This window comes from Petromyzon marinus, unplaced genomic scaffold (genome assembly GCF_048934315.1).
Source record: "Petromyzon marinus isolate PM22_M1 ecotype Great Lakes invasive population unplaced genomic scaffold, UKy_Petmar_22M1.pri1.0 PM_Scaffold_547, whole genome shotgun sequence".
NCBI lineage: Eukaryota > Metazoa > Chordata > Hyperoartia > Petromyzontiformes > Petromyzontidae > Petromyzon > Petromyzon marinus.
Genome location: NW_027423554.1, coordinates 1 through 55913, shown reverse-complemented (window position 1 = coordinate 55913; position 55913 = coordinate 1). Strand labels below are relative to the sequence as shown.

The window sequence follows — 55913 nt, the reverse complement described above, 5'->3', positions numbered from 1 at the left end:
AGGAGGAGGAGGTGGAGGAGGAGGTGGAGGAGGGGTGGTGGAGGAGGTGGAGGAGGAGGTGGAGGAGGTGGAGGAGGTGGAGGAGGAGGTGTAGGAGGAGGAGGTGGAGGAGGAGGAGGAGGTGGAGTAGGAGGAGGTGGAGGAGGAGGGGGAGGAGGAGGTGGAGGAGGTGGTGGAGGAGATGGAGGAGGTGGAGGAGGTGGAGGAGGAGGAGGTGGAGGAGGAGGTGGAGTAGGAGGAGGTGGAGGAGGAGGGGGAGGAGGAGGTGGAGGAGGTGGTGGAGGAGGTGGAGGAGGTGGAGGAGGAGGAGGTGGAGGTGGAGGAGGAGGAGGGGGAGGAGGAGGAGGTGGAGGAGGTGGAGGAGGAGGAGGTGGTGGAGGAGGTGGAGGTGGAGGAGGAGAAGGAGGAGGTGGAGGAGGTGGAGGAGGTGGAGGAGGAGGAGGTGGAGCAGGAGGTGGAGGAGGTGGAGGAGGAGGTGGAGGAGGAGGAGGTGGAGGAGGAGGAGGAGGAGGAGGAGGAGGTGGAGGAGGAGGTGGAGGAGGTGGGGAGAGAGGTGGAGGAGGAGGGAGGGAGGAGGAGGAGGAGGAGGAGGTGGAGGAGGAGGTGGAGGAGGAGGAGGTGGTGGAGGAGGTGGAGGAGGAGGTGGAGGAGGTGGAGGAGGAGGAGGAGGTGGAGGAGAGGAGGTGGAGGAGGAGGAGGAGGAGGTGGAGGAGGAGGTGGAGGGGAGGAGGGGAGGAGGTAGAGGGAGGAGGAGGAGGTGGAGGAGGTGGAGGAGGTGGAGGAGGAGGTGAGGAGGTGGAGGAGGGAGGAGGAGGTGGAGGAGGAGGAGGTGGAGGAGGAGGAGGAGGAGGAGGAGGTTGGAGGAGGAGGAGGTGGAGGAGGAGGAGGAGGTGGAGGAGGAGGTGGAGGAGGAGGAGGTGGAGGAGGAGGAGGAGGTGGAGGAGGAGGTGGAGGAGGAGGTGGTGGAGGAGGAGGTGGAGGAGGTGGAGGAGGTGGAGGAGGAGGTGTAGGAGGAGGAGGTGGAGGAGGAGGAGGAGGTGGAGGGAGGTGGAGGAGGAGGGGGAGGAGGAGGTGGAGGAGGTGGTGGAGGAGATGGAGGAGGGGAGGAGGTGGAGGAGGAGGTGGAGGGAGGAGGTTGGAGTAGGAGGGTGGAGGGGAGGGGGAGGAGGAGGTGGAGGAGGTGGTGGAGGAGGTGGAGGAGGTGGAGGAGGAGGAGGTGGAGGAGGAGGTGGAGGAGGTGGAGGAGGAGGAGGAGGTGGTGGAGGAGGTGGAGGTGGAGGAGGAGAAGGAGGAGGTGGAAGGAGGTGGAGGAGGTGGAGGAGGAGGAGGTGGAGCAGGAGGTGGAGGAGGTGAGGAGGAGGTGGAGGAGGAGGAGGTGGAGGAGGAGGAGGAGGTGGAGGAGGAGGTGGAGGAGGTGGAGGAGGAGGTGGAGGAGGAGGTGGAGGAGGAGGAGGTGGAGGAGGAGGAGGAGGAGGTGGAGGAGGAGGTGGAGGAGGAGGAGGTGGTGGAGGAGGTGGAGGAGGAGGTGGAGGAGGTGGAGGAGGAGGAGGAGGTGGAGGAGGAGGAGGTGGAGGAGGAGGAGGTGGAGGAGGAGGTGGAGAGGAGGAGGAGGTGGTGGAGGAGGTGGAGGAGGAGGTGGAGGAGGTGGAGGAGGTGGAGGAGGAGGAGGTGGAGGAGGTGGAGGAGGTAGAGGAGGAGGTGGAGGAGGAGGAGGTTTTGGTGCTGATGGGAGAGAGGCGAGCGTTGTCATGGTAACGGTCGCCATGCGTGATGGGGGGAGGCGTTTTCCTTGGGTCGTTAGGGGCGCGGGAGGGGTGATGGGGGAGGGGGGGAGGGGTGATGGGGGAGGGGTGATGGGGGGAGGGGTGCTGGGGGAGGGGTGATGGGGGAGGGGTGATGGGGGGAGGGGGGGTGATGGGGGAGGGGTAATGGGGGAGGGGTGATGGGGGGGTAATTAGCATCACAAATTGGGTGCCTAGCAACCACAAGGGACGATACCGAGAATGATGGCTTCAGAGTGTCACTGTCTGTGTGTGTGTCACTGTCTGTGTGTGTGTCACTGTCTGTGTGTGTGTCACTGTGTGTGTGTCTGTGTGTGTGTCACTGTCTGTGTGTGTGTGTCTCTGTGTGTGTCACTGTGTGTGTGTGTCACTGTGTGTGTGTCACTGTGTGTGTCACTGTCTGTGTGTGTGTGTCTCTGTGTGTGTGTCACTGTGTGTCACTGTGTGTGTGTGTCTCTGTGTGTGTCACTGTGTGTGTTACTGTGTGTGTGTGACTGTGTGTCACTGTGTGTGTGTGTGTGTCACTGTGTGTGTGTGTCTGTGTGTGTGTGTCACTGTTTGTGTGTGTGTCACTGTGTGTGTGTCACTGTCTGTGTGTGTGTCACTGTGTGTGTGTGTCACTGTGTGTGTGTGTGTCACTGTGTGTGTGTCACTGTCTGTGTGTGTGTCACTGTGTGTGTGTGTCACTGTGTGTGTGTGTCACTGTGTGTGTGTGTGTCACTGTGTGTGTGTCACTGTCTGTGTGTGTGTCACTGTGTGTGTGTCACTGTGTGTGTGTCACTGTGTGTGTCACTGTGTGTGTCTGTGTGTGAGTCACTGTGTGTGTGTCACTGTGTGTGTCACTGTGTGTGTGTGTGTCACTGTGTGTGTCACTGTGTGTGTGTGTCACTGTGTGTGTGTGTGTCACTGTGTGTGTGTCACTGTGTGTGTCACTGTGTGTGTGTCACTGTGTGTGTGTCACTGTGTGTGTGTGTCACTGTGTGTGTGTGTCTGTGTGTGTGTCACTGTCTGTGTGTGTGTCACTGTGTGTGTCACTGTGTGTGTGTCACTGTGTGTGTGTGTCACTGTGTGTGTCACTGTGTGTGTGTGTGTCACTGTGTGTGTGTCTGTGTGTGTGTCACTGTCTGTGTGTGTGTCACTGTGTGTGTCACTGTGTGTGTGTCACTGTGTGTGTGTGTCACTGTGTGTGTCACTGTGTGTGTGTGTGTCACTGTCTGTGTGTCACTGTGTGTGTGTCACTGTGTGTGTGTGTGTGTCACTGTGTGTGTGTGTGTTACTGTGTGTGTCACTGTGTGTGTGTGTGTCACTGTGTGTGTGTGTGTCTGTGTGTGTGTCACTGTGTGTGTGTGTGTCACTGTGTGTGTCACTGTGTGTGTGTGTGTCTCTGTGTGTGTGTCACTGTGTGTCACTGTGTGTGTCACTGTGTGTCACTGTGTGTGTGTTTCACTGTGTGTGTGTGTCACTGTGTGTGTGTCACTGTGTGTGTGTGTCACTGTGTGTGTGTCACTGTGTGTGTGTGTCACTGTGTGTGTCACTGTGTGTGTGTGTCACTGTGTGTGTGTTTCACTGTGTGTGTGTGTCACTGTGTGTGTGTCACTGTGTGTGTGTGTCACTGTGTGTGTGTCACTGTGTGTGTGTGTCACTGTGTGTGTGTGTCACTGTGTGTGTGTCACTGTGTGTGTGTGTGTCACTGTGTGTGTCACTGTGTGTGTGTCACTGTGTGTGTGTGTCACTGTGTGTGTGTCACTGTGTGTGTGTGTGTCACTGTGTGTCTGTGTGTCACTGTGTGTGTGTCACTGTGTGTGTGTGTGTCACTGTGTGTGTGTCACTGTGTGTGTGTCACTGTGTGTGTGTGTCACTGTGTGTGTCACTGTGTGTGTGTCACTGTGTGTGTGTGTGTCACTGTGTGTGTGTGTCACTGTGTGTGTGTCACTGTGTGTGTGTCACTGTGTGTGTGTGTCTGTGTGTGTCACTGTGTGTGTCTGTGTGTGTGTGTCACTGTGTGTGTGTCACTGTGTGTGTGTCACTGTGTGTGTGTCTGTGTGTGTGTGTCACTGTGTGTGTGTCTGTGTGTGTGTGTCACTGTGTGTGTGTGTCTGTGTGTGTGTCACTGTGTGTGTGTCACTGTGTGTATCACTGTGTGTGTGTGTCTGTGTGTGTGTCACTGTGTGTGTCACTGTGTGTGTGTGTCACTGTGTGTGACACTGTGTGTGTGTCACTGTGTGTGTGTCACTGTGTGTGTCACTGTGTGTGTCACTGTGTGTGTGTGTCACTGTGTGTGACACTGTGTGTGTGTCACTGTGTGTGTCACTGTGTGTGTGTCACTGTGTGTGTGTCACTGTGTGTGTGTCACTGTGTGTGTGTGTCACTGTGTGTGTGTCACTGTGTGTGTCACTGTGTGTGTGTGTCACTGTGTGTGTGTCACTGTGTGTGTCACTGTGTGTGTCACTGTCTGTGTGTGTCACTGTGTGTGTGTCACTGTGTGTGTGTCACTGTGTGTGTGTGTCACTGTGTGTGTGTGTCTGTGTGTGTGTGTCTGTGTGTGTGTCACTGTGTGTGTGACACTGTGTGTGTCACTGTGTGTGTGTGTCACTGTGTGTGTGTTACTGTCTGTGTGTGTGTGTCACTGTGTGTGTGTCTGTGTGTGTGTCTGTGTGTGTGTCACTGTGTGTGTGTGTCTGTGTGTGTGTCACTGTGTGTGTGTCACTGTGTATGTGTGTCTGTGTGTGTGTCACTGTGTGTGTGTCTGTGTGTGTGTCACTGTGTGTGTCACTGTGTGTGTGTCACTGTGTGTGTGTGTTACTGTGTGTGTGTCACTGTGTGTGTGTCACTGTGTGTGTCACTGTGTGTGTGTCACTGTGTGTGTGTCACTGTGTGTGTGTCTGTGTGTGTGTCACTGTCTGTGTGTGTGTCACTGTGTGTGTCACTGTGTGTGTGTCACTGTCTGTGTGTGCGTCACTGTCTGTGTGTGTGTGTCACTGTGTGTGTGTGTTACTGTCTGTGTGTGTGTGTCACTGTGTGAGTGTCTGTGTGTGTGTAACTGTGTGTGTGTCACTGTGTGTGTCACTGTGTGTGTGTCACTGTGTGTGTCACTGTGTGTGTCTGTGTGTGTGTCACTGTGTGTGTGACACTGTGTGTGTCACTGTGTGTGTGTCACTGTGTGTGTGTGTCACTGTGTGTGTGTGTCTGTGTGTGTGTCACTGTGTGTGTGTCACTGTGTGTGTGTGTCACTGTGTGTGTGTGTGTTACTGTGTGTGTGTGTGTGTCACTGTCTGTGTGTGTCACTGTGTGTGTGTGTGTGTCACTGTGTGTGTGTCACTGTGTGTGTGTGTCTGTGTGTGTGTGTCACTGTGTGTGAGACACTGTGTGTGTCACTGTGTGTGTGTCACTGTGTGTGTGTGTCTGTGTGTGTGTCACTGTGTGTGTCACTGTGTGTGTGTGACTGTGTGTGTGTCTGTGTGTGTGTCACTGTGTGTGTGACACTGTGTGTGTGACACTGTGTGTGTCACTGTGTGTGTGTGTGTTACTGTCTGTGTGTGTGTGTGTCACTGTGTGTGTGTCACTGTGTGTGTGTCACTGTGTGTGTGTGTCACTGTGTGTGTGTCACTGTGTGTGTGTCACTGTGTGTGTGTGTCACTGTGTGTGTCACTGTGTGTGTGTGTCACTGTGTGTGTGTTTCACTGTGTGTGTGTCACTGTGTGTGTGTCACTGTGTGTGTGTGTCACTGTCACTGTTGTGGGGAGCGATAGTGTAGCGGTTAGCGCGCTGCGCTATGAACCTGGCGACACGGGTTCGATTCCCGCTCACGGCCAACACCAGTGACGATTATCTGAACCGTTCCCGGGCCTCCCCTAGGTCGACTCAGCCTCAAATGAGTACCTGGTGCGGTGTGTAAACATTGTCACTAGGGAGACAAAGGCGGTCGGGCGTGGTGCTGGCCACCCACCCCCTCGTGTACCGTTCCGGCCTTCATAGGTGCTCGCTAACAGCACTTGCCCCTACAGTCTGTTAAGGCTATACGGGGGATCTTTGTCTTTGTTTTTGTGTGTCACTGTGTGTGTGTCACTGTGTGTGTGTGTCACTGTGTGTGTGTGTCACTGTGTGTGTGTCACTGTGTGTGTGTGTGTCACTGTGTGTGTCACTGTGTGTGTGTCACTGTGTGTGTGTGTCACTGTGTGTGTGTCACTGTGTGTGTGTGTGTCACTGTGTGTCTGTGTGTCACTGTGTGTGTGTCACTGTGTGTGTGTCACTGTGTGTGTGTCACTGTGTGTGTGTCACTGTGTCTGTGTGTGTCACTGTGTGTGTGTGTCACTGTGTGTGTCACTGTGTGTGTGTCACTGTGTGTGTGTGTGTCACTGTGTGTGTGTGTCACTGTGTGTGTGTCACTGTGTGTGTGTGTCTGTGTGTGTCACTGTGTGTGTCTGTGTGTGTGTGTGTCACTGTGTGTGTGTCACTGTGTGTGTGTCACTGTGTGTGTGTCTGTGTGTGTGTGTCACTGTGTGTGTGTCTGTGTGTGTGTGTCACTGTGTGTGTGTGTCTGTGTGTGTGTCACTGTGTGTGTGTCACTGTGTGTATCACTGTGTGTGTGTGTCACTGTGTGTATCACTGTGTGTGTGTGTCTGTGTGTGTGTCACTGTGTGTGTGTCACTGTGTGTGTGTGTCACTGTGTGTGACACTGTGTGTGTGTCACTGTGTGTGTGTCACTGTGTGTGTCACTGTGTGTGTCACTGTGTGTGTGTGTCACTGTGTGTGACACTGTGTGTGTGTCACTGTGTGTGTGTCACTGTGTGTGTCACTGTGTGTGTGTCACTGTGTGTGTGTCACTGTGTGTGTGTCACTGTGTGTGTCACTGTGTGTGTGTGTCACTGTGTGTGTGTTACTGTCTGTGTGTGTGTGTCACTGTGTGTGTGTCTGTGTGTGTGTCTGTGTGTGTGTCACTGTGTGTGTGTGTCTGTGTGTGTGTCACTGTGTGTGTGTCACTGTGTATGTGTGTCTGTGTGTGTGTCACTGTGTGTGTGTCTGTGTGTGTGTCACTGTGTGTGTCACTGTGTGTGTGTGTCACTGTCTGTGTGTGCGTCACTGTCTGTGTGTGTGTGTCACTGTGTGTGTGTGTTACTGTCTGTGTGTGTGTGTCACTGTGTGAGTGTCTGTGTGTGTGTAACTGTGTGTGTGTCACTGTGTGTGTCACTGTGTGTGTGTCACTGTGTGTGTCACTGTGTGTGTCTGTGTGTGTGTCACTGTGTGTGTGACACTGTGTGTGTCACTGTGTGTGTGTCACTGTGTGTGTGTGTCACTGTGTGTGTGTGTCTGTGTGTGTGTCACTGTGTGTGTGTCACTGTGTGTGTGTGTCACTGTGTGTGTGTGTTACTGTGTGTGTGTGTGTGTCACTGTCTGTGTGTGTCACTGTGTGTGTGTGTGTGTCACTGTGTGTGTGTCACTGTGTGTGTGTGTCTGTGTGTGTGTGTCACTGTGTGTGAGACACTGTGTGTGTCACTGTGTGTGTGTCACTGTGTGTGTGTCTGTGTGTGTGTCACTGTGTGTGTCACTGTGTGTGTGTAACTGTGTGTGTGTCTGTGTGTGTGTCACTGTGTGTGTGACACTGTGTGTGTGACACTGTGTGTGTCACTGTGTGTGTGTGTGTGTGTTACTGTCTGTGTGTGTCACTGTGTGTGTGTCACTGTGTGTGTGTCACTGTGTGTGTGTGTCACTGTGTGTGTCACTGTGTGTGTGTCACTGTGTGTGTCTGTGTGCGTGTCACTGTGTGTGTGTCACTGTGTGTGTCTGTGTGTGTCACTGTGTGTGTGTCACTGTGTGTGTGTGTCACTGTGTGTGTGTGTCACTGTGTGTCACTGTCTGTGTGTGTCACTGTCTGTGTCACTGTGTGTGTGTGGGTCACTGTGTGTGTGTCACTGTGTGTGTCACTGTGTGTCACTGTCTGTGTGTGTGTCACTGTGTGTGTGTCACTGTGTGTGTGTCACTGTGTGTGTGTCTGTCCGTGTGTCACTGTGTGTGTGTCACTGTGTGTGTGTCACTGTGTGTGTGTGTCAGTGTGTGTGTGTGTGTCACTGTGTGTGTCAGTGTGTGTGTGTGTCAGTGTGTGTGTGTGTCACTGTGTGTGTGTCAGTGTGTGTGGCAGTGTGTGTGTGTGTCACTGTGTGTGTGTCACTGTGTGTGTTACTATCTGTGTGTGTGTCACTGTGTGTGTGTGTCAGTGTGTGTGTGTGTGTCAGTGTGTGTGTGTGTCAGTGTGTGTGTGTCACTGTGTGTGTGTCAGTGTGTGTGTCAGTGTGTGTGTGTCAGTGTGTGTGTCAGTGTGTGTGTGTCACTGTGTGTGTGTGTCAGTGTGTGTGTGTCAGTGTGTGTGTGTGTCACTGTGTGTGTGTCAGTGTGTGTGTGTGTCACTGTGTGTGTGTCAGTGTGTGTGTGTGTGTGTCAGTGTGTGTGTGTGTCACTGTGTGTGTGTCAGTGTGTGTGTCACTGTGTGTGTGTGTCACTGTGTGTGTGTCAATGTGTGTGTGTCAGTGTGTGTCAGTGTCTGTGTGTGTGTCAGTGTGTGTGTGTCAGTGTGTGTGTCAGTGTGTGTGTCAGTGTGTGTGTGTGTGTCAGTGTGTGTTTGTGTCAGTGTGTTTGTGTCAGTGTGTGTGTGTCAGTGTGTGTTTGTCACTGTACTTCCTCAGCAGATGGCACCTCAGCCAGCCACTCACAGGGGGATGACTTCTTCCAATATTTGAGGCACCGCAGCCTCAGCAGGGTCATCCTCACTTTGTGCCACGATGTTTTCCTGGCTGAGGGATTTCCCCTCCCCCAGGACCTCACAGAAATGCTCAGCAAATCTGCAAACCTGTTCCTGGGGGTCGGAGATTGGATCACCGTTCTTTCCCCTAATGATGGTAATAGGTGTGGCGCTGCAGGTTACATTTTTGATGGAGTTAAATAGAGATTTGTTATCGCATGCCACTGAGGCAGACTCCATCTCCTCAGCAACCCGTGACCACCACCCATCCTTGCAGCGCCTCACGGCTCTCCGAACCTTCGAGCGAAGGCTGCGGTAAGCCTCCTCATTCTCCGACGTGGGATTCTATAGCCGATGAGAGTGGGCCTGTCGCTTTTTCTCAACCATCCTCAACACGTCCTCTGTCAGCCAGGGTCTCTGGTGATGTCTGGACCGCGTACCCAAAGCAGCCATTGCAGCTGCATGAGTCACAGTCCTAAACCTCGCCCATTTACCCTCAACATCGCTTGCAACTTTCATCAGCTAACTGAGACCCGGCCACCTTAGGTTGGAATGGGGTCCTGGGTGTACACCCACCACCGGAGTGGAAGAATGGCAGGCACATCTTACAGATGACTAGTCGATGGTCAGAGGGCAGATCAGCTCCACGGTAGGTCCTGGTGTCAAGGACATGGGCTCGCATCCGCTGGTCCGTCACTATGTAGTCCAGCAGATGTTCTTGCTTGGACCCGGCGTGCATCCGTGATGTTGTGTGGATGCGCCGATGCCGGAACAGCGTGTTGGTAATTACAAGCCCATGGACTGCACAAAAATCTAGCAGCCTCCTACCGTTGTTATTGAGCTGATCTGGCCCATGCCTTCCAATCACTCCAGACCAGGTGCCAGCATCATGACCAACTCGGGCATTGAAGTCACCCAACAAGATGACTCTATCCCGAGGGCCACTTTAGCCAGCACCTGTGACAGGAGGTCATAGAAGGCATCTGACTCATCGGCTTTGCCTGCATCCCTCCATGGATGTTCATCTTCGGTGGGGGCATAAGTAACCAAGACCACCACTCCTCGCTACCGGTTGATGGGAAGGCGAGCCCAAAGTAGCCCGGGGCTTACAGCTTCCCACACCTCACCGCCACGCTCCCACGCCCCCTTCATTATTTTGTTCAAAAGAAGAGCCACACCCTGTTGTTTGGCAGTCTGCTGCCCCGAGTAGAGGACTGTCCACCCCCTCATGGTGGCAGGAGCCAGAGCCGGTCCACCGGACCTCCTGAATGTCACAGAGATCCAGGCGGTACCGGTCCAGCTCCCGACAGAGGAGTGGCAGCCTCTCCTCCGCAGTGAGCGTTCGAACATTCCACGTGGCCACCCATAGTGGCTTTTTGTTGTTTCTGGAGGAGCCCCGAGGGTAGAGATTCAATCTCCTGGCTCCGCCAGATGGAGTTTTGCCAGGAGACGTCATAGACGCCTGTCCCCCCGGGGCCTCCGGCGCAAGCTTATTAATTAGATATTTTAGACGTGGTTTAGTGGTAATTTATTGAAGGTGGAGGGGTTACCAGCCCCTCGCACCCGTCCAGAGCCCTGATTTAACCTCTGTGGTGGTCACAGATGCCATGAGGGGAAAGGCCAATCGGAATTGGCCCTCCCCCCACAGCACTGTCCACGACAGAGTTGCCCGTCCGGCACCGTGAGGAGGTAGGGGGTTGTTTTGCCGGACAGTGTGTGTGTGTGTTAATGTGTGTGTCTGTGTGTGTGTCTGTTTGTGTGTGTCAGTGTGTGTGTGTCAATGTGTGTGTCAGTGTCCGTGTGTTTGTATGTATGTATGTGTGTGTCAGTGTCTCTGTGTGTGTGTTTGTGTGTTTCAGTGTGTGTGTCAGTGTGTATGTGTCAATGTGTGTGTCTGTGTGTGTTAGTGCGTGTGTGTGTTAGTGCCTCGGTGTGTGTGTTCGTGTGTCTGTGTGTTAGTCTCTGAGTGTTTCGGTGTGTGTGTTTGCTATTTTGTCTGTGAGTGTATCAGTGTGTGTGTCTGTGTGTGTCTTTGTGTGGGGAGCGGTGGTGCAGTGGTTAGCACAATGTGTGTGTGTGGAGAGTGGTGGTGCAGTGGTTAGCGCACTGTGTGTGTGTGGGGAGCGGTGGTGCAGTGGTTGGCGCACTGTGTGTTTGTGGGGAGCGGTGGTGCAGTGGTTGGCGCACTGTGTGTTTGTGGGGAGCGGTGGTGCAGTGATTAGCGCACTGTGTGTGAGTGGGGAGCGGTGGTGCTGTGGTTAGCGCACTGTGTGTGAGTGTGTGGGGAGCGGTCGTGCAGTGGTTAGCGCACTGTGTGTGTGTGGGGAGTGGTGGTGCAGTAGTTAGCGCACTATGTGTGAGTGTGTGGGGAGCGGTGGTGCAGTGGTTAGCGCACTGAGTGTGGGTAGATGAGTGGGTGGGTAGGTGAGTGAGTGGTTAGTGGGGTAGGTGAGTGCGTGCGCAGCTGGGTAAGTGAGTGTGTAGGTGAGCGAGTGTAGGTGAGTGTGTAGATGTGTGAGTGTGTAGGTGAGTGTGTAGGTGAGTGAGTGTGTAGGTTAGTGTGTAGGTGAGTGAGTGTGTGTGTGAGTGTGTAGGTGAGTGTGTGAGTGTGTAGGTGAGTGAGTGAGTGTGTAGGTGAGTGAGTGTGTAGGTGAGTGTGTAGGTGAGTGAGTGTGTAGGTGAGTGTGTAGGTGAGTGTGTAGGTAAGTGAGTGAGTGTGTAGTTCAGCGATTGTAGGTGAGTGTGTAGATGTGTGTGTGTGTAGGTGAGTGAGTGTAGGTGTGTGTGTGTGTAGATGTGTGAGTGTGTAGGTGAGTGAGTGAGTGTGTAGGTGAGTGAGTGTGTAGGTGAGTGTGTGAGTGAGTGTGTAGGTGAGTGTGTAGGTGAGTGAGTGAGTGTGTAGTTCAGCGATTGTAGGTGAGTGTGTAGATGTGTGTGTGTGTAGGTGAATGAGTGTAGGTGTGTGTGTGTAGATGTGTGAGTGTGTAGGTGAGTGAGTGAGTGTGTAGGTGAGTGAGTGTGTAGGTGAGTGTGTGAGTGAGTGTGTAGGTGAGTGTGTAGGTGAGTGTGTAGGTGAGTGTGTAGGTGAGTGAGTGAGTGTGTAGTTCAGCGATTGTAGGTGAGTGTGTAGATGTGTGTGTGTGTAGGTGAGTGAGTGTAGGTGTGTGTGTGTAGATGTGTGAGTGTGTAGGTGAGTGAGTGAGTGTGTAGGTGAGTGAGTGTGTATGTGAGTGTGTGAGTGAGTGTGTAGGTGAGTGTGTAGGTGAGTGAGTGTGTAGGTGAGTGAGTGTGTAGGTGAGCGAGTGTAGGTGAGTGTGTAGGTGAGCGAGTGTAGGTGAGTGTGTAGGTGAGTGTGTAGGTGAGTGAGTGAGTGTGTAGTTGAGCGAGTGTAGGTGAGTGTAGATGTGTGTGTGTGTGTAGGTGAGTGAGTGTAGGTGTGTGTGTGTGTAGATGTGTGAGTGTGTAGGTGAGTGAGTGAGTGTGTAGGTGAGTGAGTGTGTAGGTGAGTGTGTGAGTGAGTGTGTAGGTGAGTGTGTAGGGTAGTGTGTAGGTGAGTGTGTAGGTGAGTGAGTGAGTGTGTAGTTCAGCGATTGTATGTGAGTGTGTAGATGTGTGTGTGTAGGTGAGTGAGTGTAGGTGTGTGTGTGTGTAGATGTGTGAGTGTGTAGGTGAGTGAGTGAGTGTGTAGGTGAGTGAGTGTGTAGGTGAGTGTGTGAGTGAGTGTGTAGGTGAGTGTGTAGGTGAGTGAGTGTGTAGGTGAGTGTGTAGGTGAGTGAGTGTGTAGGTGAGTGAGTGTGTAGGTGAGTGTGTAGGTGAGTGAGTGTGTAGGTGAGTGAGTGTGTAGGTGAGCGAGTGTAGGTGAGTGTGTAGGTGAGCGAGTGTAGGTGAGTGTGTAGGTGAGTGTGTAGGTGAGTGAGTGAGTGTGTAGTTGAGCGGGTGTAGGTGAGTGTAGATGTGTGTGTGTGTGTAGGTGAGTGTAGGTGTGTGTGTGTAGATGTGTGTGTGTGTAGATGTGTGAGTGTGTAGGTGAGTGAGTGAGTGTGTAGGTGAGTGTGTGAGTGAGTGTGTAGGTGAGTGTGTAGGTGAGTGAGTGTGTAGGTGGAAGTGTAGGTGAGTGAGTGAGTGAGTGTGTAGGTGAGTCTGGCAAAACAACCCCCTACCTATTCATATTCTTGGTTCTTCCGGTAAAGTCACCACGTAGAAGGGAAACAATAAAATAATAAAAATATAAAACAAGAAAATTCTCACGACGTTTACGACTGCAACACAAGCAATCATCATCAGGTGTGAAAACCACCACGTCGAAGGGAAACAATAAAATAATACAAATATAAAACACGAAAATTCGCACGACGTTTCGACTGCAACACAAGCAATCATCATCAGGTGTGAAAACCACCACGTAGAAGGGAAACAATATAATAATAAAAATATAAAACAAGAAAATTCTCACGACGTTTACGACTGCAACACAAGCAATCATCATCAGGTGTGAAAACCACAGCAAGAAAATTTGAAAAAAGTGGCGGTTTTGTTTTTAAACGTTAGCACCACGGAGAGCGATTTGAAAGTTTATTCAAATGGACGAGTCCATCTATGTTCGGAAAAGAGGAGGGGGAAGACGAAAAATTTATGTATGCTGTCTGAAAGCCACCGTAAGCGTGAGCAATCAATTAAGACCCGAAATGGTTTGATCAAATCCTTCCAATGATTGCTAAGCCCAGAATCCATCTTCTCGGTTGAAATTGTCTCCGCGTTTGTATATGTGGATAGCCTCATGAACGAATCTCTCATGGTAACCGTAAGAGTGAACAATCAATTAAGACCCTAAATGGTTTTATCAAATCCTTCCAATGATTGCTAAGCCCAGAATCCATCTTCTCGGTTGAAATTGTCTCCGTGTTTGTGTATATGTGGATAGCCTCATGAACGAATCTCTCATGGTAACCGTAAGAGTGAACAATCAATTAAGACCCTAAATGGTTTTATCAAATCCTTCCAATGATTGCTAAGCCCAGAATCCATCTTCTCTGTTGAAATTGTCTCCGTGTTTGTATATGTGGATCGCCTCATGAACGAATCTCTCATGGTAACCGTAAGCGTGAACAATCAATTAAGACCCGAAATGGTTTTATCAAATCCTTCCAATGATTGCTAAGCCCAGAATCCATCTTCTCGGTTGAAAGTGTCTCCGTGTTTGTATATGTGGATAGCCTCATGAACGAATCTCTCATGGTAACCGTAAGCGTGAACAATCAATTAAGACCCGAAATGGTTTTATCAAATCCTTCCAATGATTGCTAAGCCCAGAATCCATTTTCTTGCTTGAAATTGTCTCCGTGTTTGTATATGTGGATAGCCTCATGAACGAATCTCTCATGGTAACTGTAAGCGTGAACAATCAATTAAGACCCGAAATGGTTTTATCAAATCCTTCCAATGATTGCTAAGCCCAGAATCCATCTTCTCTGTTGAAATTGTCTCCGTGTTTGTATATGTGGATCGCCTCATGAACGAATCTCTCATGGTAACCGTAAGCGTGAACAATCAATTAAGACCCGAAATGGTTTTATCAAATCCTTCCAATGATTGCTAAGCCCAGAATCCATCTTCTCGGTTGAAATTGTCTCCGTGTTTGTGTATATGTGGATAGCCTCATGAACGAATCTCTCATGGTAACTGTAAGCGTGAACAATCAATTAAGACCCGAAATGGTTTTATCAAATCCTTCCAATGATTGCTAAGCCCAGAATCCATCTTCTCTGTTGAAATTGTCTCCGTGTTTGTATATGTGGATCGCCTCATGAACGAATCTCTCATGGTAACCGTAAGCGTGAACAATCAATTAAGACCCGAAATGGTTTTATCAAATCCTTCCAATGATTGCTAAGCCCAGAATCCATCTTCTCGGTTGAAAGTGTCTCCGTGTTTGTATATGTGGATAGCCTCATGAACGAATCTCTCATGGTAACCGTAAGCGTGAACAATCAATTAAGACCCGAAATGGTTTTATCAAATCCTTCCAATGATTGCTAAGCCCAGAATCCATCTTCTCGGTTGAAAGTGTCTCCGTGTTTGTATATGTGGATCGCCTCATGAACGAATCTCTCATGGTAACCGTAAGCGTGAACAATCAATTAAGACCCGAAATGGTTTTATCAAATCCTTCCAATGATTGCTAAGCCCAGAATCCATCTTCTCGGTTGAAATTGTCTCCGTGTTTGTGTATATGTGGATAGCCTCATGAACGAATCTCTCATGGTAGCCCGATGGCTTGAAGAGATCCTCTGTCTTTTCCGAACACAGATGGACTCTGATTTAAAGCTTTCGTGACTGCAGTAATTCATATTCTTAGTTTTTTCGGTAAAGTCACGTTGAAGAGAAACAACAAAATAACAAAATATATATAAAACAATAAAAAATTCTCACGACGTTTCGACCATAACTCAAACGGTCATCATCAGGTGTGTCGGTTTGCATAAATTTATTTTGAAAACGGCATATTTATTTATATATATAAAAATAACGTTTGCGTCACGCGCAACGATGGCAGTTTGCCAGGACTAGTCCATCTATTTTTTGAAAAGAGGAGGGGGGAGACGAAATTTGTTTTTATGTATGCTGTCTGAAAGGCACTGTAAGCGTGAACAATCAATCAAGAACTGAAATGATTTATCAAATCTTTCCAATGATTGCTAAGATAGAATCCATCTTCTCGGTTGAAATTGTCTCTGTGTTTGTATATGTGGATAGCCTCATGAACGAATCTCTCATGGAAGCCAGATGGCTTACAAAGAACCTCCGTCTTGGAAAAGTCAATGGCATGTGAGCCTACTGAATTAGAACAATGATCTGCTACGGCCGAGGTGTTGGTCCTACCGTGTTTAAGGTCTGCTTTATGTTCACGAATGCGGTCCGAGATATGGCGTTTGGTTTCTCCAATGTAACTACTACCACAGAGGCAACTTAGTTTGTAGACACCAGGGTATTGTATGTCCGGAATCACATCTTTTACAGACGGAACCAGATCACGGATTTTATGTAATGTGTTGAAACGGACCTGGATCTTGTGTTTATTCAAGATTTTGGAGATCTTTTTTGTGATCCCAGCAATGTAGGGTAAAGTGATGGTTTTGAAAGGCTCCTCAAGAGGGTTCTTCTTCATGGTTTGAGTGATAGCTTTGCGGATTGTATAGTCGGAGTAACCATTAGCCCTAAGAGCTTGGTGTACGTGCTTGAGTTCACTGCTTATGTGTTCCTGGTCGGATATGCATTGGGCTCTATGATACAGAGTCTTGATGAGAGAATTCTTCTGTGATGGATGGTGGTGGGAATCCGGTTTCAGATAAGAATCCGTATGGGTAGCTTTCCTGTAGACAGAGTGGCTCATTGAACCATCAGGTCTCTTTTTAATTAGGACATCTAAAAAAGGTATCTTGCCATCTATTTCGACTTCCATGGTAAATCTGATGGCTGGGTGTATGGAATTGATGTGGTCGAAGAATTTGTCTAGAGCAGGCCGGCCATGTGGCCAGATGACAAAAGTGTCATCCACGTACCTCTTCCATAAGGTTGGGCGCAGAGTGGCAGTCTGGATGGCGTCAGTCTCAAATTTCTCCATGAAAATGTTAGCTATAACTGGAGAAAGGGGGGAGCCCATTGGGGTGCCCTCAGTTTGTTTGTAGAAAGTTCCATTCCAAGTGAAGTATGTATTGGTTAAACAGTGTCTCACCAGGGGGGGTACCTCAGTGTTTAGTCCTTGATGAACCAAGTCTTCAATGATTGCAATGGTGTCAGGTACAGGAACCTTGGTGAATAAGGAAACTACATCAAAACTGACAAGCAGGTCGTCTGGGGACAGGGAAATACCCTTGATTGTTGATACCAGGTGAGTAGAATTTTGTACCGTAGAGGTGGTCTTTCCAGTGAAAGGACGCAGGATTTCAGACAAAAAACGAGCTAGTTTGTAGGTGGGGGAGCTGATAGTAGAGACTATGGGACGAAGAGGTGTATCAACTTTATGTATTTTTGGTAAGCCGTATAATCTTGGTGGCCTGGCAGCAGAAGGTTTCAACGAAAACTGTTTAGATTGATCAATTAATGCGGTTGAATCAGAAATTATTTTGTTGGTTTGTGTGACGAGGCTGTTGGTGGGATCTCTTTTTATTTTTGTATAACTACCATCGTCGAGTAATTCTTTAATTTTGTTGTTGTATTCTATTTTATCCATGATAACAGTAGCATTGCCTTTGTCAGCTGAGAGAACTACAATATCATTCCTCTTTTTTAATTTATATAATTCAAAACGCTCATCTTTGCTGCAGACGTAGCAAGATCTGAAATCGCTGCAACCCTCAAAAACGCTAAGATGCCAGCTAGCAACCTCAGCAAAGATGAGCGTTTTGAATTATATAAATTAAAAAAGAGGAATGATATTGTAGTTCTCTCAGCTGACAAAGGCAATGCTACTGTTATCATGGATAAAATAGAATACAACAACAAAATTAAAGAATTACTCGACGATGGTAGTTATACAAAAATAAAAAGAGATCCCACCAACAGCCTCGTCACACAAACCAACAAAATAATTTCTGATTCAACCGCATTAATTGATCAATCTAAACAGTTTTCGTTGAAACCTTCTGCTGCCAGGCCACCAAGATTATACGGCTTACCAAAAATACATAAAGTTGATACACCTCTTCGTCCCATAGTCTCTACTATCAGCTCCCCCACCTACAAACTAGCTCGTTTTTTGTCTGAAATCCTGCGTCCTTTCACTGGAAAGACCACCTCTACGGTACAAAATTCTACTCACCTGGTATCAACAATCAAGGGTATTTCCCTGTCCCCAGACGACCTGCTTGTCAGTTTTGATGTAGTTTCCTTATTCACCAAGGTTCCTGTACCTGACACCATTGCAATCATTGAAGACTTGGTTCATCAAGGACTAAACACTGAGGTACCCCCCCTGGTGAGACACTGTTTAACCAATACATACTTCACTTGGAATGGAACTTTCTACAAACAAACTGAGGGCACCCCAATGGGCTCCCCCCTTTCTCCAGTTATAGCTAACATTTTCATGGAGAAATTTGAGACTGACGCCATCCAGACTGCCACTCTGCGCCCAACCTTATGGAAGAGGTACGTGGATGACACTTTTGTCATCTGGCCACATGGCCGGCCTGCTCTAGACAAATTCTTCGACCACATCAATTCCATACACCCAGCCATCAGATTTACCATGGAAGTCGAAATAGATGGCAAGATACCTTTTTTAGATGTCCTAATTAAAAAGAGACCTGATGGTTCAATGAGCCACTCTGTCTACAGGAAAGCTACCCATACGGATTCTTATCTGAAACCGGATTCCCACCACCATCCATCACAGAAGAATTCTCTCATCAAGACTCTGTATCATAGAGCCCAATGCATATCCGACCAGGAACACATAAGCAGTGAACTCAAGCACGTACACCAAGCTCTTAGGGCTAATGGTTACTCCGACTATACAATCCGCAAAGCTATCACTCAAACCATGAAGAAGAACCCTCTTGAGGAGCCTTTCAAAACCATCACTTTACCCTACATTGCTGGGATCACAAAAAAAGATCTCCAAAATCTTGAATAAACACAAGATCCAGGTCCGTTTCAACACATTACATAAAATCCGTGATCTGGTTCCGTCTGTAAAAGATGTGATTCCGGACATACAATACCCTGGTGTCTACAAACTAAGTTGCCTCTGTGGTAGTAGTTACATTGGAGAAACCAAACGCCATATCTCGGACCGCATTCGTGAACATAAAGCAGACCTTAAACACGGTAGGACCAACACCTCGGCCGTAGCAGATCATTGTTCTAATTCAGTAGGCTCACATGCCATTGACTTTTCCAAGACGGAGGTTCTTTGTAAGCCATCTGGCTTCCATGAGAGATTCGTTCATGAGGCTATCCACATATACAAACACAGAGACAATTTCAATCGAGAATATGGATTCTATCTTAGCAATCATTGGAAAGATTTGATAAATCATTTCAGTTCTTGATTGATTGTTCACGCTTACAGTGCCTTTCAGACAGCATACATAAAAACAAATTTCGTCTCCCCCCTCCTCTTTTCAAAAAATAGATGGACTAGTCCTGGCAAACTGCCATCGTTGCGCGTGACGCAAACGTTATTTTTATATATATAAATAAATATGCCGTTTTCAAAATAAATTTATGCAAACCGACACACCTGATAATGACCGTTTGAGTTATGGTCGAAACGTCGTGAGAATTTTTTATTGTTTTATATATATTTTGTTATTTTGTTGTTTCTCTTCAACGTGACTTTACCGAAAAAACTAAGAATACAGATGGACTCGTCCATCTGAACGAACTGCCAAATCGCTCTCCGTGGTTGCTAACGTTAAAAAAACCCGCCACTTTTTTCAAATTTTCTTGCTGTGGGTTTCACACCTGATGACGATTGCTGCTTTGTGTTGCAGTCGTTAACATCGTGAGAATTTTATTGTTTTATATTTTTTATTATTTTATCGTTTCCCTTCTACGTGGTCGTTTTCACGCCTGATGATGATTGCTGCTTTGTGTTGCAGTCGAAAACGTCGTGAGAATTTTATTGTTTTGTATTTTTATTATTTTATTGTTTCCCTTCTACGTGGTGACTTTACCGGAAGAACCAAGAATAATAATTTTATTGTTTTTACAATAATTGTATTGTTTTGTATTATTTTATTGTTTCCCTTCTACGTGGTGGTGACTTTACCGAAGGAACCAAGAATAGGAATCCCTGCATGCACGAAAGCTTTACATCAAAATGTAACCCCCCCGTAGCTCCTCATTGGCACCGCGCGGAAACGCTGCGATGGGCAGTGCCGATGGGGGGGAGGGCCAATTCCGATTGGCCATTCCCTTCATGGCGTCTGTGACCACCACAGGGGCCAAACGGGGGCTCTGGACGGGTGCGAGGGGCTGGTGACACCGCCACCTTCAATAATTTACCACTAAACCACGAATAAAATATGTAACTAATAAGCTTGTGCCGGAGGCCCCGGGGGGACAGGCGGTCTATGATGTCTCCTGGCCAAAATTCCATTCGGCGGAGCCAGGAAACTGAATCCTTACCCTCGGGGCTCATCCTCAAAACGCTAGCCCACTCACTCACCAATCACCACTCACCCTCACAAACCCACCCACCACTCACTTTCACGCCCGCCCACCCACTAGCCCATCGCTGCGGGTGGCCACGTGGAATGTTCCAACGCTCAATGCGGAAGGAGAGGCTGCCCACTCCTCTGTCGGGAGCTGGACCGGTACCGCCTGGATCTCTGCGGCGTTCCGGAGGTCCTGTGGACCGGCTCTGGCTCCTGCCACCGTGAGGGGTGGACAGTCCTCTACTCGGGGCAGCAGACTGCCAAACAACAGGGTGTGGCTCTTCTTTTGAACAAAAGAATGAAGGGGGCGTGGGAGCGTGGCGGTGAGGTGTGGGAAGCTGTGAGCCCCGGGCTACTTTGGGCTCGCCTTCCCATCAACCGGAGGCGAGGAGTGGTGGTCGTGGTTACTTATGCCCCCACCGAAGACGAACATCCGTGGAGGGATGCAGGCAAGGCCGATGAGTCAGATGCCTTCTATGACCTCCTGTCACAGGTGCTGGCTAAAGTGGCCCCTCGGGATAGAGTCATCTTGTTGGGTGACTTCAATGCCCGAGTTGGTCATGATGCTGGCACCTGGTCTGGAGTGATTGGAGGGCATGGGCCAGATTAGCTCAATAACAACGGTAGGAGGCTGCTAGATTTTTGTGCAGCCCATGGGCTTGTAATGTGAGTCTCAGGTGTGAGTGAGTCTCAGGTGTGAGTCTCAGGTGTGAGTCTCAGATGTGAGTGAGTCTCAGGTGTGAGTCTCAGGTGTGAGTCTCAGGTGTGAGTCTCAGGAGTGAGTCTCAGGTGTGAGTCTCAGGTGTGAGTCTCAGGTGTGAGTCTCAGGTGTGAGTGAGTCTCAGGTGTGAGTGAGTCGCAGGTGTGAGTGAGTCGCAGGTGTGAGTCTCAGGTGTGAGTCTCAGGTGTGAGTGAGTCTCAGGTGTGAGTGAGTCTCAGGTGTGAGTCTCAGGTGTGAGTCTCAGGTGTGGGTGAGTCTCAGGTGTGAGTCTCAGGTGTGAGTCTCAGGTGTGAGTCTCAGGTGTGAGTCTCAGGTGTGAGTGAGTCTCAGGTGTGAGTCTCAGGTGTGAGTGAGTCTCAGGTGTGAGTGAGTCGCAGGTGTGAGTGAGTCTCAGGTGTGAGTCTCAGGTGTGAGTCTCAGGTGTGAGTGAGTCTCAGGTGTGAGTGAGTCTCAGGTGTGAGTCTCAGGTGTGAGTCTCAGGTGTGAGTGAGTCTCAGGTGTGAGTGAGTCTCAGGTGTGAGTCTCAGGTGTGAGTGAGTCTCAGGTGTGAGTCTCAGGAGTGAGTCTCAGGAGTGAGTCTCAGGTGTGAGTGAGCCTCAGGTGTGAGTGAGTCTCAGGTGTGAGTCTCAGGTGTGAGTCTCAGGTGAGAGTCTCAGGTGTGAGTGAGTCTCAGGTGTGAGTGAGTCTCAGGTGTGAGTGAGTCTCAGGTGTGAGTCTCAGGTGTGAGTCTCAGGTGTGAGTCTCAGGTGTGAGTGAGTCTCAGGTGTGAGTGAGTCTCAGGTGTGAGTGAGTCTCAGGTGTGAGTCTCAGGTGTGAGTCTCAGGTGTGAGTCTCAGGTGTGAGTGAGTCTCAGGTGTGAGTGAGTCTCAGGTGTGAGTCTCAGGTGTGAGTGAGTCTCAGGTGTGAGTGAGTCGCAGGTGTGAGTCTCAGGTGTGAGTGAGTCGCAGGTGTGAGTGAGTCTCAGGTGTGAGTCTCAGTTGTGAGTGAGTCTCAGGTGTGAGTCTCAGCTGTGAGTGAGTCTCAGGTGTGAGTCTCAGTTGTGAGTGAGTCTCAGGTGTGAGTCTCAGCTGTGAGTGAGTCTCAGGTGTGAGTCTCAGGTGTGAGTGAGTCTCAGGTGTGAGTCTCAGGTGTGAGTCTCAGGTGTGAGTGAGTCTCAGGTGTGAGTCTCAGGTGTGAGTGAGTCTCAGGTGTGAGTGAGTCGCAGGTGTGAGTCTCAGGTGTGAGTGAGTCTCAGGAGTGAGTCTCAGGTGTGAGTCTCAGGTGTGAGTGAGTCTCAGGTGTGAGTGAGTCTCAGGTGTGAGTGAGTCTCAGGTGTGAGTGAGTCTCAGGTGTGAGTCTCAGGTGTGAGTCTCAGGTGTGAGTCTCAGGTGTGAGTGAGTCTCAGGTGTGAGTCTCAGGTGTGAGTCTCAGGTGTGAGTGAGTCTCAGGTGTGAGTGAGCCTCAGGTGTGAGTCTCAGGTGTGAGTCTCAGGTGTGAGTCTCAGGTGTGAGTGAGTCTCAGGTGTGAGTGAGTCTCAGGTGTGAGTCTCAGGTGTGAGTCTCAGGTGTGAGTGAGTCTCAGGTGTGAGTGTGTCTCAGGTGTGAGTCTCAGGTGTGAGTGAGTCTCAGGTGTGAGTCTCAGGTGTGAGTGAGTCTCAGGTGTGAGTGGGTCTCAGGTGTGAGCCTCAGGTGTGAGTCTCAGGTGTGAGTCTCAGGTGTGAGTGAGTCTCAGGTGTGAGTCTCAGGTGTGAGTCTCAGGTGTGAGTCTCAGCTGTGAGTGAGTCTCAGGTGTGAGTCTCAGGTGTGAGTCTCAGGTGTGAGTCTCAGGTGTGAGTGAGTCTCAGGTGTGAGTGAGTCTCAGGTGTGAGTCTCAGGCGTGAGTCTCAGGTGTGAGTGAGTCTCAGGTGTGAGTCTCAGGTGTGAGTCTCAGGTGTGAGTCTCAGGTGTGAGTCTCAGGTGTGAGTGAGTCTCAGGTGTGAGTCTCAGGTGTGAGTCTCAGGTGTGAGTGAGTCTCAGGTGTGAGTGAGTCTCAGGTGTGAGTCTCAGGTGTGGGTCTCAGGTGTGAGTGAGTCTCAGGTGTGAGTGAGTCTCAGGTGTGAGTCTCAGGTGTGAGTCTCAGGTGTGAGTGAGTCTCAGGTGAGAGTCTCAGGTGTGAGTCTCAGGTGTGAGTGAGTCTCAGGTGTGAGTGAGTCTCAGGTGTGAGTGAGTCTCAGGTTTGGCTGTAAGCTCACGTTGGATGGAACACACCATGTAATTCAATAATGATGTTAATGATGTTAATGATGATGATGATGTTAATGGTGATGATGATTATTTATTTTAATGATGATGTTAATAATAATGTTGATGATTATGTCAATGATGATGTTAATGTTAATGATGATGTTAATGATGATGATGTTAATGTTAAGGATGATGATGTTGATGATGATGATAATGATGTTGTTAATGATGATGATGTTAATGGTGATGATGAGTATTTATTTTAATGATGATGTTAATAATGATGTTGATGATGATGTCAATGATAATGTTAATGATGATGTTAATGATGATGATGTTAATGTTAATGATGATGATGTTAATGTTAATGATGATGATGTTAATGATGATGTTAATGATGATGATGTTGTTAATGATGATGATGTTGTTAATGATGATGATGTTAATGGTGATGATGATTATTTATTTTAATGATGATGTTAATAATGATATTGATGATGATGTCAATGATGATGTTGTTAATGATGATGATGTTAATGATGATTATGCAAATGATGATGTTAATGATGATGATGTAAATTATGATGTTGTTAATGATGATGATGTCAATGATGATGTTAATTATGATGTTAATTATGATGATGATGTTAATGATTATGATGTCAATGGTAATGATGTTGATGTCAATGATAATGTTGTTAATGATGATGATGATGACGTTAATGACGATGATGTTTCGCAGAGACCCTTCTGGACAGCACTCAGGAACTCTCCGAACTAGGATGGATCACAGACCCAGACACTGGGGTGAGACCCACAGACTCACCACACAGAGACTCATAGACTCACCTACAGAGACCCACAGACTCACCACACAGAGACCCACAGACTCACCACACAGAGACCCACAGACTCACCACACAGAGACCCACAGACTCACCACACAGACTTACCACACAGAGACCCACCACACAGAGACCCACAGACTCACCACACAGAGACCCACAGACTCACCACACAGAGACCCACAGACTCACCACACAGAGACCCACAGACTCACCACACAGAGACCCACAGACTCACCACACTGAGACCCACAGACTCACCACACAGAGACCCACAGACTCACCACACAGAGACCCACAGATTCACCACACAGAGACCCACAAACTCACCACACAGAGACCCACAGACTCATCTACAGACTCACCACACAGAGACCCACAGACTCACCACACAGAGACCCACAGACTCACCACACAGAGACCCACAGACTCATCACACAGAGACACACAGACTCACCACACAGAGACCCACAGACTCACCACACAGAGACCCACAGACTCACCACACAGAGACCCACAGACTCACCTACAGAGACCCACAGACTCACCACACAGAGACCCACAGACTCACCACACAGAGACCCACAGACTCACCAGAGACCCACAGACTCACCACACAGAGACCCATAGACTCACCACACAGAGACCCACACCACACAGAGACCCATAGACTCACCACACAGAGACCCACAGACTCACCACACAGAGACCCACAGACTCACCACACAGAGACCCACAGACTCACCACACAGAAACCCACAGACTCACCACACAGAGACCCACAGACTCACCACACAGAAACCCACAGACTCACCACACAGAGACCCACAAACTCACCACACAGAGACCCACAGACTCATCTACAGACTCACCACACAGAGACCCACAGACTCACCACACAGAGACCCACAGACTCACCACACCGAGACCCACAGACTCACCACACAGAGACCCACAGACTCACCACACAGAGACCCACAGACTCACCACACAGAGACCCACAGACTCACCACACAGAGACCCACAGACTCATCTACAGACTCACCACACAGAGACCCACAGACTCACCACACAGAGACCCACAGACTCACCAGAGACCCACAGACTCACCATACAGAGACCCATAGACTCACCACACAGAGACCCACACCACACAGAGACCCACAGACTCACCACACAGAGACCCACAGACTCACCACACAGAGACCCACAGACTGACCACACAGAGACCCACAGACTCACCACACAGAGACCCACAGACTCACCACACAGAGACCCACAAACTCACCACACAGAGACCCACAGACTCACCACACAGAGACCCACAGACTCACCACACACAAAGACCCACAGACTCACCACACAGAGACCCACGGACTCACCACACAGAGACCCACAGACTCACTACACACAGAGACCCACAGACTCACCACACAGAGACCCACAGACTCACTACACACAGAGACCCACAGACTCACCACACAGAGACCCACAGACTCACCACACAGAGACCCACAGACTCACCACACAGAGACCCACAGACTCACCACACAGAGACCCACAGACTCATCTACAGACTCACCACACAGAGACCCACAGACTCACCACACAGAGACCCACAGACTCACCAGAGACCCACAGACTCACCATACAGAGACCCATAGACTCACCACACAGAGACCCACACCACACAGAGACCCACAGACTCACCACACAGAGACCCACAGACTCACCACACAGAGACCCACAGACTGACCACACAGAGACCCACAGACTCACCACACAGAGACCCACAGACTCACCACACAGAGACCCACAAACTCACCACACAGAGACCCACAGACTCACCACACAGAGACCCACAGACTCACCACACAGAGACCCACAGACTCACCACACAGAGACCCACAGACTCACTACACACGGACACCCACAGACTCACCACACAGAGACCCACACAGAGACCCATAGACTCACCACACAGAGACCCACAGACTCACCACACACAGAGACCCACAGACTCACCACACAGAGACCCATAGACTCACCACACAGAGACCCATAGACTCACCACACAGAGACCCACAGACTCACCACACAGAGACCCACAGACTCACCACACAGAGACCCATAGACTCACCACACAGAGACCCATAGACTCACCATACAGAGACCCATAGACTCACCACACAGAGACCCACAGACTCACCACACAGAGACCCACAGACTCACCACACAGAGACCCACAGACTCACCACACAGAGACCCACAGACTCGCCACACAGAGACCCACAGACTCACCACACACAAAGACCCACAGTCTCACCACACAGAGACCCACAGACTCACCACACAGAGAGACCCACAGACTCACCACACAGAGACCCACAGACTCACTACACACAGAGACCCACAGACTCACCACACACAAAGACCCACAGACTCACCACACACAGAGAAACCCACAGACTCACCACACAGAGACCCACAGACTCACCACACAGAGAGACCCACAGACTCACCACACAGAGACCCACAGACTCACCACACAGAGACCCACAGACTCACCACACAGAGACCCACAGACTCACTCCTCACCTTTTCCCCCCCACCACGCCCCGCTCCGCCCCAGTGGGAGGAGGTGAGCGGCTACGATGAGCACCTCAACATGGTGCGCACCTACCAGGTCTGCAACGTCTTCGCCGGTCCACCCACCGGGCCGCCGGCTTCCCCTCCCGGCACGGGCTCCTCCTCGCCATCTCCCCCGCCGGGCTCGGGCAAACACCGGCCGGCGGCGGCGGCGGCTGGCGGCGGTGGCGGAGAAGCCGGAGGCGGGGACGGCGTGGCCCGTGAGGCACCGGCACCATCGGCGGAGGAGGCGGCGGAGGCGGCGGAGGCGGCGGAGGCGGCGGCGCAGGAGAACTGGCTGGTGACGCCGGTGATCCGCCGCAGGGGCGCCCGCCGGGTGCTCGTGGACGTGCGCTTCACGGTGCGCGACTGCGCCACCATCCCCGGCGCCGGCTCCGGCTGCCAGGAGGCGCTTGCCGTGTTCGTCCGGGAGGAGGAGGAGGAGGAGGAGGAGGCGGTGGAGGCGGTGGACGACGACGGAGGCGGCGGAGGCGGCGGAGGAGGCGGCGGAGGCGGCGGAGGAGGCGGCGGAGGCGGCGGAGGCAGAGGAGGCGGCGGAGGCGGCGGAGGCGGCGGAGGCGGAGGCAGAGGCGGCGGAGGAGGCGGCGGAGGCGGCGGAGGCAGAGGAGGCGGCGGAGGCGGGGTGGCGGCCGGGCCGTCGCCGAGAGGTGAGGCGACTCGTCGGCGGGGTCTCGCCTCGTCGCCGGCGGGCGATCCGGCAAGCCGTCGGCGTAGGTCGCCGGCCTCCCCCGCCCACCCCCCTGACGCTCCCCCCCACCCCCCCCCACACCCCCCCCCACCCCCACCCCCCCACCCCACCCCCGCCCACAGACACCAACTGGCGTTCCTCTCCGTTCCCGCTCATCAAGATCGGCACCCTCCGCGTCTCCGAGCCCGCCAGCAGCTCCTCCGACGCGGACGCCGGCGAGGCCTTCGGCCTGGCCTCCCCGGCCGCCGCGGCCTTCAAGGGCGGTGGAGGGGCCTTAGGCACGGCTGGTCAAGGCCCGCCGGGAGGGCCGCCGCCGCGGCCGCGGCCGCGGCCGCGGCCGCCGCCTCGGCGCGAGAGACGCCGGGCGGAGTCGGCGGGCTCGCCTCGCCTCGCCCGCCGCGTGCTCGGCTACAGCGGCCTGTCGAGGCCGGCCTTCCGGCTGGCCTTCCTGGACCGCGGCGCCTGCGCGGCCGTGGTGGCCGTCCGCGTGCTCCAGCGCAAGTGCCCGAGGTCGGCGCGCTGGCTCGCCGTCTTCCCCGAGACGCCGGCCGGCTGGGCCGCCGGAGCCGGAGCCGGAGCCGGAGCCGGAGCCGGCGGCGGCGGCGGTGGCCCAGCGGGCCGGCGGAGGGGCCCGGTGCGAGGAGTGAGAGGCGGTGGTGGCGCTGGCATGGCGGAGGAGGAGGAGGAGGAGGAGGCGCAGGAGGAGGAGGAGGCGGTGGTGGTGGTGGTGGAGGAGGAGCAGGAGGAGGAGGAGGAGGAGGATGGTGAGGACCGGCAGGAGGAGGAGAAGGCGGTGCCGGTAGAGGAGAGGGGCGCCGGTGAGGGAGCCGGAGGAGCCGGCGGGCGACGCCGGGCGGGCGACTCGGTCCGGCGTCCGTCCAGTCGGGGGCTCGCGCCTGGAGGCGTCTTGGTCGAGACGAGAGTCACTCGCTCACTCACTCACTCACCCACTCACTCACTCACCCACTCACTCACTCACTCACCCACTCACTCACTCACTCACCCACTCACTCACTCACTCACCCACTCACTCACTCACCCACTCACTCACTCACTCACCCACTCACTCACTCACTCACCCACTCACTCACTCACCCACTCACTCACTCACTCACTCCTTATCTACCTCCCTCCTTGATTGGACTAGACCCTGTGCTAGACCCTGTGCTAGACCCTGTACTAGACCCTGTACTAGACCACGTGCTAAACCCTGTACTAGACCCTGTACTAGACCACGTGCTAGACCCTGTGCTAGACCCTGTGCTAGACCCTGTACTAGACCCTGTGCTAGACCCTGTGCTAGACCCTGTACTAGACCACGTGCTAAACCCTGTGCTAGACCCTGTACTAGACCACGTGCTAAACCCTGTACTAGACCCTGTACTAGACCACGTGCTAGACCCTGTGCTAGACCCTGTGCTAGACCCTGTACTAGACCCTGTGCTAGACCCTGTGCTAGACCCTGTACTAGACCACGTGCTAAACCCTGTGCTAGACCCTGTGCTAGACCCTGTACTAGACCCTGTACTAGACCACGTGCTAGACCACGTGCTAGACCCTGTACTAGACCCTGTGCTAGACCCTGTGCTAGACCCTGTGCTAGACCCTGTGCTAGATCCTGTACTAGACCACGTGCTAGACCACGTGCTAGACCCTGTGCTAGACCCTGTACTAGACCACGTGCTAGACCACGTGCTAGACCCTGTGCTAGACCCTGTGCTAGACCCTGTGCTAGACCACGTGCTAGACCCTGTACTAGACCCTGTGCTAGACCCTGTGCTAGACCCTGTGCTAGATCCTGTGCTAGACCCTGTACTAGACCCTGTGCTAGACCCTGTGCTAGACCCTGTGCTAGATCCTGTGCTAGACCCTGTGCTAGATCCTGTACTAGACCACGTGCTAGACCACGTGCTAGACTCTCTACTAGACTCTGTACTACCAAATTGACTTCCTCACAAATCACTGCCCAGGTGGAGTTGGTACTGCTGGTGGTGGTGGTGTAGGTGGTGTAGGTGGTATAGGCGATGATGGTGCTGGTGGTATAGGTGGTGCTGCTGGTGGTGGTGGTGTAGATGGTGCTGGTGGTGTGGATGATGGTGTAGGTGGTGTAGGTGTGTGGTGGAGGTGGTGTAGGTGGTGGTATTGACGATGATGGTGCTGGTGGTGTAGGTGGCGGTGTAGGTGGCGGTGTATGTGGCGGTGTATGTGGCGGTGTATGTGGCGGTGTAGGAGGTGGTGGTGTAGGTGGCGGTGTAGGTGGTGGTGGTGTAGGTGGTGGTGTAGATGGTGGTGTCGGTGGCGGTGTAGGTGGTGGTGGTGTAGGTATAGGTGGTGTCGGTGGCGGTGTAGGTGGCGGTGGTGTCGGTGGCGGTGTAGGTGGCGGTGGTGTAGGTGGTGTTGGTGGCGGTGGTGTCGGTGGTGGTGTAAGTCGTGGTGTAGGTGGCGGTGGTGTAGGTGATGGTGGTGTAGGTGCTGGTGGTGTAGGTGGTTGTGGTGTAGACGATGATGATGCTGCTGGTGGTGCTGCGTTGTTGTTGTTGTTGTTGGTGCAGGCGGTGCTCCTGGCGGTGGTGGTGGTGTAGGTGGTGGTGTATGTGATGGTGGTGTAGGTGGTGGTGTAGATGTTGGTGTAGATGGTGGTGTAAGTGGTGGTGTAGGTGGTGGTGGTGGTGTAGGTGGTGGTGGTATAGGTGGTGTCGGGGGTGGTGTAGGTGGTGGTGTATGTGCTGGTGGTGTAGACGGTGATGGTGCTGCTGGTGCTGGAGCTGCGTTGTTGTTGTTGTTGTTGGTGCAGGCGGTGCTCCTGGCGGTGGTGGTGGTGTAGGTGGTGGTGTATGTGCTGGTGGTGTAGGTGATGGTGGTGTATGTGCTGGTGGTGTAGGTAGGTGGTGGTGTATGTGCTGGTGGTGTAGGTGGCGGTGGTGTCAGTGGTGGTGTAGGTGGTGGTGGTGTAGACGATGATGGTGCTGGTGCTGGAGCTGCGTTGTTGTTGTTGTTGGTGCAGGCGGTGCTCCTGGTGCCGGTGTCCCCGGCGGCGTCCCCGGCGCCGCCACCGGCGCCGGCGCCGGTGGCGGCGGTGGCTCCCTGGTGCGTGGTTCGTGCGTGCGACTGGCCGAGGAGTGGGGCCCGGTGCTTCGTCGCTGCACTCCCGAGGGGGCTTGGAGCGGCCCGGTGGGGCCCGGTCGCTGTGCCTGCAGCCCAGGGGCCAGCCCAGACCAGAGCCTCTCATCCTGCCAACGTGAGAACTGCCTCCCGCTACGTCCTGATACAGCCTGATACTACGTGATACTACTACTACTACTACCTGATACTACTACTACCTGATACTACTACTACCTGATACTACTGTGCCTGCAGCCCAGGGGCCAGCCCAGACCAGAGCCTCTCATCCTGCCAACGTGAGAACTGCCTCCCGCTACGTCCTGATACAGCCTGATACTACGTGATACTACTACTACTACTACCTGATACTACTACTACCTGATACTACTACTACTACCTGATACTACTGTGCCTGCAGCCCAGGGGCCAGCCCAGACCAGAGCCTCTCATCCTGCCAACGTGAGAACTGCCTCCCGCTACGTCCTGATACAGCCTGATACTACGTGATAATAATACTACTACTACCTGATACTACTACTACCTGATACTACTACTACTACCTGATACTACTACTACTACTACCTGATACTACTACTACCTGATACTACTGTGCCTGCAGTCCAGGGGCCAGCCCAGACCAGAGCCTCTCATCCTGCCAACGTGAGAACTGCCTCCAGCTACGTCCTGATACATCCTGATACTACGTGATAATACTACTACCTGATACTACTACTACCTGATACTACTACTACCTGATACTACTACTACTACTACCTGATACTACTACAGCCTGATACTACTACTACCTGATACTACTGTGCCTGCAGTCCAGGGGCCAGCCCAGACCAGAGCCTCTCATCCTGCCAACGTGAGAACTGCCTCCAGCTACGTCCTGATACATCCTGATACTACGTGACAATACTACTACTACTACCTGATACTACTACTACCTGATACTACTACTACCTGATACTACTACTACCTGATACTACTACTACCTGATACTACTACTACCTGATACTACTACCACCTGATACTACTACTACCTGATACTACTGTGCCTGCAGTCCAGGGGCCAGCCCAGACCAGAGCCTCTCATCCTGCCAACGTGAGAACTGCCTCCCGCTACGTCCTGATACAGCCTGATACTACGTGATAATACTACTACTACCTGATACTACTACTACCTGATACTACTACTACTACCTGATACTACTACTACTACCTGATACTACTACTACCTGATACTACTACTACCTGATACTACTACTACCTGATACTACTGTGCCTGTAGTCCAGGGGCCAGCCCAGACCAGAGCCTCTCATCCTGCCAACGTGAGAACTGCCTCCCGCTACGTCCTGATACAGCCTGATACTACGTGACAATACTACTGCTACCTGATACTACTACTACCTGATACTACTACTACTACCTGATACTACTACTACCTGATACTACTACTACCTGATACTACTACTACCTGATACTACTACAGCCTGATACTACTACTACTACCTGATACTACTACTACCTGATACTACTACTACTACTACCTGATACTACTACTACTACCTGATACTACTGTGCCTGTAGTCCAGGGGCCAGCCCAGACCAGAGCCTCTCATCCTGCCAACGTGAGAACTGCCTCCCGCTACGTCCTGATACAGCCTGATACTACGTGATACTACTACTACTACTACCTGATACTACTACTACTACCTGATACTACTACTACCTGATACTACTACTACCTGATACTACTACTACCTGATACTACTACTACCTGATACTACTGTGCCTGTAGTCCAGGGGCCAGCCCAGACCAGAGCCTCTCATCCTGCCAACGTGAGAACTGCCTCCCGCTACGTCCTGATACAGCCTGATACTACGTGATAATACTACTACTACCTGATACTACTACTACCTGATACTACTACTACCTGATACTACTGTGCCTGCAGTCCAGGGGCCAGCCCAGACCAGAGCCTCTCATCCTGTCAACGTGAGAACTGCCTCCCGCTACGTCCTGATACAGCCTGATACTACGTGACAATACTACTACCTGATACTACTACTACCTGATACTACTACCTGATACTACTACTACTACTACTACCTGATACTACTACAGCCTGATACTACTACTACCTGATACTACTGTGCCTGCAGTCCAGGGGCCAGCCCAGACCAGAGCCTCTCATCCTGCCAACGTGAGAACTGCCTCCCGCTACGTCCTGATACAGCCTGATACTACGTGATAATACTACTACTACCTGATACTACTACTACCTGATACTACTACTACTACCTGATACTACTACTACTACCTGATACTACTACTACCTGATACTACTACTACCTGATACTACTACTACCTGATACTACTGTGCCTGTAGTCCAGGGGCCAGCCCAGACCAGAGCCTCTCATCCTGCCAACGTGAGAACTGCCTCCCGCTACGTCCTGATACAGCCTGATACTACGTGACAATACTACTGCTACCTGATACTACTACTACCTGATACTACTACTACTACCTGATACTACTACTACTACCTGATACTACTACTACCTGATACTACTACTACCTGATACTACTACTACCTGATACTACTACTACCTGATACTACTACTACCTGATACTACTACTACCTGATACTACTGTGCCTGTAGTCCAGGGGCCAGCCCAGACCAGAGCCTCTCATCCTGCCAACGTGAGAACTGCCTCCCGCTACGTCCTGATACAGCCTGATACTACGTGACAATACTACTGCTACCTGATACTACTACTACCTGATACTACTACTACTACTACCTGATACTACTACTACCTGATACTACTACTACCTGATACTACTGTGCCTGTAGTCCAGGGGCCAGCCCAGACCAGAGCCTCTCATCCTGCCAACGTGAGAACTGCCTCCCGCTACGTCCTGATACATCCTGATACTACGTGACAATACTACTACTATCTGATACTACTACTACTACCTGATACTACTACTACCTGATACTACTACTACTACTACCTGATACTACTGTGCCTGTAGTCCAGGCGCCAGCCCAGACCAGAGCCTCTCATCCTCCCAACGTGAGCACTGCCTCCCGCTACTTCCTGATACATCCTGATACTACGTGATAATACTACTACTACCTGATACTACTACTACCTGATACTACTACTACCTGATACTACTACTACTACCTGATACTACTGTGCCTGCAGTCCAGGGGCCAGCCCAGACCAGAGCCTCTCATCCTGCCAACGTGAGAACTGCCTCCAGCTACGTCCTGATACATCCTGATACTACGTGACAATACTACTACTACTACCTGATACTACTACTACCTGATACTACTACTACCTGATACTACTACTACCTGATACTACTACTACCTGATACTACTACTACCTGATACTACTACTACTACCTGATACTACTACTACCTGATACTACTACTACCTGATACTACTACTACCTGATACTACTACTACCTGATACTACTACTACCTGATACTACTACTACCTGATACTACTACTACCTGATACTACTACTACCTGATACTACTGTGCCTGTAGTCCAGGGGCCAGCCCAGACCAGAGCCTCTCATCCTGCCAACGTGAGAACTGCCTCCCGCTACGTCCTGATACAGCCTGATACTACGTGACAATACTACTGCTACCTGATACTACTACTACCTGATACTACTACTACCTGATACTACTACTACCTGATACTACTACTACCTGATACTACTGTGCCTGTAGTCCAGGTGCCAGCCCAGACCAGAGCCTCTCATCCTGCCAACGTGAGAACTGCCTCCCGCTACGTCCTGATACATCCTGATACTACGTGACAATACTACTACTATCTGATACTACTACTACTACCTGATACTACTACTACCTGATACTACTACTACTACCTGATACTACTACTACCTGATACTACTACTACCTGATACTACTACTACCTGATACTACTACTACCTGATACTACTACTACCTGATACTACTGTGCCTGTAGTCCAGGGGCCAGCCCAGACCAGAGCCTCTCATCCTGCCAACGTGAGAACTGCCTCCCGCTACGTCCTGATACAGCCTGATACTACGTGACAATACTACTGCTACCTGATACTACTACTACCTGATACTACTACTACTACCTGATACTACTACTACCTGATACTACTACTACCTGATACTACTGTGCCTGTAGTCCAGGGGCCAGCCCAGACCAGAGCCTCTCATCCTGCCAACGTGAGAACTGCCTCCCGCTACGTCCTGATACATCCTGATACTACGTGACAATACTACTACTATCTGATACTACTACCTGATACTACTACTACCTGATACTACTACTACTACTACCTGATACTACTGTGCCTGTAGTCCAGGCGCCAGCCCAGACCAGAGCCTCTCATCCTCCCAACGTGAGCACTGCCTCCCGCTACGTCCTGATACATCCTGATACTACGTGATAATACTACTACTACCTGATACTACTACTACCTGATACTACTACTACCTGATACTACTACTACTACCTGATACTACTGTGCCTGCAGTCCAGGGGCCAGCCCAGACCAGAGCCTCTCATCCTGCCAACGTGAGAACTGCCTCCAGCTACGTCCTGATACATCCTGATACTACGTGACAATACTACTACTACTACCTGATACTACTACTACCTGATACTACTACTACCTGATACTACTACTACCTGATACTACTACTACCTGATACTACTACTACCTGATACTACTACTACTACCTGATACTACTACTACCTGATACTACTACTACCTGATACTACTACTACCTGATACTACTACTACCTGATACTACTACTACCTGATACTACTACTACCTGATACTACTACTACCTGATACTACTACTACCTGATACTACTACTACCTGATACTACTGTGCCTGTAGTCCAGGGGCCAGCCCAGACCAGAGCCTCTCATCCTGCCAACGTGAGAACTGCCTCCCGCTACGTCCTGATACAGCCTGATACTACGTGACAATACTACTGCTACCTGATACTACTACTACCTGATACTACTACTACCTGATACTACTACTACCTGATACTACTACTACCTGATACTACTGTGCCTGTAGTCCAGGTGCCAGCCCAGACCAGAGCCTCTCATCCTGCCAACGTGAGAACTGCCTCCCGCTACGTCCTGATACATCCTGATACTACGTGACAATACTACTACTATCTGATACTACTACTACTACCTGATACTACTACTACCTGATACTACTACTACTACTACTACCTGATACTACTGTGCCTGTAGTCCAGGCGCCAGCCCAGACCAGAGCCTCTCATCCTCCCAACGTGAGCACTGCCTCCCGCTACTTCCTGATACATCCTGATACTACGTGATAATACTACTACTACCTGATACTACTACTACCTGATACTACTACTACCTGATACTACTACCTGATACTACTACTACTACCTGATACTACTACTACTACCTGATACTACTACTACCTGATACTACTACTACTACCTGATACTACTACTACTACCTGATACTACTACTACCTGATACTACTGTGCCTGTAGTCCAGGGGCCAGCCCAGACCAGAGCCTCTCATCCTGCCAACGTGAGAACTGCCTCCCGCTACGTCCTGATACAGCCTGATACTACGTGACAATACTACTACTACTACCTGATACTACTACTACCTGATACTACTACTACCTGATACTACTACTACTTGATACTACTACTACTACCTGATACTACTACTACCTGATACTACTACTACCTGATACTACGTGACAATACTACTGCTATCTGATACTACTACTACCTGATACTACTACTGCTACTTGATACTACTACTACTACCTGATACTACTACTACTACCTGATACTACTACTACCTGATACTACTACTACCTGATACTACTACTACCTGATACTACTACTACTACCTGATACTACTGCTACCTGATACTACTACTACCTGATACTACTACCACCTGATACTACTACTACCTGATACTACTACTACCTGATACTACTACCTGATACTACTACTACTACCTGATACTACTACTACCTGATACTACTACTACCTGATACTACTACTACCTGATACTACTATTTCCTGATACATCCTGATACTACTACTACCTGATACTACTACTACTACATCCTGATACTACTACTACCTGATACTACTACTACCTGATACTACTACTACCTGATACTACTACTACTACCTGATACTGCTACTACCTGATACTACTACTACTACCTGATACTACTACTACTACCTGATACTACTACTACCTGATACTACTATTTCCTGATACATCCTGATACTACTACTACCTGATACTACTACTACTACTACCTGATACTACTACTACCTGATACTACTACTACCTGATACTACTACTACTACCTGATACTGCTACTACCTGATACTACTACTACTACCTGATACTACTACTACTACCTGATACTACTATTTCCTGATACATCCTGATACTACTACTACTACTACCTGATACTACTACCTGATACTACTACTACCTGATACTATTACTACTACTACCACTACTACTACCTGATACTACTACTACCTGATACTACTACTACTACTACCTGATACTACTACTACCTGATACTAATACTACCTGATACTACTACTACCTGATACTACTACTACCACTACTACTACCTGATACTACTACTACCTGATACTACTATTTCCTGATACATCCTGATACTACTACTACTACTACCTGATACTACTACTACCTGATACAGTTACTACCTGATACTACTACCTGATACTACTACTACTCCCTGATACTACTACTACCTAATACTACTACTACTACCTGATACTACTACTACCTGATACAGCCTGATACTACTACTACTACTACCTGATACAGACTGATACTACTACTACCTGATACAGACTGATACTACTACTACTTGATACTACTACTACCTGATACAGACTGATACTACTACTACTACTTGATACTACTACTACCTGATACAGCCTGATACTACTACTACCTGATAATACTACTACCTGATACTACTACTACCTGATACTACTACCTGATACTACTACTACCTGATACTACTACTACCTGATACTACTACTACCTGATACTACTACTACCTGATACTACTACTACCTGATACTACTACCTGATACTACTACTACCTGATACTACTACTACCTGATACTACTACTACCTGATACTACTACTACTACCTGATACTACTGTGCCTGTAGTCCAGGGGCCAGCCCAGACCAGTGCCTCTCATCCTGCCAACGTGAGAACTGCCTCCCGCTACGTCCTGATACAGCCTGATACTACGTGATAATACTACTACTACTACCTGATACTACTACTACCTGATACTACTACTACCTGATACTACTGTGCCTGTAGTCCAGGGGCCAGCCCAGACCAGAGCCTCTCATCCTGCCAACGTGAGAACTGCCTCCCGCTACTTCCTGATACAGCCTGATACTACGTGACAATACTACTACCTGATACTACTACTACCTGATACTACTACTACTACCTGATACTACTACTACCTGATACTACTACTACCTGATACTACTACTACCTGATACTACTACTACCTGATACTACTACTACTACCTGATACTACTACTACCTGATACTACTACTACCTGATACTACTACTACTACCTGATACTACTACTACCTGATACTACTACTACCTGATACTACTGTGCCTGTAGTCCAGGGGCCAGCCCAGACCAGAGCCTCTCATCCTGCCAACGTGAGAACTGCCTCCCGCTACTACCTGATACAGCCTGATACTACGTGACAATACTACTACTACCTGATACTACTACTACCTGATACTACTACTACCTGATTCTACTACTACATCCTGATACTACTACTACCTGATACTGCTACTACCTGATACTACTACTACCTGATACTACTACTACCTGATTCTACTACTACATCCTGATACTACTACTACCTGATACTGCTACTACCTGATACTACTACTACCTGATACTACTACTACCTGATTCTACTACTACATCCTGATACTACTACTACCTGATACTACTACTACCTGATACTACTGTGCCTGTAGTCCAGGGGCCAGCCCAGACCAGAGCCTCTCATCCTGCCAACGTGAGAACTGCCTCCCGCTATGTCCTGATACATCCTGATACTACGTGACAATACTACTACTACCTGATACTACTACTACTACCTGATACTACTACTACCTGATACTACTACTACCTGATACTACTACTACCTGATACTACTACTACCTGATACTACTGTGCCTGTAGTCCAGGGGCCAGCCCAGACCAGAGCCTCTCATCCTGCCAACGTGAGAACTGCCTCCCGCTACGTCCTGATACATCCTGATACTACGTGACAATACTACTACTACTACTACCTGATACTACTACTACTACTACCTGATACTACTACTACCTGATACTACTATTACTACCTGATACTACTACTACCTGATACTACTACTACTACTACCTGATACTACTACTACCTGATACTACTACTACCTGATACTACTACTACCTGATACTACTACTACTACCTGATACTACTGCTACCTGATACTACTACTACTACCTGATACTACTACTACTACCTGATACTACTACTACTACCTGATACTACTACTACTACCTGATTTAGCTACTACATCCTGATACTACTACTACCTGATACTACTACTACTACCTGATACTACTACTACCTGATACTACTACTACCTGATACTACTGCTACCTGATACTACTACTACTACCTGATACTACTACTACCTGATACTACTACTATTACTACCTGATACTACTACTACTACCTGATACTACTACTACTACCTGATACTACTACTACCTGATACTACTACTACCTGATACTACTGTGCCTGTAGTCCAGGGGCCAGCCCAGACCAGAGCCTCTCATCCTGCCAACGTGAGAACTGCCTCCCGTTACTTCCTGATACAGCCTGATACTACGTGATACTACTACTACTACCTGATACTACTACTACCTGATACTACTACTACTACCTGATACTACTACTTGATACTACTACTACCTGATACTACTACTACCTGATACTACTACTACCTGATACTACTACTACCTGATACTACTACTACCTGATACTACTGTGCCTGTAGTCCAGGGGCCAGCCCAGACCAGAGCCTCTCATCCTGCCAACGTGAGAACTGCCTCCCGCTACATCCTGATACAGCCTGATACTACGTGACAATACTACTACTACCTGATACTACTACTACCTGATACTACTACTACCTGATACTACTACTACCACTACTACTACCTGATACTACTACTACCTGATACTACTATTTCCTGATACATCCTGATACTACTACTACTACTACCTGATACTACTACTACCTGATACAGTTACTACCTGATACTACTACCTGATACTACTACTACTCCCTGATACTACTACTACCTAATACTACTACTACTACCTGATACTACTACTACCTGATACAGCCTGATACTACTACTACTACTACCTGATACAGACTGATACTACTACTACCTGATACAGACTGATACTACTACTACTTGATACTACTACTACCTGATACAGACTGATACTACTACTACTTGATACTACTACTACCTGATACAGCCTGATACTACTACTACCTGATAATACTACTACCTGATACTACTACTACCTGATACTACTACCTGATACTACTACTACCTGATACTACTACTACCTGATACTACTACTACCTGATACTACTACTACCTGATACTACTACTACCTGATACTACTACCTGATACTACTACTACCTGATACTACTACTACCTGATACTACTACTACCTGATACTACTACTACTACCTGATACTACTGTGCCTGTAGTCCAGGGGCCAGCCCAGACCAGTGCCTCTCATCCTGCCAACGTGAGAACTGCCTCCCGCTACGTCCTGATACAGCCTGATACTACGTGATAATACTACTACTACTACCTGATACTACTACTACCTGATACTACTACTACCTGATACTACTGTGCCTGTAGTCCAGGGGCCAGCCCAGACCAGAGCCTCTCATCCTGCCAACGTGAGAACTGCCTCCCGCTACTTCCTGATACAGCCTGATACTACGTGACAATACTACTACCTGATACTACTACTACCTGATACTACTACTACTACCTGATACTACTACTACCTGATACTACTACTACCTGATACTACTACTACCTGATACTACTACTACCTGATACTACTACTACTACCTGATACTACTACTACCTGATACTACTACTACCTGATACTACTACTACTACCTGATACTACTACTACCTGATACTACTACTACCTGATACTACTGTGCCTGTAGTCCAGGGGCCAGCCCAGACCAGAGCCTCTCATCCTGCCAACGTGAGAACTGCCTCCCGCTACTACCTGATACAGCCTGATACTACGTGACAATACTACTACTACCTGATACTACTACTACCTGATACTACTACTACCTGATTCTACTACTACATCCTGATACTACTACTACCTGATACTGCTACTACCTGATACTACTACTACCTGATACTACTACTACCTGATTCTACTACTACATCCTGATACTACTACTACCTGATACTGCTACTACCTGATACTACTACTACCTGATACTACTACTACCTGATTCTACTACTACATCCTGATACTACTACTACCTGATACTACTACTACCTGATACTACTGTGCCTGTAGTCCAGGGGCCAGCCCAGACCAGAGCCTCTCATCCTGCCAACGTGAGAACTGCCTCCCGCTATGTCCTGATACATCCTGATACTACGTGACAATACTACTACTACCTGATACTACTACTACTACCTGATACTACTACTACCTGATACTACTACTACCTGATACTACTACTACCTGATACTACTACTACCTGATACTACTGTGCCTGTAGTCCAGGGGCCAGCCCAGACCAGAGCCTCTCATCCTGCCAACGTGAGAACTGCCTCCCGCTACGTCCTGATACATCCTGATACTACGTGACAATACTACTACTACTACTACCTGATACTACTACTACTACTACCTGATACTACTACTACCTGATACTACTATTACTACCTGATACTACTACTACCTGATACTACTACTACTACTACCTGATACTACTACTACCTGATACTACTACTACCTGATACTACTACTACCTGATACTACTACTACTACCTGATACTACTGCTACCTGATACTACTACTACTACCTGATACTACTACTACTACCTGATACTACTACTACTACCTGATACTACTACTACTACCTGATTTAGCTACTACATCCTGATACTACTACTACCTGATACTACTACTACTACCTGATACTACTACTACCTGATACTACTACTACCTGATACTACTGCTACCTGATACTACTACTACTACCTGATACTACTACTACCTGATACTACTACTATTACTACCTGATACTACTACTACTACCTGATACTACTACTACTACCTGATACTACTACTACCTGATACTACTACTACCTGATACTACTGTGCCTGTAGTCCAGGGGCCAGCCCAGACCAGAGCCTCTCATCCTGCCAACGTGAGAACTGCCTCCCGTTACTTCCTGATACAGCCTGATACTACGTGATACTACTACTACTACCTGATACTACTACTACCTGATACTACTACTACTACCTGATACTACTACTTGATACTACTACTACCTGATACTACTACTACCTGATACTACTACTACCTGATACTACTACTACCTGATACTACTACTACCTGATACTACTGTGCCTGTAGTCCAGGGGCCAGCCCAGACCAGAGCCTCTCATCCTGCCAACGTGAGAACTGCCTCTTGCTACATCCTGATACAGCCTGATACTACGTGACAATACTACTACTACCTGATACTACTACTACTACCTGATACTACTACTACCTGATACTACTACTACCTGATACTACTACCACCTGATACTACTACTACCTGATACTACTGTGCCTGTAGTCCAGGGGCCAGCCCAGACCAGAGCCTCTCATCCTGCCAACGTGAGAACTGCCTCCCGCTACGTCCTGATACATCCTGATACTACGTGACAATACTACTACTACTACTACCTGATACTACTACTACTACTACCTGATACTACTACTACCTGATACTACTATTACTACCTGATACTACTACTACCTGATACTACTACTACTACTACCTGATACTACTACTACCTGATACTACTACTACCTGATACTACTACTACCTGATACTACTACTACTACCTGATACTACTGCTACCTGATACTACTACTACTACCTGATACTACTACTACCTGATACTGCTACTACCTGATACTACTACTACCTGATACTACTACTACCTGATTCTACTACTACATCCTGATACTACTACTACCTGATACTGCTACTACCTGATACTACTACTACCTGATACTACTACTACCTGATTCTACTACTACATCCTGATACTACTACTACCTGATACTACTACTACCTGATACTACTGTGCCTGTAGTCCAGGGGCCAGCCCAGACCAGAGCCTCTCATCCTGCCAACGTGAGAACTGCCTCCCGCTATGTCCTGATACATCCTGATACTACGTGACAATACTACTACTACCTGATACTACTACTACTACCTGATACTACTACTACCTGATACTACTACTACCTGATACTACTACTACCTGATACTACTACTACCTGATACTACTGTGCCTGTAGTCCAGGGGCCAGCCCAGACCAGAGCCTCTCATCCTGCCAACGTGAGAACTGCCTCCCGCTACATCCTGATACAGCCTGATACTACGTGACAATACTACTACTACCTGATACTACTACTACTACCTGATACTACTACTACCTGATACTACTACTACCTGATACTACTACCACCTGATACTACTACTACCTGATACTACTGTGCCTGTAGTCCAGGGGCCAGCCCAGACCAGAGCCTCTCATCCTGTCAACGTGAGAACTGCCTCCAGCTACTTCCTGATACAGCCTGATACTACGTGATAATACTACTTCTACTACCTGATACTACTACTACCTGATACTACTACTACCTGATACTACTACAGCCTGATACTACTACAGCCTGATACTACTACTACTACTGCTACCTGATACTACTACCACCTGATACTACTACTGCCTGATACTACTGTGCCTGTAGTCCAGGGGCCAGCCCAGACCAGAGCCTCTCATCCTGCCAACGTGAGAACTGCCTCCCGCTACGTCCTGATACAGCCTGATACTACGTGACAATACTACTACTACTACCTGATACTACTACTACCTGATACTACTACTACCTGATACTACTACAGCCTGATACTACTACAGCCTGATACTACTACTACTACCTGATACTACTACTACTACTATCTGATACTACTACTACTACTACTACTACCTGATACTACTACTACTACCTGATACTACTACTACTACTATCTGATACTACTACTACTACTACCTGATACTACTACTACCTGATACTACTACTACCTGATACTACTACTACTACCTGATACTACTACTACTACCTGATACTACTACTACTACTACCTGATACTACTACTACTACTACCTGATACTACTACTACTACCTGATACTACTACTACTACCTGATACTACTACTACTACTACCTGATACTACTACTACTACCTGATACTACTACTACTACCTGATACTACTACTACCTGATACTACTACTACCTGATACTACTACTACTACTACTACCTGATACTACTACTACTACCTGATACTACTACTACTACTACCTGATACTACTACTACTACTACCTGATACTACTACTACCTGATACTACTACTACCTGATACGACTACTACTACCTGATACTACCACTACTACTACCTGATACTACTACTACTACTACCTGATACTACTACTACCTGATACTACTACCTGATACTGCTACAGCCTGATACTACTACTACCTAATACTACTACAGCCTGATACTACTACTACTACCTGATAATACTACTACTACTTGATACTACTACTACCTGATACTACTACTACCTGATACTACTACTACTACCTGATACTACTACTACCTGATACTACTACTACCTGATACTACTACTACCTGATACTACTACTACTACTGCCTGATACTACTACTACCTGATACTACTACTACTACCTGATACTACTACTACTACCTGATACTACTACTACCTGATACTACTACTACTACCTGATACTACTACTACTACCTGATACTACTACTACCTGATACTACTACTACCTGATACTACTACTACTACTACGTGATACTACTACTACTACCTGATACTACTACCTGATACTACTACTACCTGATACTACTACTACTTGATACTACTACTACTACCACTACTACTACACTACCACTACACTACTACTACACTACTACTATACTACCACTACTACTACACTACCACTACACTACTACTACTACCTGATACTACCTAATACTACTACTACTACACTACCACTACACTACTACTACTACGTGATACTACTACTACCTGATACTACCTGATACTACTACCACTAGCTCCTCCTACTACCTGATACTACTACTACCTGATACTACTACTACTACCTGATACTACTACTACCTGATACTACTACTACTTGATACTACTACTACCACTACTGCTACACTACTACTACACTACCACTACACTACTACTACACTACTACTACACTACCACTACTACTACACTACTACTACTACTACCTGATACTACCTAATACTACTACTACCACTACTACTACACTACCACTACATTACTACTACTACGTGATACTACTACTACCTGATACTACTTGATACTACTACCACTAGCTCCTCCTACTACCTGATACTACTACTACCTGATACTACTACTACTACTACCTGATACTACTACTACCTGATACTACTACTACTTGATACTACTACTACCACTACTGCTACACTACTACTACACTACCACTACACTACTACTACACTACTACTACACTACCACTACTACTACACTACTACTACCTGATACTACCTAATACTACTACTACCACTACTACTACACTACCACTACATTACTACTACTACGTGATACTACTACTACCTGATACTACTTGATACTACTACCACTAGCTCCTCCTACTACCTGATACTACTACTACCTGATACTACTACTACCACTACATCCTACTACCTGATACTACTACGACTACTACTACCACTATCTCCTACTACTATTACTACTACCTCCTACTGCACATCCTCCACCACCTCCTCCTCCTCTTCTGGGTGGATAGGTGGGTGGGTGGATAGGTGGGTGGGTGGATGGTTTGGTGGGTGGATGGGTGGGTGGGTGGATGGGTGGGTGGGTGGAATGGGTGGGTGGGTGGGTAGGTGGATCGGTGTGTGGGTGGGTGGGTGGGCCGATGGTTTTGTGGGTGGATGGGTGGGTGGGAGGATGGTTTGGTGGGTGGATGGGTGGGCCGATGGTTTGGTGGGTGGATGGGTGGGTAGGTGGATGGGTGGGCCGATGGTTTTGTGGGTGGATGGGTGGGTGGGTGGATGGGTGGATGGGTGGGTGGATGGGTGGGTGGGAGGATGGTTTGGTGGGTGGATAAGTGGGTGGGTGGGTGGATGGGTGGATGGGTGGGTGGGTTGAGCGTGACACCTTCACCTTTGCAACCTCTCCCCCACCACCACCCCCCCACCACCCCCCCACCACCCCCACCACCACCCCCCCACCACCTCCCCCCCCAACCACACGCAGTGTGCGCTGTGGGTCTGTACAAGGCAGAGGGCGGCCTGGGCGGCTGTGGACCGTGCCCGGCTAGGAGCCACGCGGTGTCGCTGGGAGCCACGGCGTGTGCCTGTGAGCCCGGTTACTACCGTGCCGACACTGACGGAGCGCACCTCGCCTGCACAGGTGACGGTGGTGGTGGTGACGGTGGTGGTGGTGGTGGTGGTGATGGTGGTGACGGTGGTGATGGTGGTGGTGGTGATGGTGGTGGTGGTGATGGTGATGGTGGTGGTGATGGCGGTGATGGTGGTGGTGATGGTGGTGGTGGTGATGGTGGTGATGGTGATGGTGGTGACGGTGGTGGTGGTGATGGTGGTGGTGATGGTGGTGGTGGTGGTGGTGATGATGGTGGTGGTGGTGGTGATGGTGGTGATGGTGGTGATGGTGATGATGGTGACGGTGGTGATGGTGATGGTGATGATGGTGGTGGTGATGGTGATGGTGATGATGGTGGTGGTGGTGATGGTGATGATGGTGGTGGTGGTGGTGATGATGGTGGTGGTGGTGATTGTGGTGGTGGTGGTGATAGTTATGGTGGTTGTGATTGTGGCTGTGACTCCACCGCCGCGTCGAGCCCCAGGTGGTTGGACGCGTGGACAGCGACACGGGGGGTGGGGGGGGGGGGAGCAGGGAACCGTTGCCATGGGAGATGGAAGCTGTTGCCAAGGGAGATGGAAGCTGTTGCCAAGGGAGATGGAAGCTGTTGCTAAGGGAGATGGAAGCTGTTGCCAAGGGAGTTGGGGGCCGTTGCCAAGGGAGATGGAAGCTGTTGCCAAGGGAGATGGAAGCTGTTGCCAAGGGAGGTGGAAGCTGTTGCCAAGGGAGATGGGGGCCGTTGCCAAGGGAGATGGAAGCTGTTGCCAAGGGAGATGGAAGCTGTTGCTAAGGGAGATGGAAGCTGTTGCCAAGGGAGTTGGGGGCCGTTGCCAAGGGAGATGGAAGCTGTTGCCAAGGGAGATGGAAGCTGTTGCCAAGGGAGGTGGAAGCTGTTGCCAAGGGAGATGGGGGCCGTTGCCAAGGGAGATGGAAGCTGTTGCCAAGGGAGATGGAAGCTGTTGCCAAGGGGGATGGAAGCTGTTGCCAAGGGGGATGGAAGCTGTTGCCAAGGGAGATGGAAGCTGTTGCCAAGGGAGATGGAAGTTGTTGCCAAGGTAGATGGAAGCTTTTACCAAGGGAGGTGGAAGCTGTTGCCAAGGGAGATGGAAGCTGTTGCCATGGGAGATGGGGGCCGTTGCCAAGGGAGATGTAAGCTGTTGCCAAGGGAGGTGGAAGCTGTTGCCAAGGGGGATGGAAGCTGTTGCCAAGGGGGGATGGAAGCTGTTGCCAAGGGAGATGGAAGCTGTTGCCAAGGGAGGTGGAAGCTGTTGCCAAGGGAGATGGAAGCTGTTGCCACTCCCTCCCCCCCTCACACCCCCCCCCTCACACCCCCCCCTCACCCCCCCCCTCCCTCACCCCCCCCCCTCTCCCCCCCCCCTCCCCGTGCGCCCCGCAGGGGTTCCGTCCGAGCCGCGGGCTCTCTCCGTGACTCCGCTGACGGCGTCCCCCACGGCCACGGCCGCGGCCACAGCGGCCGCGGCCGTGGCCCTGGAGTGGCTGCCGCCGGCCGACACCGGCGGCCGCGACGACCTCCGCTACAACGTCATCTGCCGAGCGTGTCCCCTGGCCTCGCCCCGCTCACGGCACAGCGGCACGGTGAGCGGGGCCGGACCAAATAGGACGAGGAGCCAGATTAAACGAACCAGATTGAACGAACCAGATGGTAGGAGCCAGATGGGACGAGGAGCCAGATTAAACTAACCAGATGGTAGGAGCCAGATGGGAAGAGGAGCCAGATGGAACGAACCAGATTGAACGAACCAGATGGGAGGAGCCAGATGGGACGAGGAGCCAGATTAAACTAACCAGATGGTAGGAGCCAGATGGGCAGAGACAGATGGAGCAAGCCAGGTGGCACGAGCCAGATTAAACGAACCAGATGGACCGAGCCAGATGGGCCGAGCCAGATGGGCCGAGCCAGATGGGACGAGGAGCCAGATTGTTGCCCGGGTGGAACGAGGAGCCAGATTCAGAGCGTGCCCCCTGGCCTCGCCCCGCTCACGGCACGGCGGCACGGTGAGCGGGGACGAGGAAGCCAGATGGGACGAACCAGATTAAACTAACCAGATGGTAGGAGCCAGATGGGACGAACCAGATTGGCAGCCAGATTAAACTAACCAGATGGTAGGAGCCAGATGGGACGAACCAGATTGGCAGCCAGATTAAACTAACCAGATGGTAGGAGCCAGATGGGAAGAGGAGCCAGATTAAACTAACCAGATGGTAGGAGCCAGATGGGAAGAGGAGCCAGATGGAACAAACCAGATTGGCAGCCAGATTAAACTAACCAGATGGTAGGAGCCAGATGGGAAGAGGAGCCAGATTAAACTAACCAGATGGTAGGAGCCAGATGGGACGAGGAGCCAGATTAAACTAACCAGATGGTAGGAGCCAGATGGGACGAGGAGCCAGATTAAACTAACCAGATGGTAGGAGCCAGATGGGACGAGGAGCCAGATTAAACTAACCAGATTGAACGAACCAGATGGTAGGAGCCAGATGGGACGAGGAGCCAGATTAAACTAACCAGATGGTAGGAGCCAGATGGGCAGAGACAGATGGAGCAAGTCAGGTGGCACGAGCCAGATTAAACGAACCAGATGGACCGAGCCAGATTGGACGAACCAGATTAAACGAACCAGATGGACCGAGGAGCCAGATTGTTGCCCGGGTGGAACGAGGAGCCAGATTCAGAGCGTGCCCCCTGGCCTCGCCCCGCTCACGGCACGGCGGCACGGTGAGCGGGGACGAGGAAGCCAGATGGGACGAACCAGATTAAACTAACCAGATGGTAGGAGCCAGATGGGACGAACCAGATTGGCAGCCAGATTAAACTAACCAGATGGTAGGAGCCAGATGGGACGAACCAGATTGGCAGCCAGATTAAACTAACCAGATGGTAGGAGCCAGATGGGAAGAGGAGCCAGATTAAACTAACCAGATGGTAGGAGCCAGATGGGAAGAGGAGCCAGATGGAACAAACCAGATTGGCAGCCAGATTAAACTAACCAGATGGTAGGAGCCAGATGGGATGAGGAGCCAGATTAAACTAACCAGATGGTAGGAGCCAGATGGGAAGAGGAGCCAGATTAAACTAACCAGATGGTAGGAGCCAGATGGGCCGAGGAGCCAGATTAAACTAACCAGATGGTAGGAGCCAGATGGGAAGAGGAGCCAGATTAAACTAACCAGATGGTAGGAGCCAGATGGGACGAGGAGCCAGATTAAACTAACCAGATGGTAGGAGCCAGATGGGACGAGGAGCCAGATTAAACTAACCAGATGGTAGGAGCCAGATGGGACGAGGAGCCAGATTAAACGAACCAGATGGTAGGAGCCAGATGGGACGAGGAGCCAGATGGAACAAACCAGATTGGCAGCCAGATTAAACTAACCAGATGATAGGAGCCAGATGGGACGAGGAGCCAGATTAAACTAACCAGATGGTAGGAGCCAGATGGGACGAGGAGCCAGATGGAACAAACCAGATTGGCAGCCAGATTAAACTAACCAGGTGGTAGGAGCCAGATGGGACGAGGAGCCAGATGGGACGAACCAGATTGACAGCCAGATTAAACTAACCAGATGGTAGGAGCCAGATGGGACGAGGAGCCAGATGGAACAAACCAGATTGGCAGCCAGATTAAACTAACCAGATGGTAGGAGCCAGATGGGACGAGGAGCCAGATGGAACAGACCAGATTGGCAGCCAGATTAAACTAACCAGATGGTAGGAGCCAGATGGGACGAGGAGCCAGATGGAACAAACCAGATTGGCAGCCAGATTAAACTAACCAGATGGTAGGAGCCAGATGGGACGAGGAGCCAGATGGGACAAACCAGATTGGCAGCCAGATTAAACTAACCAGATGGTAGGAGCCAGATGGGACGAGGAGCCAAATGGAACAAACCAGATTGGCAGCCAGATTAAACTAACCAGATGGTAGGAGCCAGATGGGACGAGGAGCCAGATGGAACGAACCAGATTGGCAGCCAGATTAAACTAACCAGATGGTAGGAGCCAGATGGGACGAGGAGCCAAATGGAACAAACCAGATTGGCAGCCAGATTAAACTAACCAGATGGTAGGAGCCAGATGGGACGAGGAGCCAGATGGAACGAGCCAGATTGACAGCCAGATTAAACTAACCAGATGGCTCGAGCCAGATTGTTGCCCGGGTGGAACGAGGAGCCAGATTCAGAGCCAGGTTGAACGAACCAGATGGGCCGAGCCAGATGGCGCTAGCCAGATGGAGCGAGCCAAATTAAACGAACCAGATGGACCGAGCCAGATTTAACGAACCAGATGGGCCGAGCCAGATGGAGCGAGCCAAATTAAACGAACCAGATGGACCGAGCCAGATTGAACGAACCAGATAGACCGAGCCAGATGGAGCGAGCCAGATGGGACGGGGAGCCAGATGGGACGAGCCAAATTGAACGAACCAGATTAAACGAGCCAGATGGACTGAGCCAGATTGAACGAACCAGATGGGACGAGCAGCCAGATGGACCGAGCCAGATGGGACGAGCAGCCAGATGGACCGAGCCAGATTGACGAACCAGATTGACCGAGCCAGATGGACTGAGCCAGATTGTTGCTCGGGTGGAACGAGGAGCCAGATTCAGAGCTTGCCCCCTGGCCTCGCCCCGCTCACGGCACGGCGGCACGGTGAGCGGGCCGAGCCAGATGGGACGAGCCAGATGGGACGAGGAGCCAGATGGAACGAACCAGATGGACCGAGCCAGATGGGCCGGGTCAGATGGATCGACCCAGATGGGCCGAGTCAGATTGAACGAGCCAGATGGACAGCCAGATTAAACGAACCAGATGGTAGGAGCCAGATTAAACGAGCCAGATGGCTCAAGCCAGATGGACCGAGCCAGATTAAATGAACCAGATGGCTCGAGCCAGATGGACCGAGCCAGATTAACCGAACCAGATGGCTCAAGCCAGATGGACCGAGCCAGATTAAACGAACCAGATGGACCGAGCCAGATTGGTGCCCGGGTGGAACGAGGAGTCAGATGCAGAGCCAGATTAAATGAACCAGATGGTAGGAGCCGGATGGAACGAGCCCGATGGACAGCCAGATAAAACGAACCAGATGGAACGAGCCAGATGGATTAAGCCAGATGGAACTAATCAAATGGAATGAGCCAGATGGATGGCCAGATTGTATGAACCAGATAGACTGTTGGGGCAAGTGCTGTTATCGAGCACCTATGAAGGCCGGCACGGCTACAGGAGGGGGTGGGTGGCCAGCAGCACCTGGCGGTGGTGGCTGTGAGCACACAACACACACCACACACACCACACACACACACCACACACACCACACACACACACCACACACACCACACACACACACCACACACACCACACACACACACCACACACACACCACACACACACCACACACCACACACACCACACACACCACACACACCACACACACCACACACACCACACACACACCACACACACACCACACACACACCACAAACACCACACACACACAACACATCACCACTCACACACACCACACACACCACACACACTCACACACACCACACACACACCACACACACACACCACACACACACAACACACACACCACACACACACACCACACCACACACACACCACACACACACCACACACACACCACACACCACACACACCACACACACCACACCACACACACCACACACCACACACACCACACACACCACACACACACTATACACACCACACACACCACACACACCACACACACCACACACACACACCACACACACCACACACACCACACACACACCACACACACCACACACCACACACACACACCACACACACCACACACACACCACACACACCACACACACCACACACCACACACACACCACACCACACACACCACACACACACCACACATCACCACACTCACACACACCACACACACACCACACACACCACACACACACACCACACACACCACACACACACACCACACACACCACACACACACACCACACACACCACACACACACACCACACACACACCACACACACACCACACACCACACACACCACACACACCACACACACCACACACACCACACACACCACACACACACCACACACACACCACACACACACCACAAACACCACACACACACCACACACACACACCACACACACACCACACACACCACACACACACAACACATCACCACTCACACACACCACACACACCACACACACTCACACACACCACACACACACCACACACACACACCACACACACACAACACACACACCACACACACACACCACACCACACACACACCACACACACACCACACACACACCACACACCACACACACCACACACACCACACCACACACACACCACACACACCACACACCACACACACCACACACACCACACCACACACACCACACACCACACACACCACACACACCACACACACACTATACACACCACACACACCACACACACCACACACACCACACACACACACCACACACACCACACACACCACACACACACCACACACACCACACACCACACACACACACCACACACACCACACACACACCACACACACCACACACACACCACACACCACACACACACCACACCACACACACCACACACACCACACACACACACCACAAACACCACACACACAACACACACACCACACACACACACCACACACACACCACACACACCACACACACCACACACACACCCCACACACACCCCACACACACCACACACAACACATCACCACTCACACACACACACCACACACACCACAAACACCACACACACACCACACACACCACACACACCACAAACACCACACACACACACTCACACACACCACACACACCACACATACAACACACACACCACACACACCACACACACACCACACAAACACCACACACACAACACACACCACACACACTCACACACACCACACAAACACCACACACACCACACACACCACACACACACACCACACACACACCACACACACCACACACACCACACACACTCACACACACCACACACCACACCACACACACACACCACACACACACCACAAACACCACACACCACACACACACACCACACACACCACACACACACCACACACACCACAAACAACACACACACACCACACAAACACCACACACACAACACACACCACACACACACCACACAAACACCACATACACCACACACACCACACACACACACCACACACACCACACACACCACACACACAACACATCACCACTCACACACACCACACACAGCACACACACTCACACACACCACAAACACCACACACACCACACACACACCACACACACACCACACACACCACAAACAACACACACACACAACACATCACCACTCACACGAACGACAGACGGATGACGCCCCCACCCCGAATCTCCATCTCCGCAGGGCGGCTCCGGCACCGGCGCCGGTGCCGGCTGCATCCGCTGCGACTCTCACCTGAGCTTCTGGCCGGGGCGGCTGGACCTGCCGGGCACGCGCGTGGAGGTGGCCGGCCTGGCACCCCTCACGCTCTACGCCCTGGAGGTGCAGGCCCTGAACGGAGTCTCCGCCCTCAGCCCATTGCCTCCACGTTCCGCAACAGCGCAGTACAGCCTGCCCGCTGCAGGTGACTCGGTGGTGGTGGTGGTGATGGTGGTGGTGGGGGTGGTGGTGGTGGTGGTGGTGAAGGCGGTGGGGGTGGTGGTGCAGGTGGTGGTGGAGGTGATGGCCGTGGTGGCGGTGGTGGTGGTGGATGCGGTGGAGGCGGTGGTGGTGGTGGTGGAGGCGGTGGTGGAGGTGGTGGTGGTGGAGGTGGTGGAGGTGGTGGAGGCGGTGGTGGAGGTGGTGGTGGTGGAGGTGGTGGAGGTGGCGGTGGAGGCGGTGAAGGTGGTGGTGGTGGTAGTGGAGGTGGTGGTGGTGGTGGTGGTGGTGGCGGAGGCGATGGAGGCAGTGGTGGTGGAGGTGGCGGTGGAGGTGGTGGCGGTGGTGGAGGTGGTGGTGGAGGTGGTGGTGGAGGTGGTGGAGGTGGCGGTAGAGGTGGTGGAGGTGGTGGAGGTGGCGGTGGAGGTGGCGGTGGAGGTGGTGGTGTTGGTGGAGGTGGTGGAGGTGGTGGTGGAGGCGGTGGAGGCGGTGGTGGTGGAGGTGGTGGAGGTGGTGGAGGCAGTGTTGGCCGTGAAAGATCGTGGCTGTAAGGGTAGCGGCTGAGCGTTTGAGGCGGTAGAGCCCATCGCGTGATTGCGTGTGACCCCGGCTGACAGAGGAGGTGTTCAGGCTGGCTGAGAAAAAGCGACAGGCCCACTCTCATTGGCTACAGCATCCCACGTCGGAGAATGAGGAGGCTTGCCGCGGCCTTCGCTCGGAGGTTCGGAGAGCCGTGAGGCGCTGCAAGGATGGGTGGTGGTCGCGGGTTGCTGAGGAAATGGAGTCTGCCTCAGTGGCCCGCGATCACAAATCGCTCTTTAATTCCATCAGAAAAGTAACCTGCAGCGCCACACCTATTACCATCATTAGGGGAAAGAACGGTGATCCAATCTCCGACCCCCAGCAAGAGGTCTGCAGGTTTGCAGAGCATTTCTGTGAGGTCTTGAGGGAAGGGAATTCCATTAGCCTGGAAAGCAACGTGGGACAAAGTGGGGATGACCCTGCCGAGGCTGCGGTGCCTCAAATATTGAAATAAGTCACCCCCTGTGAGTGGCTGGCTGAGGTGCCATCTGTTGAGGAAGTACTGAAGGCGATCCAGAGCCTGAGACCAGGAAAGGCAGCGGGCAGAGATGATCTCCCAAGCGAAATGCTGAGGGAGGGTGGCGTTTGTGCACAGACTGCCCTACATGACATCATAACAACAGTCTGGACCACTGGACGGGTTCCGCAGGATTGGAAGGATGCTCTGGTGGTCCCCCTCTTTTAGAAGGGGGACCGCACAGACTGTAACAACTACAGGGGCATCTCAATCCTCAGTGTGCCGGGAAAGGTCCTGGCAAGGATTATTCAACATCGCCTTGCCAGGCACGCTGAGGAGAGGCTTGCGGAGCCCCGATGTGGTTTCAGGAAAGGGCGGTCCTGCACAGATGCCATATTTTCTGTCTGTCTGCTACAGCAGAGGTGTAGGGAATTCCAGCAAGACCTACATTTCTGCTTTATTGACCTGGTCAAGGCCTATGATACCATCAGTAGGCCTGGGCTCTGGGTTGTTCTTCGTGCTTTTGGAGTACCTGACCCTCTGCTCACGATCATTAAGGACCTTCATGATGGTGAGCGGGCCCGGGTAAGACTACGTGGCCGGGAGTCAGAGCCATTCCCTGTACACCTTGGGGTGCGACAGGGATGTCCTCTGGCTCCCACATTATTTAACATCTATTTTGACCGCGTAGTTCGTGAAGCCTTCGATGGCAATACCAGAGGAATTTCCATCTGGCAAAGATACAATGGGAGGCTGATCGATGCCCAGGTGCGGTCAAGGGATGGCTCCCTATTGCTCAACCACGTTATGTATGCCGATGATTTGGTGATTGCTGCTCACTCAGAGAAGGAGTTGAAGACGCTGCTGCTGAGACTGGAGCATGCCACTAAGAGATGAGGCCTTACCATCAGCCCCACCAAAACTAAGCACCTGCCTGGGTATTTTGTACCATCGGACACTCCACCCGCACAACTCCCAATCGGTGATGGGGCAGTTGTGGAGAGAGTGGAGAGTTTCCCATACCTGGGCAGTACGCTTATGACCGGCTCCGGTTTAACAGCAGAGGTCTCACTCCGAATCAGTCAGGCGGCAATATCTTTTCATCGGTTGCCTAACGCTGTGTGGAAGCTACCTGGTCTGTCGCTCCCCCGCATGCCCAGCCACCGCATGCCCAAGCAGCGTCTGTTTGGCCGGATCGAGG

The 55913-nt window shown here is 50.6% G+C and overlaps 1 protein-coding gene across 1 annotated transcript; it reads left to right on the top strand.

The window, feature by feature from the left end:
• Nucleotides 1-8210: 8210 nt before the first annotated feature.
• LOC116958315 (uncharacterized) lies at nucleotides 8211-53724 on the top strand (the record flags this gene model as incomplete). Its single annotated transcript, XM_076064616.1, has 10 exons — nucleotides 8211-8829; nucleotides 23341-23405; nucleotides 26076-26739; nucleotides 26903-27331; nucleotides 27928-28690; nucleotides 29010-29020; nucleotides 29785-30018; nucleotides 45800-45955; nucleotides 47322-47521; nucleotides 53440-53724. Coding segments are annotated over exons 1-10 (2904 nt in total), but the record flags the coding sequence as incomplete, so codon positions are not given.
• Between the last annotated feature and the right edge of the window lie 2189 nt (nucleotides 53725-55913).